The sequence below is a fragment of the Nicotiana tabacum genome, chromosome 6 (assembly GCF_000715075.1).
Source record: "Nicotiana tabacum cultivar K326 chromosome 6, ASM71507v2, whole genome shotgun sequence".
NCBI classification, from domain to species: Eukaryota; Viridiplantae; Streptophyta; class Magnoliopsida; order Solanales; family Solanaceae; genus Nicotiana; species Nicotiana tabacum.
This window is the reverse complement of record NC_134085.1, coordinates 197,097,573-197,169,205: the sequence shown is the minus strand read 5'-3', so window position 1 is coordinate 197,169,205 and position 71,633 is coordinate 197,097,573. Positions and strand designations below refer to the sequence as shown.

General features: G+C 38.3%; 8 protein-coding genes across 9 annotated transcripts; 2 read left to right on the top strand and 6 right to left on the bottom strand.

The window, feature by feature from the left end:
• Nucleotides 1-23,942: 23,942 nt before the first annotated feature.
• Nucleotides 23,943-24,632, bottom strand: LOC142182274 (uncharacterized). Its single transcript, XM_075256443.1, has one exon. It carries the CDS (start codon nt 24,630-24,632, stop codon nt 23,943-23,945), a length of 690 nt encoding a protein of 229 aa, XP_075112544.1.
• Nucleotides 24,633-25,214: 582 nt separating this feature from the next.
• LOC142182273 (secreted RxLR effector protein 78-like) lies at nt 25,215-25,688 on the bottom strand. Its single transcript, XM_075256442.1, has one exon. The coding sequence runs from the start codon at nt 25,686-25,688 to the stop codon at nt 25,215-25,217; it is 474 nt and encodes a 157-aa protein (XP_075112543.1).
• Nucleotides 25,689-25,745: 57 nt separating this feature from the next.
• On the bottom strand, nt 25,746-26,195 carry LOC142182272 (uncharacterized). Its single transcript, XM_075256440.1, has one exon. The coding sequence runs from the start codon at nt 26,193-26,195 to the stop codon at nt 25,746-25,748; it is 450 nt and encodes a 149-aa protein (XP_075112541.1).
• A 45-nt stretch (nt 26,196-26,240) lies between these two features.
• Nucleotides 26,241-26,885, bottom strand: LOC142182271 (uncharacterized). Its single transcript, XM_075256439.1, has one exon. It carries the CDS (start codon nt 26,883-26,885, stop codon nt 26,241-26,243), a length of 645 nt encoding a protein of 214 aa, XP_075112540.1.
• A 4,878-nt stretch (nt 26,886-31,763) lies between these two features.
• Nucleotides 31,764-37,385, top strand: LOC107832193 (periodic tryptophan protein 2). Of its 2 annotated transcripts, none has more exons than XM_016660005.2 (8): nt 31,764-33,207; nt 33,731-33,982; nt 34,101-34,193; nt 34,381-34,752; nt 35,522-35,866; nt 36,104-36,331; nt 36,426-36,624; nt 36,859-37,385. In XM_016660005.2, exons 1-7 carry the CDS (start codon nt 31,978-31,980, stop codon nt 36,594-36,596), a joined length of 2,691 nt encoding a protein of 896 aa, XP_016515491.2. In that variant the 5' UTR covers nt 31,764-31,977; the 3' UTR covers nt 36,597-36,624; nt 36,859-37,385. The 2 variants fall into 2 exon arrangements, with proteins under 2 accessions (XP_016515491.2, XP_016515492.2); XM_016660006.2 differs by having other exon boundaries at nt 36,770-37,385.
• A 5,283-nt stretch (nt 37,386-42,668) lies between these two features.
• On the top strand, nt 42,669-44,005 carry LOC107819695 (pyridoxal 5'-phosphate synthase-like subunit PDX1.2). The gene has a single exon (XM_016645835.2). It carries the CDS (start codon nt 42,951-42,953, stop codon nt 43,869-43,871), a length of 921 nt encoding a protein of 306 aa, XP_016501321.1. The 5' UTR covers nt 42,669-42,950; the 3' UTR covers nt 43,872-44,005.
• Nucleotides 44,006-44,318: 313 nt separating this feature from the next.
• On the bottom strand, nt 44,319-45,002 carry LOC107819696 (mitochondrial arginine transporter BAC2-like). Its single transcript, XM_016645836.2, has one exon. The coding sequence runs from the start codon at nt 45,000-45,002 to the stop codon at nt 44,319-44,321; it is 684 nt and encodes a 227-aa protein (XP_016501322.1).
• Nucleotides 45,003-65,332: 20,330 nt separating this feature from the next.
• On the bottom strand, nt 65,333-67,603 carry LOC107803655 (mitochondrial arginine transporter BAC2-like). The gene is made up of 2 exons (XM_016627422.2): nt 67,040-67,603; nt 65,333-66,656 (listed from the first exon to the last, which is right to left on the bottom strand). Exons 1-2 carry the CDS (start codon nt 67,271-67,273, stop codon nt 65,949-65,951), a joined length of 942 nt encoding a protein of 313 aa, XP_016482908.2. The 5' UTR covers nt 67,274-67,603; the 3' UTR covers nt 65,333-65,948.
• Between the last annotated feature and the right edge of the window lie 4,030 nt (nt 67,604-71,633).

The window sequence follows — 71,633 nt, the reverse complement described above, 5'->3', positions numbered from 1 at the left end:
TGGGTAGAAGCTACAGCGTTGCCCACTAATGATGCAAGAGTGGTGGTGGGGTTTTTGAAGAAGAACATATTCACCCGTTTTGGGACCCCGAGAGCGATTATCAGTGACGGAGGCACCCACTTCTGTAATCGAGCCTTCAAGAAGTTGCTAGCAAAGTATGATGTACGCCACAAGGTGGCTACCCCTTATTACCCGCAGACTAGTGGACAGGTTGAAGTGTCCAACAGAGAGATAAAGAGTGTGCTAACCAAGACAATGAATGCCACAAGAACTGATTGGGCAAAAAAGCCAGATGAGGCACTCTGGGCTTATAGAACTGCTTTTAAAACACCAATTGGTATGTCACCATATAAGTTGGTGTTTGAAAAGGCCTGCCACTTGCCAATGGAACTTGAACATAAAGCTTGGTGGGCACTGAAACAGCTGAGCCTAGACATAGAGGTTGCGGGCACAACGAGAATCACTGAATTGCATGATCTTAACGAGTTCCGACATCTTGCTTTTGAGAGCACAAGGTTGTATAAGGAAAGAATGAAGAGGTTGCACGAGCAGAACATTATTGAGCGACATTTCAAACCCGGCGACATGGTATTGCTCTATAACTCAAGATTATGGCTATTCCTTGGTAAGCTTAAGTCATGATGGTCTGGTCCATTTTGAGTGGTAGAATTATTCCCTTCAGGGGCCGTAGAGATTGCCTTAGAGAAAAACTCTCACACATTTAGAGTCAATGGGCAGAGGTTGAAGCTATACATAGGCATGAAAGAGCTAAAGGAAGTGTGAGAGATCCACCTGACGGAACCTCAGAGGTCGAGCGAGCCTTAAATGCGCTTGTCTGCGTCGTGCAGCGACATTAAATCAGGCGTTGCGTGGGAGGCAACCCACGAATGTTGTTGTTAATATTTTCATATGTAACTTTCAAAAAAAAATTGGGCAGCACCGCGACCGCGGTAGAACCGTGGCAAGACCGCGGTGAGAGGCAAACATTCTGCCTCGCGGCGTCCAACCCACCACGACCGCGGTGGGACCGAGGTTCGTAAACATTCTGCCTCGAATTATTTCACCCACCGCGGTGGACACCGGGTATGTTTTTTCTTCTTTTTTTCTTTTCTTCCTCTTCTATTTTATATATTTTATTAACCCCCCCCCCCCCCAATAAAACATCAACATCCGCCCCCCTTCTTTATCTCTCAAATATCTCTCTCTCTCTAAACCCTAACTCCCCAAAATCCCTCTTCTCTTCTTCTTCTTCTTCACTCATACTACCCCCCCATCTCCATTCTTCTCACTCCTTCTTCCATCAAGGTATGCAACTCCCCTCCCCCTATATTTTCTTTTTGTATTTTGTATAGTTGTATGATTTTTAGTACTTGTGTAGTGATTTTTAATTGTGTAGTAATTTTTAGTAGATTTTTGTTAGTTTTCTTCTTGTTTTCTTTTGAAATTCATTTTTAGACGTATTGGTAAAGGGTCTGTGTGTATAATATGGTGGTAAGGTGGAGGTTTGTGGGTGCTTGCACTAATTGTTGTGGGGTGTAATGGTGTGGTAGAACTTGTGATTTGGGGGAAGCTTTGATGTATCCATATGGGCTATGTGTATGAAGAAATTATTTTGCCCACAAGGTGTTCGGGCAATTGCCCTAATGGAGTTATAAGGGCTAATGTGATATGGTTGTGGTAAAGTCTAAGTAATCACTCATAGTCACACATTTCACACACTCACTTATAGGCGTTTCTATGGTTAACAGGTACAATGAATCCATCTAGGAAGAGACGCAACACCAGGTCCTCCGCTAGTGGACCGGGAAGCTCCTCGAGAGTTAGGAGGCAAGCCAGTGCGCCACAGTTTGACAGCACTAGGTATGTCTCCAAACCGGTGGAGAACAGGTACAATGCAAAGGCTGCTAAGAAATTGCTACATGAAGTGCATATTGACCGAGAAACCTTAGAGGTGGAATGCCCAAATATATTCAATGAGTTGAGGAGGTGTCAGCTAGACATCTTCTTCGAGGTACCGGAGGAGGCCAATATTCAGATGGTAAGGGAGTTTTATGCTAATTGCCCGGAACATGAGAATGGGGTTGTTACTGTGCGCAATTCCCAGGTAAATGCGTCCCTCGAGGTCATCCGCAGGGTATACCGGCTGCCAGTGTTCAGGGGAGAAGCTGATGATTATCGTACTTTTAGCCAAACAAGTGCCTTGTGGGGAACTCTTCTTGACACTATCTGTGTTCCATACAGAGAATATATATGGATAAAGCCCAGGATCACACTTAACACCAGTCTCTAAATTGGGAGGCTAAGTGTTGGCTAACTATTATCAACAGCCGGTTGTTGCCCTCCAGCAATACGACTGATGTCAATCTACCACGAGCGTCAGCGATCTACTATTTCATGGCCCACAGGGATTTTGATGTGGCCAGGCTCCTCCATGACAAGATGCTCATTAGATCACCTGAGTTACTCAAAGGCTTCTACTTCCCTTCTCTAGTCACCAGGTTGTGCCGTCTAGCTAGAGTCCCTGAAGACCTTAGGGTTGATGGGAAATTGCCACTGAAATCCCCGTTCCTAGCAAGAAAAAGCAGAATTGGGATAGAGCCGGTGGTGAATGTTAATGAATTAGATGATGAATCTGATGATGATGATGATACTGAGGCAGCTGAGGTCCCACCACTCTCGAGAGTTGAATAGACAGGCCCCTCATAGCCCCGCCGGAGTACCCGTATGACAGCTTTGGAGCAGAAGATGGCTGGGTTGCATACCTCAGTCACTGATTTGGGTGCCCGCGTAGACGCGGTGGCTGACCGGCAGGTGAAGTCGGAGAAGAAATTCTTAGGCTGGCTGAGAGCTCTGGGTCGTGCTTGCAATGTGAACCAAGACACCGTCTCCGATCAGGAGTGATCTTTCAGGGAAGTTCCTTTACCTCACTGTTCTTTAATTTTTTATGCCATGAGGACATGTCTACATTTTAAGTGTGGGGTGGGGGATACTTCAATGTATGTATATATTTGTAACAATTTGGTTGTTTGAATTCTTTTTGTGTTTTGCTTTAATTGTTTTTGGTGTTTTGAGTAATAGTCTCATTAGATAGGTTAAAGTAGGTAAGTGACTTGTCCCGACGACGGATCTCTTTCGACGGGGTTCTTGAGGGACTAAGTCGAGAGAAAAAAAAAACAAAAAGGGAAGTAAGTTTAGAGAAAAGACCAAATTCTTTTTTTTAAAATTATTTTTAGGTAGTGTAGTAACTCCCCCTTGGTTTTTCTTTGGGCCACGGTTCTTTTCCAAGGGTTTAGCTTGAACCGGGTGTAGGTAGTTTTTGTTTATTTTGTTTTTAGTTTCATTTAGCATTGATGGGCTGCGAGCTGAATAGAAAGAGAATCCCTTGGCATTAGTACACCTGAACACAATCGGCACTAGAGTGCAACGCCTAGTCTCAATGGTTGAATATTGCTAAAGTGCCTTAAAGTTGTATGTTTGTAGCTAACTTGAACACTCAAAAGAGAATGTCGTGATAAATCAATCTGGAGTGAGTCATGTGCCATGTGTCTGAGCTATACTGTATTCTATGCTTTACATTTGATGCCTAGAACTTGCCCTGTGTGGTTGCAAAGCGAAATAGTAGCTTCATTTAGTCTTAGAAGTGATATAGGCATTTCTTTGTTAAGCCAGATATATATATAATGTAAACCCACCTGAATGTAATATATCTTAGTTAACCCCGTTGAGCCTATAAGCCTGTTTCTTTGGCAACCACATAGCGAACCTTACCCAATTGTTTGAATAGCCTTCTGTTTGAACCCTTTACCTCCCATAAGCACTTGAATGGTATTGAAATTATGCAAAAGCAAAAGTGTGGAGTGGTGGTTTGGTTTTTGAGTGGAACCATTGAAATAGAGAAAAGGTGCAGTGTTTGAAAAAGTAAAAGAATAAGCACCACGAAAAAAAAAGAAAAAAATGAGTAAATATAGTAATCGATAAGCGGTGGCTTAATGCAATTGCACCTAAAGGAATGTGATGTTATAAATAAATTGTGGAGAATGTCTGGTTGACATAAGAATGATATGGAATGTTAATGTGTTTTGTATTAAAAGTGCTTAGGGAGGTTAGTCACTATATCCAAATATATTATTACCCGTCCCTTAGCCTACAGTACAACCAAGTGAAGTCTTGTTGATATTAGACTGAGTAGACTCGACTAGTAGAGTAGTACACTACGGGCAAGCCTATGGTGCATCTTTGTGGCATGTGAATGTTCTTTTTGAGAGTGAGCAAATTTTGTCTGTCTAAGTTCCTAATTGTTCTAAATATCATTATATGTGGAACTACTCTCTTGTGTGATGTGAGGGCATGTGATTCACAAAGAAAAGGTAAGTCTTGACTCTTGTATAGATTAGTTTAAGTAAGTGCGAATGTTGCATGGTACGAGAGAGTCAACTGTTGAGGCAAAGGTTGTTCACCACTAGGTACAAATTTTGGTAAATTGTTCAAGGTGTGAATCGTTTAGGGAAAAGCTTAGGGAAGAAATTTTGATAGAATGTGGTGGATTGCTCGAGGACTAGCAATGATTTAAGTGTGGGGTGTTGATATGAGGCTATATAGATGATATTTACACCTTAATATTATCATGTTTTATTGTTGTTTTATAGGCAAATTGATAACATAGTGCTCTAAATGGTGTTCTTTTGCTTTGCAAGAATTAATCTAAGTGAGGAAGCACTATGGAGTATTTTGGAGTCGATAATGTAAAGAAAACGCCAAATCAAGAAGTACCCGAGCACAAAGAAGCAAAAATGGACTAAGTGAATTCCACTGCGACCGTGGTGGAACCACGGCAAATCAAGACTCGAGGCAGAATGTTCAGCATTCACTGCGGTCGAGCCGTGGTCTTGCCGCGACCGCGGTGAACTGTTCACGCGCCAACAATTTGGCGACCAAAGTGTAATTCGGGGAAAACTTGTCCCAAACCTTATAAACTTTAGAAGCTCGCCCAAGATATGCGGAAGCTTGTTTTTAGACTACTTTAGAGGTAAGAACAAGTGTGAGAAGAGTAACAAAATATTATAGTTCTTCTTTCTTTTCATTATTATTGCAATTACCCATTATGGATAAATTAGTAGTTTTATCTTGTTTTGTCATGAATAGCTAATTTCCTAGTTTAGGGTTCTGATGGAACCTATTGAAGGATGAACTTCTTGTTATGTTAAAATAGTTTGCCCAGTTTAATCTCTATTTGTTCAACTATGTGCATGTTGTAGTTAATTGACAGGATCCTCAATTAGATGTGCCTATTTAGTGTGCATAACTCAGGAGAGAGTGCATACTTAGGTAATTATTGAACAACACACTCCCAAAGTATATGAAGGATAAAAAATTGAGGGTTTAAAGGTGGGATTAGGGATAACGAAGCCTTGGGTGTAATCTAAATTAAACTATAATAAATAAAGCTAGCTAGCGCAACTCGGGAGAGTGCGTCTAGTAAATTGTCGTGATTACTCGGGAGGGATTTACGATAATAAGAGTGCTCATGATTGATAGAGATTATTGGGTGAAGCTATGTGAAACATAACAGGAAGAGATTCCATCAATAGGGGAAATCATAACCTTAGAACCTTCTCTTAATTGTTTACAACTCAATCATAGTTAGTTTTCAGTTGCCTATTTACATTCATTCGTAGTTAGTAGAAACATCCTCAATTGTTATTTAAAATGTTTTGGAAAGTTGATTCCGTAGAATTTAGTAAGTCTAACAAGAGTAATTGATAGGTTAATTCCTTGTGGGTTCGACTCTGGGCTAAATCCTCAGATTATGTTTGCAACGTCCGCGTGTCCTTTTATAAGGCATAATTGGGCGTGATCAGACGTTAACATTTGCTATAACAGGTAAAAATTCCTTATTTAAACATGCTATTTCAATACTTTCAAAAAGAAAAAGAGATTTACATAGATATACGTATCTACACTATTCCACTCTCAAAATATAACAAGTATTCACATTATATATATAAGTATATAACCACCAACAAAACTAACAAAAAACTGGAATTTTAAAGATATTTTGTTCTTGTATTCTCTCTCAAATCACAAAATCTAATTAGATATACTAATTAAATTGAGAGTTTTAGCGGTTAAAAAACTTCAAAATTACTATTCTTGTGCATTCTTCACTTTTCAAATCGGAAGTTACAGAAAAATTGATGTGAGGAATCACAACATGTTGCTGAGGAAATATTTTTAGAGTTAAAAATATGGATATCCATTGTTTTGGTTATTAGATGGTGAAGAACCATCGTCAGCCACTATTAGTGAAGCTTTCAAGCTGAAACTGATTTTTGTGAAAGCAAAATTATTTTTTTATTGGGTATTTGTTTCGAAAGCTTAGGAATATCTTAAGGAGCTTATATATCATGCTTGGAACGATTTGGTGCAAATTTGGTCAGATTTTAGATTGAATTTCTTATTGAACTCCGAGGTTAAGGAATATTATTTTCATGTCACTTAAATACCATATGTATGTCACGTATATATCATCTCTCTAATACTTATGCACATGACATATATAGGATATTTGTTGAAGCACCTGTCTTCAACTCCCGTTGATGGACTTTGTCAACAACATTCAAATTTTGTTGAAACAACTGTCTTCAACTCCCGTTGATGCACTTTGTCACCAACACTCAAATTTTGTTGAAGCACGTAATCAACTTCCAACCTTTTAAACCTTCTCTCCAACTTTTAGAGAAGGGTTTCTTCCTCTTGTGCCGTATTTGTTGCCACACCTCCTTTTTCCGCCCCCGCGAGGGGTGAAGGAGTTTTTTCCATTTAAAGGACAATCGAAACGGGATTTGTTTGTTTATTTCAGAGTCGCCACTTGGGAGATTTAGGGTGTCCCAAGTCACCAATTTAATCCCGAATCGAGGAAAATATTCGACTTTCCAAATGAAGTCTACGAACCAGAAATTCTAAGTAAGGAATTCTGTTGACCCGAGGGAAGGTGTTAGGCACCCCCGAATCCCGTGGTTCTAGCACGGTCGCTTAAACTGTTGCAATGGGTAAAATATCTGATTTTAATACATGTTCAAAAAACTATAGTGCAATTTTAACTTTTAACCGCTTTTATTGTTATTATTATTTTTATAGTTTTACGGAGAATTGCAACATTGTGAAAACGTATTTCAAACCACGTCACAGTCAATGTACCCGTGGTTATCGACACCTTTTGACTCCGTTGAGATTTGAATTTGAGTTTCATAAATGCACACCCATATTTAAGAAAATAATTTGTTAAAGACGCGACTAGCGTATTGTTGATTTGGGAAAGACCGTAAAATTTCACTAGACGGCCAACTCCGATGTTCTAAATAATTAATACATACATTTGTGAGGGTCTCGCAATCTATATATTTTACTAGGCGAGGCTCATCTCATTTATTTTTAATGGACAAATCTTAAAGCGACTACATTTTTCTATTAAAATTAGTCTCTAAAATAAAGAAAGAAAATCCTAATTAATTACGAGCTTTTATATTTATTTATTTAAGAAAGCATGGCGTACTAATTGCTAGATTAATACAAATATTGATGAAAAGGAATTTTACTAAAAATTCGAAATTATAAATAAAAATAAAAATTCGACAACTAATATTCAAAAGAATCAAATATAGCTAGATTAAAACTCGCATTGTTATAAAAAAAACTATTGAGATTAATTATTCACAACCACTTGAAACTAGATTTAACCATAATTACTAATGCTTATTAGAAAGTTTATTAAACTTAAACGTTCTTCTAATCTTGTTTGAACTCAAATCGTGCCTTAATGCCTAATTCACGAAATTCAGTTTAAGTTCATACCTTAGCTAAATTTAGCTACTTGTTTACGATTAACCTACTGTTGATAATCTTAAAACCTTCATAACTAGTGAATTAACCCGTTTTGCCAAACTGATTCATTAAAGACTAACTTATGTTATTTTCTCTTATTCTAATTATTATTCAGTAATACATGAAATAGCCTAAATACAATCAATAAAAGGAACAAAAGAAAAGGGAGATCAACAGAAATTCAGTAGCATACAACAACAGCAACACCCAACAACCAGCAATGAGAAACCAGTGACGGATTTTAAAACTCAAGATAAAAATCCAGAAACACCAACAACAATCAACGGACAAAAGCCAAGGGAATCTTTTCAGAGTTGAAAGACTAATTAATGTTCAACCCTTAATTTCTGAATCCGTATATCAGAATATTTAAATTGTATAGCAGGTGTATATTATTCTTCTTTTGAATTTCCAGAATATTTTTCTTTTTATTTTTGGAGTCTTAGTATTTTCGGAATTTTTCTCTCTATCTTTTTTCTTCTTTCTGTTTTTTTTCTCTCTCTATCTTCTTTCTGTATCTTTTCTCTCTCTGTCCACCTCTTTTTTTCTTTTTTCTTCTCCTATCCCCTCCCTTAAAAATCTGATCAAGTCTCTCTATTTATCTCACATCCCAAACCCTTTAATCAATTAATAAAACAATCACTTTCTCTTACCAAACTCACTACTACATAAAAAATACAATTATTATTTATTTAAACAACTTTTCTTGAGTCCCGCAATCCCACTATGTCTTGTTCCCCATTTTTTATTAAACAAGTACATTATTCCCCCCCCCCATTATGTCTTGTCCCCCATGCTTGATTAAATAAATACATTATTCTAATCTTAATTGACCGAGCACTCAAAATAAATAATTGTTCAGAATTTTAATTCCAAAAATACCCCTCTAACCTTACTGAAATTAACATTTTACCCCTGAACGTACTGCAAATTACCAAACTACCCCCATCAGCTATAACCAATTCATCTAATCAATTTCAACCAAAATACAGCAAATATGACCAATTTCTAAACAATTTTCAACAACAAATTCAAACTAAATGATGAACAACAAAGAAACAACTAAAATTATTTTGATTGAACAATATTTTTTTAACAACAAACAAACCTACTTTTAAATTCAACAACAACAACAAACAAGTATATTCAGATTTCTAAATTCAATAATCATTTGAACTTAAAATTAAATCTAACAACATTACAACCAACAATTTCTATATTAAACTAAACAAGATCATGAAACAAACTGAAGAAATAATCATAAATGATAAACAACAAACAAGAAAATGAACCAAACTTATACTAATTTCAAATTTGAAAATATCAAAAAAATTACGGACGAAATAAAACTTAAAACAATTGACCGTAAATGAACAACGACGAACTCGAATGAACTTAAACGAAACCAACGAAACCTTGACATAAACGGACTCGAAGAAGGAATCAGCGGACAGCAGCAGTCGAGGTGAAAGATGAAGAAGATGCAGCAGCGACGAAGCGAAATAGAAGCAGCAACAGCTGGAGGTAGCTGAAGAAGACGCAGCAGCGACGAGCTTGCAGCTCGTCCATGGTCAGCAGCGACGGAGGAGAAGAAACAGCAGCAGCACTAGCTGAAGAAGACGCAGCAGCGACGAACCAGTTGCTTAGCGGGGCTGGAGGCAGCGGGAAGTAGAAGCAGTCGAGGTTTGCTTGGTCGACGACGCGTGAAGACGAGGCAGCAGTCTTGAAGCAGTGGCAGCCATGGGTGTCGAGCTCAAGCTCGAGCTTGACGAAAAAGATGAAGCAACAGACATGGATGTCGAGCTCAAACTTGACGATGATGGGTTCTTGTGCTGTTGGTGGTCGAACACGAAGCAGTGGTGATAGGGTTTGGTTTCGAACCAGTTGCTCGACGAGGAAGATGAAGAAAGCAGCAGCTGATGTTCAAGGTTTTGACTAGTTTTGGCTAACGGGAAGAAGCATGAGCAACGATGGCCATGGTTTTCGCCATTTCTTGGTCCAACGACGATTGTGTTTGTGTGGTCGTTTTGGAGGTGAACAACAGCGTGGGGGGGCAGCAGCTATGGTGGTTGCTCGTGTGGAAGGGGAGGCATCCGGACAGCCACGGATGGCTTGTTTGGAGCTTGAAGAAGAAGAAAGAAAAAAGAGAGGGGGGGGGTGGCGGATGGGTAGTGTTTTAGGTTTTGGTTTTTTAGGGTTTTTTTAGTTTGTTTTTGTGAAAATGTAAGATAGGGGGTGTTGGGTCTTTGGGTTATGTAGCGGATTGGGTCGACCTGTGTCGAGATGGACCGGGTCATGGGGAAGGTTGGGTATTTTTTGGGCATGTGGCTTGAATTTGAAGAAGAGCCCAATTCCGAGTTTCTTTATATTTTTTGCTCTCTTTTCTTCTTTTATTTTTCTTAAAACTAAATTCTAAAAATCCTTAAATTATTTATAGAACTAAATTAAGTTATAAAAGCGCAAATTAACTTCCAATAACAATTAACACACAATTAAGTAATAATTAATCATAAAATTGTACATTTGAACATTAAATGCTAAAAATGCAAAAAATGCCTATTTTTGTAATTTTCAATTTTTGTAAAACAAACTTAATTACTAACAATTGTAGAATTAAATCCTACATGCAAAATGCGACATATTTTTGTATTTTTTTTTTATTAATTTAACAAATAAACATGCACAGACAAATACAAATAATTATCCAAAAATACCACAAAAATTCAAAAATTGCACACCAAAGAAAATTATTTTATTTTTAATTTTTTTGGGAGTAATTCTTTCATAGGGCAAAAATCACGTGCTTACAGCTGCCCCTCTTTTGCCCGAAGACACGAAGGGTTTTCGTGCAAAGATAAAGTGAGCGATTTTTGCCCATCCGAGTACTCCGTGTGAAGCATTTTTTGAAAGATTTGACCGAACATTTGCTTCAGAGTTTTCCTACATATCCTGGGCTAAAACAGGAATCAGGTCAATGTAGTTCGGGAAGTTTTGGTAGCTGGGACTACCGTGGGACTGCAATGTTGCTGCTGTTGCATGCTACTTTTACTTGTTTGTTGACCTCCTTATTACACCATGCTTAAAAGAAAAATCAAGAAGTTAGGCTAGACTACGGATTACAAGATCCCATCTATCTTCCATTTGTTTTTTATGCCTTGCTTTCTTGTCGGCTCGCGTCGATTCCGGTGCTTCTTTCTTCCGAGAACTGACGGGGGTGACACCGACCTTTTTCTACTCTGAATACCAATTCTCACTGTCTGGTTCGGTCCGCTGGGGATATGGCTTTCTTCATTAAGCTTTGTTATGCTGGGCATAATTCAATGTTCATAGGCCGCTTCTTTCAAGATGCATATTTTCTACCTTTTGACTCATGCGCTTGATTTTGCGCTGGGATCTCTTGTTGCAACCTTCCACTTTCCGGTGCTGGGGATTTTTATTATTTCCCGTTGGGGATTCCTGTTGGATTCTTCTGCTTTACTGACTTGCAATGTATTCCTCTATTATATGGGTGGGCTCCCAACTTCAACCAACAACTTTGAAAATAAATTCGTCATTCCTCTCTTCAGGCGGGCTCCTGACTTCATAAACAACTTTGAAAAATAAAACGCCTTTCCTTTCTTCAGGCAGGCTCCTGACCTCAACAACAACTTTGAAAATAAAGTGTCATTCCTTTCTTTAGGCTGGCGAGATTTCAACAACTTTTAAAAATAAAACGCTTTTCCTTTCTTCAGGCGGGCTCCTGACTTCAACAACAACTTTGAAAATAAAATGTCATTCCATTCTTTAGGCTGGTGAGATTTCAACAACTTTTTAAAAATAAAACGTCTTTCCTCTCTTCAGGCGGGCTCCTGACTTCAACAACTTTGAAAATAAAATGCCATTCCTTTCTTTAGGCTGGCGAGATTTCAACAACTTTTAAAAATAAAACGCCTTTCCTCTCTTCAGGCGGGCTCCTGACTTCAACGACAACTTTGAAAAATAAAACGTCTTTCCTCTCTTCAGGCGGGCTCCTGACTTCAACAACTTTGAAAATAAAATGTCATTCTTTTCTTTAGGTTGGCGAGATTTCAACAACTTTTAAAAATAAAACGTCTTTCCTCTCTTCAGGCGGGCTCCTGACTTCAACAACTTTGAAAAATAAAACGCCATTCCTTTCTTTAGGTTGGCGAGATTTCAACAACTTTTAAAAATAAAACGCCTTTCCTCTCTTCAGGCGGGATCCTGACTTCAACAACTTTGAAAATAAAATCCTATTTGAGGGCGGATGAACCCAAAATATCCTATTTTGATGGCGGATGAACCCAAAATATCATATTCGAAGGCGGATAAACCCAAGATATCCTATTCGAGGGCAGATGAACCCAAGATATCCTATTCGAGGGCGAATGAACCCAAAATATCCTATTCGAGGGCGGATGAACCCAAAATATCCTATTCGAGGGCGGATGAACCCAAAATATCCTATTTGAGGGCGGATGAACCCAAAATATCCTATTTTGAGGGCGGATGAACCCAAAATATCCTATTCGAGGGCGGATGAACCCAAAATATCCTATTCGAGGGTGGATGAACCCAAAATATCCTATTCGAGGGCGGATGAACCCAAAATATCCTATTTTGAGGGCGGATGAACCCAAAATATCCTATTTTGAGGGCGGATGAACCCAAAATATCCTATTTTGAGGGCGGATGAACCCAATTTCTTCAACTTAAATGTAAAAACTGAAATGTATTCCTCTGCTATATGGGTGGGCTCCCAACTTCAAAACTTGAAATTTAAATCCCCATTCTGTTCTTCAGGGGGCTCCTGACCTCAACAACTTTCTTAAATATTAACACCTCCATTCTCCAGGCGGGCTCCTGACTTTAACAATTTCTTAAATTTTAACACCGCCATTCTCCAGGCGGGCTCCTGACTTTTCCAACTCTAATACTTTAAAAATAAATCAAGCTCCTTTCGAGATTTGGAGAAAGATTCATCGGACTAAGATTTGATATCTCAGGAGAAAATTTCATCGGACTAGGACTTTTATCCTAGGAGGAAAACGTAAAGATCAAAGGTTTGAGAAACTTACCTTGGTAATTTCTTATTTTCTTTTCTTTTTCCCTTGCGCTGCTTTGTTCCTGTTTCAACTCTCAAGCAAAGAAAATTTTATCAGTTTTTTTTCTAAAAAAAAATGGTGGCCGATTTGTGGCCTTGCTGGGGATGATTTTCTCCTTTAACAGCTCACGTTGTCTTTCCCCGAGACTGCCGGGGATAACACTGCTGGGGAATTATTTACTTACTTGTTGGGGAATGATATCATTGGGGAGTCTCATTTCTTCCCCTTTTCTCCAAAGCTACTTCCTTCAAAAAAATTCTCTCTCAACATTGCTGGGGATAAAATGTTATCAACCGGGGATAACACTATTGAGGATAACACTGCTGGGAGATTTTGATTCCTTCAAAACTAGTGTTTCACTCTTCTGAAGGCTGCTGGGAATGATACTGGCCTTTTGCTTTTTCCGAGCATAAGTTTCATCCTTTTGTTCTGTCCGCTGGGGAACAACTTCCTTTATTAAAACTTGTTATGCTGGGGGTAAAACTGGTTCAAAGACCACTTCCCTTGAGACTGGTGCTATCTTTATTCTTCCCCGAATGGGTATCTGACTTCCAGAAAATTTTCTAAATGAAAGGAAAATTTTCTGCCCCAGTTTGACAATCTCCCTTGTGGCATGCCTTTCCGCCATCAATGCCATTTCCTTTTAAGATTTGACTGTGGTGGTTGGTTGTGATACTCCTACTGGGGATGGCTTTTCCCTTTCTCCTTCCCTGCTCTGCATTCCAAAAACTTGTTGGAGATGATATTATTTGCTGGGAATGGTCCCTTTCTGCTGGGGATATCCCTCTTCTTTTGTGGCATAGTTCGGAAACTGTCATTTTTCCGACCTTTTAGTCTCGTATGAATTTCCCAAATCATGCCCATTGCTCTTCTTGATTTGTCCACGGGCCTTGGCCTTGAGGTTTATAACCTTTGATTTCGGCAAGGATATCCCTCTTGACACTCGTCAATCCTTTTGTCAATTCCCTTTTGCTGGGGGATATCTTTCTTGACACTGGCCTCGCGCTTGTTCCTTGCTGACTATACCACTTGGATGTACTAGTCAGATCTCATCTTGTATAATTGGAAAGCTGATGGCATATTTTGAAGTCATTTCTCACTTGTTCTGACCAAACAGACTCTACTGGGGAATTTTCTATGAAAGGGAAAAGATAAAAGGGAACAGAATAAAAAGACAAAGGAAAAAGATTACTCTTTAACAAAAGAAACTATAAATGAAAATCTATCAAACGCAGATACCGACTCTAATGGTCATGACATGCACATGTGGCCTATCATCCGCCGTCAATCGTCTTTCAAAATCTTCATTTGGCGATTCACCGTCTGATTCTCAATCTTATTCGACTTGTAGTGCCCGAAGGGTTTTCACTATCAAGCCTCTCTCACTTTGGTTTTTCTCTCAGCTTTCATCGCATTATGGTGCCCGCGAAGGTTTTCACCGATAAGACTCTCTCATTTATATCACTTTCCAGTTGGGGATTTGGAGTGTTGCCGATATGACTCTTTCTGCTGGGGATTAGAGTCCTTTCTGCTGTGGATCAGAGTGTTATGTTCACCGGTAAGACTCTCATTTGTCTGACTTGGCATCTTTTGAAGACTGATCAGAAGGTCTTTCTTTGGATCGTAATGTGGGTTTTTGGATAGGCTAGAAATAAAAGGGTATTAAAGGCTCAAAAACAAAATAATTTGGGGTTCACAATTACAACCTTCGGAACCATATTTGCAAGCGCAACTCTTGCCCCAGAGTCTATCTTAGGGATTTTTATTTTTGTTATATTATTTTACACTATGCACATTATGCGCATTATGCACCCTATGACCGAGCCGTGAGGCGCCTACGTATCCTCCTTGAGGAATCAGGTCAAACGTAGTTCCCAATTCCTCTGTTTTCTTCTGACTTTCTTTTGTTTTTGTTATCATTTTTTTTTTCTTTTTTTCTTTTATCGTTTTCTTTTCCCTTTTTTTTTCTTTTTTTTTCTTTTTCTTTCACATTTGTGTTTCTAACCTTTACTACTGATTCCGAACGAGGGATATGAAAGAAACAAATAAGGCTCAAAGGGTTAACAAAGGATAAATTATTTAGATAGCAGAATAAAATGCCTTCGTCATTCCAGTCTTCAAAACATGCCAAGTGCAAACAACATAATTTAAACAAAGACTTGTAACCTCTTCTGATGGTGCTGGACTTGAAAATTATATTCACACATTTGCCTTTTCATTTGTCATCTCTAAAGTGCTGCTGGCCAACACTCTCACTCTCATTATCATGAAAGGCGAATCTTGCTTTTAACGGCTTTCTTTGTGTTTTACTTGCCCTAGTTCCGTATGACTCGAGCTCCGAATAATCTCAAACCGTCCTTATTTCCTTTAAATGTTCTGATCACCTTTCCGGGGTTTTATGATTAACTATTAGGATTAGGCCCAAACTATGTGCGCATGTCATGTCACTAGAATCGGCGCTGAACAAAATGATAAAAGAACTAAACGAAAGAGGACTGGAAATAATAAAAGACCGGATTTTGCATTAGACTACCGGTGAAATGGTTTGAATAACAAAACAAACAAACAAACCAGAATAAAATCCTAAAACAACCTGGACAAAACTTAAACAAACCGCTATGACAAAATGGAAAGATAAGAAAGTTTGACGCAAGACAATATCCGAATTACAACCCTAATAATCCGGAGAACAGAAATAACAACAAAATAAACCATCAAAAGCTTCTCTCTTGCTAACCAAGGAACGAAGCGCCCTCCCAATTATCGAACCTGGTATCTTAGCCACTGAGTTTTGCATCAATACTGCCAAGACAATTACCAGCTTCAACAGCATCAACCTCCGTCAACAAGTTCTTGATAGGGTTCGAGTGCTCTATGTCACTGTTAGTGATCACAATCCGCCCTTTTTGGATCATTTTTTCTACTTCCCTTTTCAGATTACAACAGCTCTCAATGTTGTGCCCTCTGACATTGGAATGGTATGCGCATCGTGCTGCCAGATCAAAGTTTCTTGCACGTGGATCTGAAGTATATGCGGGGAGCGGCTCAATCAGGCCAACATGCCTTAGCCTTTCAAACAGACTTGCATAAGATACTCCGATAGGGGTGAGAGCATTTCCTCGTTTCAGCAACCTCTCATTCCTAAATGCTTGATTGGGCCGGAAACCTGATCCAGGGGGCTTCCGGTAGGCTTGTGAGGGTGGATAGGCCTTTTGTGGAACTGGGTATTTGGAAAGTGAAGCATGTCTTTGGGAGTCTCGTTGAGAGAAGTAGCGTTGGGGAGGGGAGTAGCGTTGACGAGTGATGGAGCTACTCGGGTAGCTAGGAAAGCTGTCATAAGTGGGTTGGGATGGAGAGTATGGGGGATCTTCCGTTATGGTGTTGGGTGCTGGGGTAAGGACAGAGTTCAAGAAGCTTGGGGGTGGCGGGGGTGGTGCTTTCTCAGTCATCCATGCCTGATACATATCTGCCACATATTGTCTCAGCATTTTCACTTCTTCTACCAACTCGTTGTTCCGTTCAACCAGTTGTTATCAGTCATCAGTACCGACCCACTCGGTTCTGCGGTTCTGTGTCATTGTCCTTTGAGTTTGCTTTGCAGGGAGGAGTCACCACAACCAACCACTTTTCTATATATGAACACAGCAAAGTGAAGCCATCACGTTAGTGTTAGGGCATTTGACAGATAATCATATATAAGAGATACAGTGCACCTAAGCAGTTAGACCGTTCTATCACGCATTCATGTGCGTCGATCCGGCTTCTTGTAATTGTGCCCCTTTGAAAATCTCCCACACTTTCCTTTATTTTTCTTTTTTCTTTTTTCTTTTTTTTCCAATGGTGGTCGAATCTTATGGAGATTGCATACGTATCATGACCCGTATGAATCAGACCTTGCGTAGTTCAGACAAAAATGAAAGGTAACAACAGTGAAACATTTTTTTTTTTATCAATTTTCATAATAAAACAAACTAGGTTTCAAAGGTTTAAAGATGACTTACAAACTCGAAAATCAAACAACCCACATATTCTAATCAAAAGATTTACAAACTCAAAAACAAAAGGCCAGCTTCCTTTCTCCGTTTGACAAATGCAACCGAACGGTTATTTTTGCAAATGTGGCCCTTTCCAAATCTCACATGAATTTTGAGGCCGGGGAGGATTATTTTATGACACTTTACAAACTTGTTCGTTCTTTTACGAAAATAGCCTTTCGATAACTGAAAGATACTCTAAGGCTATTTCGGCAAGAACGGTTTAAGACACTGACCAAAAGCCCCAAACGGTATTCTCCTGACCGCTGACTCTTTGTTTTTTTTTTGTTTTTTTTTTCAAATTACAATAAAACCTGGTGTTGCAAACACGGCCCTTCAGCGCCTCGGGGACGAAGATTTTTAAGGCTGTGTGGGTCAACTGGACCAAATCTAAAACAATGACCCAAAGGTGGCTGTTTATGCAAAGTCAGCCCTCCGGCGTCCCTTTCGCGGATTTTTTTGGAAGAAATTAAAAGAAAATATTTTTATTTTTGTTTTTATTTTATTTTTATTATTATTATTTTTTTAAAAAATAATTAGAACGACTTTCTAAAGACATCAATAATGGAAAATATTTTTGAATTTTTTTCTTGAAAATTGGGGGTCTAAAAAAAACTTTTCTAGAAAGAAAATAAAGAAAAATACTTTTTGGATTTATATATATATATATTGCAACAAATAATAAAACCACTTTCAACGCAAGACTCTTTTTATTTTCATTTTTGGCATTTTTATAAACAAATAAATATATAAAAATCATTTTAAAAACAAGACTCTTTTTTCATTTTCATTTTTCATGGCAAACTATTTTTCTTTTTCTTTTTCTTTTTTTTTCATTTTGAAAACAAGACAAAGTGAAGATTTTTTTTCAACAAAATGACCAACCTATTCTTCAACCTAAAAATAAAAGACTCTTTTCTATTTTTTTCTTTTGCTTTTTTGAGTGAAACAATCTATTTAAAAAAAATATTTTTCTTTTTTTTTCATTTTTCCCAAAATTTCGGCAGAATTTCGCCAGTATTTGGACATTATTATTTTTTCAAAACAAAAGAGTAACCCTATACAGTGCTATTTTCCTTTCTTTCTCTTTTTTTCTTTTTTTTTTTCTTTAATTTTTTCTCAATATTCAAAAACCGGTCATCATGTAAGTCTAAAGCAAATAAATGCACAAGCAGTGAGTAGGATGCATCAGGATGGTCTTTTCTGTTTTGGGTTGCTATTCCTAGACGGACTCAACCCCTGTGTTGAGTCCCTAAGTCAAAAAATGCACATGATGCAGATAAGCGTTCCTACTAGGGATCCTGCATGAAGTTGAGTTATTCTAGGTTCAGAACCTGGGTGTTTGTTCTAGACCTGGCTTACCCGAGCGGACAGCTCGAGCCGAGGGGGAGGCAGCAATCCGAGAATACAGAAGCTTCGCCTGCTTTGCAACTTATCCAAACCTCGTTCTAAATTGGGATTTGACACTATACAGAAAAGAAGTCGTACGAAGTACACCCTTCTCCATGATTTAGAAGACTCAGAGAAGAGATGGGTTTCGGCACAGTTTATATATAGTTCACAAAATATCAAAGCGGTAAAAGTAGTTATTTAGCATATTATGCACAGATCATGGAACAAAATCAGATAAAATCAAATATAACAATTTATCTAAGCTCGAATTTCTAACCCTGAACCAGTGGTTCTGAGTATTTATCCCCAGTAGAGTTGCCAGAGCTGTCACACCTCCTTTTTCCGCCCCCGCGAGGGGTGAAGGAGTTTTTTCCATTTAAAGGACAATCGAAACGGGATTTGTTTGTTTATTTCAGAGTCGTCACTTGGGAGATTTAGGGTGTCCCAAGTCACCAATTTAATCCTGAATCAAGGAAAATATTCGACTTTCCAAATGAAGTCTGCGAACCAGAAATTCTAAGTAAGGAATTCTGTTGACCCGAGGGAAGGTGTTAGGCACCCCCGAATCCCGTGGTTCTAGCACGGTCGCTTAAACTGTTGTAATGGCTAAAATATCTGATTTTAATACATGTTCAAAAAACTATAGTGCAATTTTAACTTTTAACCGCTTTTATTGTTATTATTATTTTTATAGTTTTACGGAGAATTGCAACATTGTGAAAACGTATTTCAAACCACGTCACAGTCAATGTACCCGTGGTTATCGACACCTTTTGACTCCGTTGAGATTTGGATTTGGGTTTCATAAATGCACACCCATATTTAAGAAAATAATTTGTTAAAGACGCGACTAGCGTATTGTTGATTTGGGAAAGGCCGTAAAATTTTACTAGACGGCCAACTCCGATGTTCTAAATAATTAATACAAACATTTGTGAGGGTCTCGCAATCTTTATATTTTACTAGGCGAGGCTCATCTCATTTATTTTTAAATGGACAAATCTTAAAGCGACTACATTTTTCTATTAAAATTAGTCTCTAAAATAAAGAAAGAAAATCCTAATTAATTACGAGCTTTTTTTTATTTATTTATTTAAGAAATCATGGCGTACTAATTGCTAGATTAATACAAATATTGATGAAAAAGAATTTTACTAAAAATTCAAAATTATAAATAAAAATAAAAATTCGACAACTAATATTCAAAAGAATCAAATATAGCTAGATTAAAACTCGCATTGTTATAAAAAAACTATTGAGATTAATTATTCACAACCATTTGAAACTAGATTTAACCATAATTACTAATGCTTATTAGAAAGTTTATTAAACTTAAACGTTCTTCTAATCTTGTTTGAACTCAAATCGTGCCTTAATGCCTAATTCACGAAATTCAGTTTAAATTCATACCTTAGCTAAATTTAGCTACTTGTTTACGATTAACCTACTGTTGATAATCTTAAAACCTTCATAACTAGTGAATTAACCCGTTTTGCCAAACTGATTCATTAAAGACTAACTTATGTAATTTTCTCTTATTCCAATTATTATTCAGTAATACATGAAATAACCTAAATACAATCAATAAAAGGAACAAAGAAAAGCGACAATAAAACTTCAAAATTCAATTCTTCATATGTATTCATGCTTCCACATTATTAGCTTGCAATAGCTAGTGTTGCAGTCGTGTACCTGATATTGGAAGCAAAAGAAAAGGGAGATCAGCAGAAATTCAGTAGCATACAACAACAGCAACACCCAACAACCAGCAATGAGAAACCAGTGACGAATTTTAAAACTCAAGATAAAAATCCAGAAACACCAACAACAACCAACGGACAGAAGCTAAGGGAATCTTTTCAGAGTTGAAAGACTAATTAATATTCAACCCTTAATTTCTGAATCCGTATATCAGAATATTTAAATTGTATATCAGGTGTATACTATTCTTCTTTTGAATTTCCAGAATGTTTTTATTTTTATTTTTGGAGTCTTAGTATTTTCGGAATTTTTCTCTCTATCTTTTTTCTTCTTTCTGTTTTTTTTCTCTCTCTATCTTCTTTCTGTATCTTTTTTCTCTCTGTCCTCCTCTTTTTTTCTTTTTTCTTCTCCTATCCCCCCCTTAAAAATCTGATCAAGTCTCTCTATTTATCTCACATCCCAAACCCTTTAATCAATTAATAAAACAACCACTTTCTCCTACCAAACCCACTACTGCATAAAAAATACAATTATTATTTATTTAAACAACTTTTCTTGAGCCCCGCAATCCCACTATGTCTTGTTCCACATGCTTATATTAAATAAATACATTATCCCCCCCCATTATGTCTTGTCCTTCATGCTTGATTAAACAAATACATTATTCTAATCCTAATTGACCGAGCACTCAAAATAAATAATTGTTCAGAATTTTAATTCCAAAATACCCCTCTAACCTTACTGAAATTAACATTTTACCCCTGAACGTACTGCGAATTACCGAACTACCCCCATCAGCTATAACCAATTCACCTAATCAATTTTAACCAAAATACAGCAAATATGACCAATTTCTAAACAATTTTCAACAACAAATTCAAACTAAATGATGAACAACAAAGAAACAACTAAAATTATTTTGATTGAACAATATTTTTTTTTAACAACAAACAAACCTACTTTTAAATTCAACAACAACAACAAACAAGTATATTCAGATTTCTAAATTCAATAATCATTTGAACTTAAAATTAAATCTAACAACATTACAACCAACAATTTCTATATTAAACTAAACAAGATCATGAAACAAACTGAAGAAATAATCATAAATGATAAACAACAAACAAGAAAATGAACCAAACTTATACTAATTTCAAATCTGAAAATATCAAAAAAATTACGGACGAAATAAAACTTAAAACAATTGACCGTAAATGAACAACGACGAACTCGAATGAACTTAAACGAAACCAATGAAACCTTGACATAAACGGACTCGAAGAAGGAATCAGCGGACAACAGCAGTCGAGGTGAAAGATGAAGAAGATGCAGCAGCGACGAAGCGAAATAGAAGCAGCAACAGCTGGAGGTAGCTGAAGAAGACGCAACAGCGACGAGCTTGCAGCTCGTCCATGGTCAGCAGCGATGGAGGAGAAGAAACAGCAGCAGCACGAGCTGAAGAAGACGCAGCAGCGGCGAACCGCTGGAGGCAGCGGGAAGCAGAAACAGTCGAGGTTTGCTTGGTCGACGACGCGTGAAGATGAGGCAGCAGTATTGAAGCAGTGGCAGCCATGGGTGTCGAGCTCAAGCTCGAGCTTGACGAAGAAGATGAAGCAACAGACATGGATGTCGAACTCAAGCTCGACGACGATGGGTTCTTGTGCTGTTGGTGGTCGAAGACGAAGCAGTGGGGATGGGGTTTGGTTTCGAACCAGCAGCTCGACGAGGAAGATGAAGAGAGCAGCAGCTGATGTTCAAGGTTTTGACTAGTTTTGGCTAACGGGAAGAAGCATGAGCAACGATGGCCATGGTTTTTGCCATTTCTTGGTCCAACGACGATTGTGTTTGTGTGGTCGTTTTGGAGGTGAACAACAGCGTGGGGGGGCAGCAGCTATGGTGGTTGCTCGTGTGGAAGGGGAGGCATCCGGACAGCCATGGATGGCTTGTTTGGAGCTTGAAGAAGAAAGAAAGAAAAAGAGGGGGGGGGGGGTGGCGGATGGGTAGTGTTTTAGGTTTTGGTTTTTTAGGATTTTTTAAGTTTGTTTTTGTGAAAATGTAAGATAGGGGGGTGTTGGATCTTTGGGTTATGGAGCGGACCGGGTCGACCCGTGTCGAGATGGACCGGGTCATGGGGAAGGTTGGGTATTTTTTGGGCATGTGGCTTGAATTTGAAGAAGAGCCCAATTCCGAGTTTCTTTATATTTTTTGCTCTCTTTTCTTCTTTTATTTTTCTTAAAACTAAATTCTAAAAATCCTTAAATTATTTATAGAACTAAATTAAGTTATAAAAGCGCAAATTAACTTCCCAATAACAATTAACGCGTAATTAAGTAATAATTAAGCATAAAATTGTACATTTGGACATTAAATGCTAAAAATGCAAAAGATGCCTATTTTTGTAATTTTCAATTTTTGTAAAACAAACTTAATTACTAACAATTGTAGAATTAAATCCTACATGTAAAATGCGACATATTTTTGTATTTTTTTATTAATTTAACAAATAAACATGCACAGACAAATACAAATAATTATCCAAAAATACCACAAAAATTCAAAAATTGCACACCAAAGAAAATTGTTTTATTTTGAATTTTTTGGGAGTAATTCTTTCATAGGGCAAAAATCACGTGCTTACATTTGTTTGCACCTCTTTAAACTTACTTTTTTTCTTGAATCTGTTTTGAAACTTTTCATCGAATAGTCTAATTTTGTTGACAACTATCTATAATTTTGCCAACATATTTTTTTGGCCTGACGGGCGGCACATTACCTAGTACCGCCCACCAGCAACGGAAGCTACTTGATTCTCTCCCAAGATCGTAGAAGCTTTGATACCAATTTGAAGGAAAATATTTTATTTATAAATCTCTGAAAGCTTTCTACAATTCTCACAAATCTCCACACACAAAATAAACTACTAATATCCCTATTTATAATACTACGAAACCTATTTAACTAGAAAATGGGAAAGCCTATTCCTATATTAATTCTGACTACAAATTTTATTTAGACATGAATTAAATAAACTAAATCCTAAATAACTAAGATTTCCTACTACAATTTTGAATTAGTTTTTCAATACATACAACGGGTGATTTACATATGATACAATCGTCATCTTTGCATTATGGCTTTTTTAAATATAAAAAATAATTGAAATCTATTTTAAATGCATCCAAATTTCATAATCAACACCTCCACGCTATTCCTAACAAGACCAAACAACACCCAGTTGGTTAACAGTGCAAAAGTTACTGATAATACATTTTTATTTTCTTAAAAGAACTACTAATAACAATAACTACACCCAAAAGGAAAATAAAAGGGATAATTTCACATAAGCACAGCTAGGGGTGTTCAAACCGAATCGGAAAACCGCACCAAATCGAAAAACCAAACCAAACCGATTAAAAAACTCGATTAGGCTTGGTTTGACTTGATTTGGTATTGAGTAAAAAAATCGAACCAAACCGACATATAAATATATAAATTTTATTTATATATTTAAGACTTTATAGTGAATTTTCTTTAGAAAACGTAGAAATATTTGGGATCCTTTCATGTATTAACCTTGAAAGTGTAAATTAACGAAAGATTACTGTTAGATGACTAAGAAAATAACTATCACGTATTACTAAAAAATTCTCCCATTAGAATATTTTAATAGATCATATGTTTGTCAATTTTTTTCATATTTACTAAACATATATTCACTTATCAAAATTTTATCTATAATTTTAACAAAGTAAATCAAAACCCTTACATATGATCCTGCTTTCCTATACTTCACCCCTCCCCATTTTTCTATTATTTACACATTTCCTACCTATTGCAACAGATACCAGTCTAGGCTATGTAGGATTTTCTCTGTATGCCTACTACTTCGACAATGCAGCTCTTGTATTATCTTCTTGCATATTAACTCCCACCCTTTTGTCTTAGCTTGGAAAGTTCGAGCATTCCTTTCTTGCCACACATAGTACACTGTTGTTGCTAATACCATTTTATATAGCTCAACTGTTGTTGTTTTCCTCTTAGTCCACTTCTCAACCCATCTTAGTTCCTCATCCCATCCATTTACTGATCTTTTAATCCCTTGCCATGCTAATAGTGTGCTCCATATTGCATTTGCATATGAGCATTCAAAGAACAAATGTTGTATGGTTTCATTAGCTTGCTTGCATAGAACACATTCTTGATCCACTTGTACTCCCCAACTCTGTAGTCTATCTCTTGTGTATAATTTGCCATGTGCTGCCATAGTTAGAACAAAAGTCCACCTGGGGCATCCTGTGTTGTGACAAACGACTCTTCTCCAGCTGACTTTGTCAAATCTTCCTCGCAGTCTGTGGTATATGTCTTTTATCGAACAGTTGTTCATCTTCATGATATCATCATAGCTGAATCCTGCCTTCATAAATGTCTCATTTGCTTTAATGATCTTACTTACTATCCAGGATATTTGTTTCAGTTGAATTTCCCATATGTGTCTATCTTTGATATAGTAACTGTGCATCCATTGTATCCACAACTTCTTTCTTTTCTTTGCAAAGATTCCAGTATTGTTTACATATGGCAGCTTTGTTCCAGATGGTTATGTTCATAATGTTAAATCCCCCAGCTGACTTGGTAGACAGACTTTCTCCCATGCCAATAGAGCCTTCTTTGAAATACTGCCTTCTTCATTCCACAAGAAACTTCTACAGATTGCTTCAATTAGCTTTGTGATTTTTTTAGGGAGCACAAAGATTTGTGCCCAGTAGGTTTGGATAGAGAATAGAACACTCTTTATCAGTTGAATCCTTCCATCATAGGATAGAAATTTGGCAGTCCATGAAGTGATTCTGCCCATTATTTTATCAATTAGAGGTTGGCATTGTACTATGGATATTCTTTTTGAGCTTAGTGGGGCACCTAGGTATCTTACTGGCAGGTCCCCTCTCTAAATTCCTAGAAATTCTAGGATTTCCTCCTGTGCATCTTGTGAGACCCCTCCAAAGAATATAGAACTCTTGTTTTTGTTAATCACCAGACCTGTAGCTTTTGAGAACTCCATAAAACAATGGAACAGTAGTTTAACTGATCCTATATCACCCATTCAAAACAATAAAAAATCATCAGCAAAACCAAGTTGCAAAATTTGCATCTTTGCACACTTGGGATGATAGTTGAAGTCTGGGTTTTGATTCAGTGTCTTTAAGCTCCTTGTTAAGTATTCCATTGCCATCACAAACAGGAATGGAGACATTGGGTCCCCGTGCCTCAACCCCTTCTTGGCTTCAAAAGGCTTTGTCAGAGCTCCATTGATCATAACTGTATATGTAACAATTTCCATACAAGCCATGATCCATATCATAAATTGGTCTGGAAAGGCCAAAGCATTCAACACCTGTTCCATGAAAGGCCATTCAATTGAGTCATAAGCTTTTTGCATATCCAATTTCATCATACATCTAGGTGATACCCCTTTCCTTCCATATCCTTTCAATAGTTCATGGCTCAGGATAATGTTATCAGTAATTACTCTACCAGACACAAATACAGACTGTGTATTGTCAATCAGTGTATCCATAACTCCTTGCAACCTCGTAGTTAATGCCTTGGAGATGACTTTGTATAATACAATGCATCATGAGATAGGTCTGTATTCTTTAACATTAGCAGGGTTCCTGACTTTAGAGACTAAAGTAATTGCAGTACAATTGACAGGTCTATACATATGAGCTATTTCAAAGAATTCCATTACAACCTGTGTTATATCCTCTCCTACAATTTGCCAGGATTTCTTAAAGAACACAACCTTAAACCCATCATAGCCTGGGGCTTTTAGGTCACTAATATCTTTCAGTTCTTCCCATACTTCTTCCTTGGTTACTGACTTGATAAGCTGAAGCTGTTGATCCCTATTTAACTTTGCACCCAGTTTCATGACATTTGGGTTGATAACTAGAATACTTTTAGCTCTTGACCCCAGTAACTTCTTGTAGTACCCTAATATTTTTGCTTCTATATCATCCTCCATTACAAGCTGAGTTCCCACATCATTTGTTAGACTCTGGATTCCATTCAAATGGCTCATATTCTTTATTTGTGCAAAGAAATAGGCTGAGTTTGAATCCCTAGCTTACCATTGTACTCTGGATCTTTGTTTGTATATACTCTCTTCAATCTTTCCCCATTTTTCTAGTTCACACTTCAATGCTTTCTCTTTTTCAATTAGCTCTTTATTCTGTAGTCTAGAGCTCATTTCCTCTTGCACCAACTGCAGCTTCTTCCTAATCTCCTTTATCCTTTCATCAACCCATTTATAGTGCTGCATGTTTATTCTTTTGATTGCCTCCTTTGTACTTTTAAGATTGTTCCATACTGCATGCATTATCCCTTTTGTACTCCTTTCTTTCCAACCTATCTCAATTTGTTGCATGAATTGTGAGTGATCAACAATGAAATTGAAAAATCTGAATAGCCTGTTCTTCTTTCCTTGTGCCTGAGTGATCACTAACTTCAGTGGTGAATGGTCAGATACTAGTGGCTCTAGCACCTGCACTTTCATATTTGGCATTGTCATTATCCAGTTGGCATTCACAAGCCCCCTGTCTATCCTACTATAAGTATGATGGTTAGTCCATGTGTAACTCCTTCCCACATATTGTAATTCATTCATCCCTGTGTCACTCATATACTCCTTGAAGTCTTTTGTTTCAATCTCTTGTACCTCAGATCCATATTGTCTATCTTGTGGGTGTAAAACAGCATTATAATCCCCCATAGCTAGCCAAGGACCTTACTGAATACTATGAATCTGTCTCATCTTGCTCCATAGCTTCAATCTGTCTTTAATAGTATGTAGGCCATATATTGCTGAAAAGCCAAATGTGACTGCTTTTGAAATAAGTCTGATTTGACCATGTATCAATTGTTCATCTACTTCCACTGGTTCAAATGTATATATCCTAGGGTCCCAAATTACCCATATTCTACTCTTATGACTTGTACTAGTATTAGATGCCCATTTCCATCCAGGTGCAATCTTTTTGATCACCTCATTTGTTTTGTGCTCTTTTACTCTGTGATCCACTAATGCTATGACTGCTTTATTATTCCCTTTTATAAACTCTTTTACCTCCTTTTGCTTATATGTTTTATTCAACCCCCTAACATTTCATGTTATCACACTCATACAGGTATAAAATAAGGATGATGATACAGTTCCTGCACCTCTGGTCTCCTCATTTGCATTTTGCTTGTACCTGGCTCATCATGTGTTTGGTCCTTTGCCAAGCTTTGTAATCCCTTACTCCCAGCTAGTTCATGCTCCTCAAGCTATTTAGCCTTAGCTGCCCTAGTTGTTGATTTTCCAAGGACTGTTATCCACCCCTCATCCTTTTTTGTGCATCTTTGTCTTTTGATTCTGGCTCTGACTGTTGAGTAGGCTCAGTTATTTTCTGTTGTTCATTCACCTTCTTTTCATTTCCACCATCTCTATCTGTTCTGAGCCAGACTTGCTTGCCTTTGATCACCTTCCTCTGTTGAATCATCCTTTGTGATTGTGCTGTTTTAATCTCAGCACAATCATGTCCTATTTTCAAACACTTTGTGCAGTATTTTGGCTCCCAGTCATAAGTAACTTCCTGTAGGATTAACCTCCCCGTAGGGTCTTGTAGCTTCACAGACCTAGGTAGAGGTTTAGTGATATCCATTTCAATTAGCATTCTTGCATAAGAAATCCTAATTGAGCCAATAGTGCATTCATCAGCATACACCGGATTCCCCAATGTACTACCGATCTTGCTTAATGCTTTCATACTCCAACAATTGATAGGTGGGTTAGGGAATCTCACCCACAAGGGAATAGTTTTCAGAACTTTGTCTTGTACATTGAACTCTTCTGACCATGCTTTCATGATTATAGGCTTGTTGTTGAATATGTGAGGTCCAGAATATAATACCTGGTCTCTTTCCTCCAAATTGCTAAATCTTATCACAAAATAACCTTCATTATGGTAATAGATTTGTGGCTTAACTGAAAATTTACCCACTGAGCTCAGGAATCTATCCATTGCTCCAATAGTAGGCATTTCCCCAATTACATACAGGACAATAACAGATCTTCATTTCTCAGTTTCTTGTTCAATATCTTCAATTTCTAATTTCGCTATTTTCTCGCTGTTTTGGACTACCGGATCTATGAATTGTAAATTCATACCTTTCATGGCCAATTTTTTACCTACCACCACATTTGCCCAGGACTGATTCCTCTGTTCATTCTTTGTCTCACCATTTTCCCCACTTTTAACAGTACCTGAGCTGCATGGTACTGTTCCATTTTTTATCTGCTTCATTCCTCGTGTTTGAGCTTTCTCGTTACCAGATCCACCACCTACAGCTTGCACAACTACAGGTGTAACAACAACTTCCTTCGATTTGCCTTTATCTATAGATGGATCTGCTTCCTCCTTGCTCAGCTCACTCTACATGCTCCTAGGAGTACAATTTCCAGTTGGTTCTTCAATTCGTATCCCTTTTTGTGACACAAATAATTCTAATACTGCATTCCTCGCTTCTGTTGATCGCTGGTCGTTGATTGAGATCTTCGTCTGGTTTTTCTTAGGTCTGCCTCTCCCTCTCCTGGCTTCCAAGCGCATGTTAGTTAGGCCACGTTAACGTGCGCCGAGAGAGAATCTTATTTTTTTCCATATTTACTAAATATATATTCACTTATCAAAACTTTATCTATGATTTTAACAAAGTAAGATTGAAATAATATTCATGTAACAAAAAAAACCTGAAAACCCGAAAAAGCCGACAAAATCGAACCAATCCAAACCGATATAATTGGTTTGATTTGGTTTTGATAAAAACCAAACCAACCCGGTCCATGTACACCCCTAAGTACAGCCTACATAGGTGCTCTTCATTCGCGTAGCTATCATTTTAAGTTTTCATCCGTATAACCAATGAAGCCCTCTAACATCATTGTCTGACTAACATTATCGCCTGACATCAATCTCATAATGATCTCTTTCCCTTTTTTTCTTTTTTCTATTTCTCCTATTTGTTTTTTTTCTCTTCCAGATTAATGTGACTATCTGACAAAAAGTCAAGTCATCACGTGGTTTTAAATCCTTACTTTTTCCCCCTCTCTTTGCCTTATTTTTGTCCGAAATTTACCAAAAAAAGGAGTATATTGTCATTATATATATACACACAATTGTACATTGGAATGCAATGTAAATACATTATTATATTTCTTCTTCTTGATACTTTCTCTAATTCCTTTGCGAAATGCCGAAATATTGTTATATATCCTACAGATTTGACACATTTATGCCGAGACTTCAACCTGAGAATCTCACTTTGCACCCACAATTTTTGTATAACATGCACTTTCTGTGTTTCAAATTGAATGTTCATTTTTCAATTCCTTTTTACTGTATTTCAAAAGATGTCACTTTCTAAAAGGTAACTATCGAAATATATATATATATAATCCTTCAAAAAATTACATGGGATCCAATTCTACTCTTTTTCTCCAATTTGTTCTTAGAGAAAAATACTTTCTACACAATTGTACATTGGAATGCAATTTAAATACATTATTATATGCTCGTATATTACCATGAATTACACACACACACACACACACACACACACATATATATATATATATATATATATATATATATATATATATATATATACAATATATATAATACATATGTATGAGTATACAACATATGCACTGAATGTACATAAATTCAACATGCATATTTTACACTAGAAAAAAACTTTCCAACCATCATTAAACCTTTATTTCAACACAAAATTTACCATATAAAAAAGTGTCAAACTTTCATGAAGACCTCTTATACAATAATACTGTATATACACCCTTATATATTGAAAAAATATAATTATACATCATTATACGCAAATCTACACACTTATACCTATTTTATACATAATTACACAATATTTGTATAGGTGTGTATAAATACCAGTTATACCGTATATGCACTGAAAAATACCTTATGTCCATCACTACACCTCTGTTTAACACCAATATTATCAAAAAGAACAAGAAAAAAGAAGAAGAAGAACCAATCAGCTTAAGATAGGTCTAGATGAATCCCAAATTCTTAAATTTTGTCTCACCCGATCAATAATACTATTATTAGTCAATACCCATCTGGATTGAAGTACCAATTCACAATGAAAACTTCCAGATCTGAAAAGTTTAGCTTCACCAATGGCGGAATTATGATTTTTGGGACTTATATTTCGATACCAAATGCTCACAGTAAGAGACTCAGAGATTTATCAATCAAAATTACTTAAATCATTAATGAGTCAAATGTTTTCTTCCTCAACCCTTTCAAACGAACAACTAACTTCATATTCTTCATCTTACTCTAGACTTTCATCTTTTTGCATTAGAAAAGTTTGAGAGAATTAAAAAAAGTTAAGGAAAATTAGATCTGGAAATTGGAGAGGAGAAAAGATAGGATGAAAGATTTAAAAATTATAGAAGATATAAGATAAATATGGGAGATAGATAAAAAAAAATATAGAGGATAGAAGATGATGGCCTGTAGATAATGAAGAGGCACATGAAGAGAGAGCATTTTGGGCGTGTAGGGAAAAAGAAAACTAGGTTAGTGATTGAAATCTTTCCTTCAAATTCTATACAAAATGGGCTATATCGGGTAAACTTTAAAAGCATGTCATTTTTTATTATGGTGTGAAGTCATGTGTATTTTCTTGTAATTTAGATAGTTGTTGCTACCATTTCATTATGGAGTTGAAGGTATTAGAGTATGTATAGTCATGAATTTTCTTTTTGCGAAAATAATAGAACAACAGATGCAGATGGTACTAGAATATGTATTTAGTTTGAAAACTTCCTACTCTAAATTAAGCCACATTTTGTCTTAGTACAACAATCAGTGGGCATTTGGCTCTCAATTGTAAGCTTTGTCAGTGTCTCTTCTAGATTCTTCTCTCCTCCTCCAAAAGATTTTTTTTTTTCATAATATGAATTAAGTACTAAATATGTCTACTTTCTCTTGACCAAATTTATATTTTAGTAGTACTCACATAATTGGTGTAAGTTTGAATCTCACATTCTCATTTTTTCTTTTCCCTTCCCTTTATATATATATATATATATATATATATATATATATATGCAAATTACTATTTCCATGGTTTTAAAATTGGTACCCCTTTATCATTAGACATGTTAGCACTTCTCCAAATGAAGGTAAAATTTTATTCCTGTATGACGTTTACACTAAATAGATATTTGTCTCTCATATACATATTTATTGATTGACCATAGTGATCATACTAAGTGATATACATTCTACTAATATTAATTTTAAATGCTAAAATTAAATTATAGTATAATTTAGTGTAAACATCCGAATGGTTGGGCTATTTTGTAGTATTTGATGGTGTACATAAGGCTGTAAAATAATATATATATATATATATATATATATATATATATATATATTAAATTATTTTATATTAATTAATTTGGTGTAAGTATTGTGTGCGTATAAATATTTAACAAACGAAAATGGGCAAAGTTTTTTGAAAAGGAAAAAAACATAGAAAATGGCAAAGCTGTAACATGTCAAGTGTCAACCATTTAAAAATTGGCTTTGACCGCAAAAGGAAAAAACCGAACCTGCAGTTTCGATTTAGGGTTTATGAAACGCCCGTCGTCCTAACTAGGGGTTTAACAACGCCGGTAATCTAGGGTTTGAGCTTCTCTGTGCCACTGCTGTCTTCATCAATTCCTACTTCACTTCCTCATCTCTCTCTACTATACTCATCCCCTCTTATTATAAGCCATGAATTACAGGTTCCAGAACCTTCTCGGAGCTCCTTACAGAGGCGGCAATGCCGTTGTAGTGAACAATACACTTCTAATTTCCCCCGTCGGTAACCGTGTCTCTGTCACTGACCTTGTCAAATCCGAAACCATTACGTTGCCCTCACAGTCCTCCACCAATCTCCGCCGCCTCGCCGCCTCACCTGACGGCGTATTTCTCCTCGCTATCGACGAAAGCAACCGTTGCCTCTTCATCAACCTCCGCCGCCGCGCTGTCCTTCACCGCATTACATTCAAGCATCCCGTTGCGGCTGCTAAGTTTAGCCCCGACGGACAGCTCATCGCCGTTGCTGCCGGTAAGCTCCTGCAAATTTGGCGCTCGCCTGGTTTTAGAAAAGAGTTCTTTCCGTTTGAGTTGATTAGGACATTCTCCGATTGTAATGATAAAATCACGTCGCTCGATTGGAGCCCTGATTCTGATTACGTGCTGGCCGGGTCTAAAGACCTAACTGTGAGGCTCTTTTGTTTGAAAAAATCAGTTAAATATAATAAGCCGTTTCTATTTTTAGGCCATAGGGATGTGATTATAGGTGCTTTCTTTGGAACTGATAAGAAAACTAATAAGGTTTGTAGAGTTTATACCGTATCCCGGGATGGTGCCATTTTTAGCTGGGGCTGCAGTGAAATTGATGGAAATGGAAATTTTGATGAACCAGTAGAGGTTATTTCAGAGCCAGAATCACCAGGTACACCAGACCAAGTGCAAGGGAATAATGTAGAAGCTGATAGTGGTGGAACGGTTAAAAAAAGGAAGAATTTTGATGGGAAAGATGGTGATACATTGGATGTAGAAGATAGATTTCAGTTGCACAGACTGAAATGGGAGTTGATAAAGAAAGACTTCTTCATGCAAGCACCAGCAAAGTTAACGGCTTGTGATTATCATAGGGGTCTTGATATGATCGTTGTTGGTTTTTCTAATGGGGTCTTTGGTTTATATCAAATGCCTGATTTCGTGTGCATTCACTTGTTGTCCATCTCGAGAGAGAAGATTACCACGGCTGTTTTTAATGATCTCGGGAATTGGTTGACTTTCGGATGTGCAAGGCTTGGACAGTTGCTTGTATGGGAGTGGAAATCAGAGAGTTACATACTGAAGCACCAGGGGCACTATTTTGATGTAAACTGCCTTGCATATTCACCAGATTCTCAGCTCTTGGCCACAGGAGCAGATGATAACAAAATTAAGGTAAAGGGATTTAGAGGTGCTTTTATGTGTGAAAATGATTGTTTAGCTTATGCGCTATCAATGGTAGCGTAATTAGTTTATGCAAGTTATGTAAAAAGTTTCAGAAGTAGTAGTCACGGCGTTTGAGGCAAAACTTGAAGTTAGCATTTATTTTAGTTTGCTAGGGACGCCATAGTTATAAGCTCATGTAGTATTTCAATCCATCAAACTACTGAAGCAACCATTTCTTTCAGGTTATATTTTTGAATTGTTTATATAGGAGGACTTTGTATGTATTGTAGATTGCTAGAACCTAATGATTCCCTCTTTTTTCTACCTAATAATTCCCAGTTTTCTCCATCTTCAGTTTCACTTAACATTTTTGAATTGTTTATATAGGAGGACTTTGTATGTATTGTAGATTGCTAGAACCTAATGATTCCCTCTTTTTTTCTACCTAATAATTCCCACTTTTCTCCTTCTTCAGTTTCACTTAACATTAGTCTACACTAAAGCTGAAATATTCACTGTCTACGCTTTGCAGGTCTGGACTGTTTCATCGGGTTTCTGCTTTGTAACATTCTCTGAGCACACAAATGCAGTTACTGCACTTCATTTCATGGCTAGCAACCATTGTCTATTAAGTGCCTCTTTGGATGGGACAGTTCGCGCGTGGGATCTATTCAGATATAGAAACTTCAGAACTTTTACTACCCCTACATCTAAGCAATTTGTTTCTTTAGCTTCTGATCAGAGTGGTGAAGTGATATGTGCTGGAACCCTTGACTCATTTGAGGTACTACGGTTCTGATTGTGTTGATCATGCATTGTACCATTATTTGTTTTTAATAATTATAATATTATCTTCTGTTTTGCTATTGATGCAAATATATTATCTTTGGTTTTCTTCTTAGATCTTTGTCTGGTCAATGAAGACGGGCAGATTGCTAGATGTTCTTAGCGGTCATGAGGGTCCTGTTCATGGGCTAATGTTTTCTCCTTCTAATGTGAGTATTTTTCTAATTCAAGATTCAGGAAATATTTCCTTATAAATAAAAAAGAATATTTAGGTCAGGTTATGTCCCTATTTTCATTCCTCTACGCTGTCATTGACAATATTTTGCTTATGCGCCATAAATCAATATAGTCCAATAATTTTGTAGAGCGTGATTAACCTTTTCTGGTTTTCCATAGGCTATTTTGGCATCCTCGTCATGGGACAAAACTGTTCGCTTGTGGGACGTTTTTGAAGGAAAAGGAGCAGTTGAAACATTTCCTCACACTCATGATGTCCTCACAGCTGTTTATCGTCCTGATGGAAAGCAGCTGGCATGTAGCACCCTGGATGGACATATTCATTTCTGGGATCCAATTGAGGGTCTGCTGATGTACACAATTGAAGGCCGAAGGGATATTGCAGGTGGACGTCTCATGACTGATCGTAGATCAGCAGCTAACTCAACTTCTGGAAAGTGCTTCACAACCTTGTGTTATTCTGCTGATGGGAGCTATATATTAGCTGGTGGAAATAGCAAATACATTTGTATGTATGATGTTGCTGATCAGGTGTGTGGTTTCTTTCGATGTTACATATTATTGCTTAGGGAAGCTGGTATTAAATATATTGCATGATCTTTTGAATTAATGTATTCTATCTTAGCTAATAATTTATTTTTTTAAAAACCCAATAAAACAATTTTATAATTGCCTTCGCTTACTTCCCAAAATAGGGATATGGCAACTATTGTGTAAGATGTGCTCAAATTGAATTAAGTTTGATTTGGTAGTGGGTTAGTGTCTTCTTCATCTCTTAAGTAGGTTTGTTCTATTGTTGAGTTTGAACTGAAAAGCTTGTAGGTTCATTGATTATATGTTGCTATTTATGTGTACTTATTGTTTTTGTAAAACTTACCCTAGTTTATAGATTGCTTAAGTGATTTCCAAAGTCAGTGTTGTCACGTGAATTGGGATATATAGAATAAAAAGATACAGGTACAAACAGACCTCTTACACACTACCCTCCCCAGACCCCACGGGGTGGGATCTGGGTATGTTGTTGTTGTTGTAGGTACAAACAGACCTCTGAAATACAAAAGCTTATGGGCAATCATTATGTTCTGATTGTTGATAGTTGTGAAAACCCATGGTGTTAATAATTTTATACCTATGTTAGTGATTAGAGATGGATAAAATCTTTCCCAAATTACTTTTCTCGATTGGTATCTCTTGTTTCATGCTGATATGAGATTTTTGTGTCATGATCCTGTAAAAATTCTTCTCTTGCTTTTGAGTGCACCATTGCTTGACTGGGAAAGAAAAACCTATTACCTTGCAGGTGTTGCTGCGTCGCTTCCAGATAACCCACAATCTTTCCTTGGATGGGGTTCTGGACATTTTGAACTCCAAAAACATGACAGAGAGTGGTCCGCTCAATCTAATTGATGATGATAATAGTGATACTGAAGAAGGCATTGATAAGCAAGTGAGAAATAAATTGGCATATGACTTGCCTGGGTCAATGCCCAACCATGGAAGACCAGTTATTCGTACAAAATGCCTGAGAATTTCCCCGACTGGCAGGAGTTGGGCAGCTGCAACTACGGAAGGGGTCTTGATTTATTCTATGGATGAGTCTTTTATCTTTGACCCCACTGATCTGGACATAGATGTTACTCCAGAAGTAAGTCTTCATATAAAATAACGTTCTGAAACCCTTATTAACAAAAAAAGAAAGAAAAGTTCTGAAACCATCAGGAGATGTTCATAGACTGAGATTGAAGGAAATGACATCCAAATTTATTGTATCTTGACTTTCAAAAACAAAAACATCATGTAGATTGGATGAATGACTCTTCAACCATGGCATCCGTGCATAGACACATTTCCATAACACTTATGTATGTACTTTGCTTTACAGGCCGTTGATGCAGCACTAAAAGAAAATCAGACTAGTCGAGCATTGATTCTTAGCTTACGTTTAAATGAAGACGGTTTGATTAAGAAGTGCATTATTGGTGTCGGTCCTGCAGATATACCAGCCGTAGCTTCCTCAGTCCCTGTTAAATATATTCAGAGATTAGTCGAGGCATTGGCATATCTGCTGGAGAACTCCCCGCACTTGGAGTTCATTCTCAGATGGTGTCAGGTTTCTTATCAAATGCTACACCTCTTTGTTCTTCCTTACCCTGACAGGGATTTTATGTATCTGTCAGTTTTTAATCCTTTTGCATGTCTGGTAGGAACTTTGCAAAATCCATGGCCATTCTATTCAGCAGAATTCCAGAAACTTGCTTCCTGCTCTAAAATCGTTGCAGAAGGCAATTACTAGGTTGCATCAAGATTTGGCTGATACATGTTCCTCTAATGAATATTTGCTTCGATATTTGTGCTCTGCAAGTGATGCGAAGTGACAGTTCTCTTTGCCTTGTTGGCTCTTTGGTATGCTCCTTCTAGGATTTCTGCTTTTGTTTGTCAACTAGTATATGACTGATGAAAGACTACAGTTTTAGAAACTTAAATCTTGACAATGCTCACTAGTTTCAGGATATTTCAATAGCTTACATATTATTTGCCCCCTTTCCAGTCAATTGGCCAATCTTCTTGATGCTTCCTGTAGCTTTTCAATTGGTGTCATTGGGACCACTGTGAACATGTTCTGGCCACGTATTGCAGGATTAATATGGAAATTCGGTTGTAACAATTTTATCATGCTTCCAAGAGTTAAGCGACATGAAGTCAACTGGTTCCGTACTATCGTCTTATACTGGAGACAGATTCATGTACTTGAGACAGTAATTGGGGCTTGCAATTCTTCAGCATTCATCAGCTATCGCAAAACCAAGCTTCAGACAGTCAAGATTACTCAACCGGGAGCAATTCATTGGACCGAGCTGGTAAGAGCATTACTTCTGTCCATGTCTTAAAAGATGGTCTGTGTTATTACCGGCTTGTCGGCAGTAGGCTAATATTTACATGTCATTTTTGGGCTTGTATTTTGTATGTCGATTTTGGTTTTGGTTTAGATGTGGAAGTTTTTGTTTTAAGTTTAGGATGTGGAACGAGTCACTGTATACTAGATTAGGAGGCTTCGTGAAATGCCTAAGTTAATCCTAATGTTATTTATCCATTTTCTTTAATGAACTAAAGCAATCTCACTTCTTCAAGGCAAATTACATCTACAATTCATTCTCTTCTGGAAAGGTCTAACGCCTATTAATTTGATGTTGATTCCAAATATGGGGTCTATATGTCATCATTGCCTTTTTCTTGGAAACAATTGACTCAATCATCATGTGGAAAATGATTGTAATAGTAACTACAAGGGCGACCATGGATATTCGAAAACCGACTAAACCGATCGAACCGTACAACATCGAACTGATTTTTATTTTAAGAAACAGTAAGTTTTTATATAAATCTATAACCACACTGATATTTAGGGTATGTTTATTATTTTATAAAAATAAATCGAAAAAATACCGAACTGTACTGAATAAATTTTATATGTGGAAAATATATTTATCTAGTAAGTTTAAAATAATATTGCCTTAAATTTTTCTTTGGACCTTGAAATTATGAAAACTATTACAAGCCAACAAGTAATTAAACTCAAAATACTAATTTCTAAAACCTATTATGCTACTTCTACTTAAATTAAGTTATTTCAAGTATTTTTATTAATAAGACACAAAGTATTCTAGCGATTATGGGTAGCAAACTACAATGTATTGAATATGTTTCCTTTCATATAATTTAGATTATCTTTTTGAATATTTAATTTTCTATAAAATTTATTCTTGAGTCCTAGTTTGGTTGATATCTTTCCAATCGTGTGATTTATATTTTCTTTGTCTTTGCTTGGTTTCTTTTACGTTGTTGTAGATTAGTTGATGGATCTATACTCTAGCCATCTTTAATTTTTTTTTAATTCATTTCCCTTTAAACAATAAATATATCTAGAGAGTCTTACTAAGTCCTATAAAAGAATGTATGTTATTGCATTCTGCTTTTACTAGTGAATTTTACATGATATTTTAAAAAATACCGAATATTAACCGAACCGTACCGATACCAAAGCGAAATCGATATGATTGAGACGATTTCGAAAAGTCTAGTTTTGATTATACATAATAGAATAATCGAAAAATTGATATGATACAAATTTTATAAAATAACCGGTCGAACCGAACATTGACACCCCGTCTGCAATGACGCAACCTACAGAGTTGAAGCTAAGGCCATTGAAGGCCAGATGATGTGATGCGATTATATCTCTGAAATACATATCATTGTACTATTATTATATGATATAAATGTCAATTTTAGAACTCTGATCTTTTATAAATATTCTTTAAATTTTGGACGGCACAAAATCCAAACCGATTATATTGACATGAGGACCATTATGATGAAATTCTCAGCGGAAAACTATGTAATAAACAAATCTAAAATCAAAGAAAACAAACAATTAATGTATTGATAAAAATTACAGTATAAAATTGCACAATTGTTAACATCAAAATTTGCGAGCCATTTTGATTAAAAAAATCATGCCTCTTATAAAATATTACTATTTAAAACACTATTTTTCAAATTGATAAGTTACTGGTGCTCGGATTTAATTGTCGGCAATCATAATTATAACTAGGAATCTTGACACTCTTTTAATTCTAGCTCTAACATATCCAGTATTATTGTGGAGTTTGGGGAGGATAATATATACGCAGACTCTACCCCTACCTTATGACGATAGCTCATACATTGATCTAACCTACTTATTATATGTAGTTACTTTGTTATTTTCTTCTGCCCTTTTTTTCTGTCACTTTTTTCTGCTCCAGCGACATATTATTTACATGGTTTTATTATTTGTTGCAAATATATAGGATAAGATGTCAAGGTTTTTTCATGTACTGGTATATATAAAAGAGGGAATGAAAAAGCTGAGGTGGCACAGTTCATAGATGAGCATTGCCATTTAACTTTTTTCCTATTTTTTTTAGCATTTTCCCTATTTTTTCCATTTATTGGTTTTATTATGATTGAATTAAAAATATTCATTTAAGATTGAGAAACTGACCCTCTATAGCCCTTGAAAATTTAATTAGCCCATATTTTCTCTCATGGACCCGAAATAGCCTTTAGGCCTAATCTATTGATAAATTATAGCCACTATTTCCAATGCACTTCTCCCCTTCCCAATGCATTTTTCAGTCGCCTACTCCCCTTCCCCCCTCTCTTTCTCTTCTCATCTTCTCCCTTCTTCAATATACCAGTGACTTCCATCTTTCTTTCCCTCTATTTTTATATTTTCCCTTCTTCACTCTCTCCTTTTTTTTTTCTTTTTTCTTTTCTTCTTCCATAGCAACACTAACATACATCTTTTTCAAACTTATCTTTTTTTTTTCTTTGAGATCTCCTCCTCCTTTATTTAGATGCAAAAATATCTACCTTCTTGAGTAAGTTCCCGCAAAAGTCTAGCGGTGGTTGCCGCTTTCTTCGCTTTCTGTCCATTTCAGATATAATATTACATGATTTTTTTTGGATGATTTTGCAAGAAGATGAAAAATGGAGAAAATAAAATAGCCACGACGGGAGAAAAAAAAAATTCCGGCCAAGTTCACTGTCCTCCATTACCATCAGTGCTCCTTTATTTATACATTGTGTAATCAGTGTATAATAATGGTATAATATGGTGTATAATCAATGTGTATACATTTTACACTAGTGATACATTTATTATACACGTATTATACAAAACTGGGCGTAAAAGATTACATTGGCTAAATTGAGTGTTGAGAATATTGTATATAATGTGTATATATTACTATGAACATTTATATAAAAGGTGTATCTACACTGATATAATACATATACATTTTTTTAATTTAATTCAATGTTAAAATAATTTTGTATATATTTTCTATATAAAGTATAGAATAGTATATATATATTAATTATACACGTATTATAAAAACTGGGCGTGTAAGATTACAGTGGGTACATTGAGTGTTATGAATATTGTATATAATGTGTATATATTATGTATGCACATTTATATGAAAGGTGTATCTACACTTATATAATACATATACACTTTTTATACAAATTCAATATTCATATAATTTTGTATATAATAGTATATAATGTATATATGCAGTGCACATAGAATTTACAATTGTATATAAAGTAAATAATTAATATATTTTCCTTATATAAAATGTATAATTTTTCTCTCATAAATACTCTCAATCTTTCTTTCTTTTTCTCTTTAGATCTTATTTCTTTCTATTCAATGTGTCTGTTTATACTGCCTTATGTGTTTTTTTCTTTTCAATCTTTTCCCCCCTCTCTTTTAGTTCTTAATTCTTTAGGTTTGATAGTGGAATTGGGATGGATGAGGATGATCTAGGGGTGCGTGAGTTTGCTTTTTGATGATCTATTATTTTTGGGATATGGGTAGATGGTGTGGTGGCAGCAGTGCATGGAGGTGGTAGCGGTGCCATGGCGGTAGCGACATCGGTGCAATAGTGGCAGGGCAATGGTGGAGCTTTTTTGTGTGGATGTCTGATAGATGGTGGAAAAGAAAAAATATATGCGGTGTGGTTGGTGGAATTTGGGCTAACCATTCTAATATCTTTTAGGCTACTAGACGTATTTGAAATTTTGTGGCTACCAGATGATATAAGTTTGCAGCGAGTGGCTACAAATGTATTTTGCTCTTTAAGATTGCTATTTGTGTTTCTGAAAAGTCATGCTTCCGAAATCCGAAAGAGTGAAACTATTGCACTACTAAAATAAAAAAAACGATTGCAATTTCAAAAGACACCAACCTAGGTATCGGTAAAGTTACCACACATTATTTCACTATTTATTACACATTAATGCAGAATTTTCTTACAAGTCTTGAGGTTATTTAATTTGATGTTTATGGAAGACAAGAATTATGCTTTTCATATCCCAGACTCCTAAAATTTCTTTTGCGTTTCCTTACTTGTAAATCCATTTTTACGTAATGCAAATAATATACCTCTGAAAAGATTCAATTCTTCAAAGGCTATTATTCTTTCCATAAATTTGTCTCTCTAGGTAAACTGGATGGCTTGATCCGAGGGTTATCTCCATTCCAGCATTCTATTATAGTTTTCTTAGTGAAGGAAGAATCTATGACTATATAAGGGAAGTGATGATAGAGTTGTGGAAAATGAAAAATGATCCAACCTTCTAAAGAATTTCATGCTATTTTTAATCATTAAAGTAAGCATTGTATTTGAAAGTGGTTCTGAAGTGGCTAGCTAGCCCAAGAATAGTTAAGGCACTCTACATGGGTATGTTTCGATACTCTAAAATAATCATTATGTGTTGTCATTTCATCACATGGGACATTGCTATATTTAACTCTATTTTTGGTATCTTTAATAATTTGAAGAGGGAAAAAACATGATTACTTTGATCTTAGTTAAAATAGTTGTTACTAACTTCTAATATTGGTGTCGTCATGAAACGAAAAGATATCCCATCGGCTTGACTGTAAAACAAGAAATTCCAGATGAACTCACAGATCTAGGTATCTTAATCTCCTCTTCATTTGTGTTTTCTCTTTATCTTCGAAAACATCGAATTTGTTAATTATGCTATGTTGTTTTTGTCCCTTTTCAGGTTTAATCGGTTTCTTTGTATATAATCATTCCATGTCGCAATCTCTGTAAGCAAGGTAAATAACTCTTTCCATGTGGATTCTCAAGAAACTAAACCAAAAATAAATTTTCATTCTCTTTTTTCCTATAATGAAGTTCAATCATGAGTATTTCATTGATTCGTTTTCAGCGATTTACCCTATGAGATAGCACGATTAATTCGTGATTTTAGATGAAAAAGTCATAACAGTAGAATATAAATTTTGTGATCGTAGAGACAAAGTTATTGATTTGGGTTGCTGGAATTGGAATAGCAGAAGAAAATAATATAGAGATATATAAAGAAATTATTAGAAACTCGGAAATTTAGTCCTACCAATAACATGATACACTTAATTGATTTTTTTTCTTTTTCTATTTCTTTTGTTTTGGTTTCCTTTCCTTTTTAGTTTATTCTTTTATTTTTATTTGAGAGAACTTAAAGAGTCTATTACCTTGCTTCCGAACAAAATTCTAAAATAAAAAACCTTACAAGAAGAAGAAGAACCGGATGTATCTTATGTTTATCTCCCCAAATTTTTACTATTCTTTTCTCTTTTTTATTTTTTTTTTTGTTTTTATTCTTCATGTTTACATATACTGATTTAAATGGGTCGGGCTATTTCAACTTTCATTTAACTTGGATTACAATTTGACGTGTTATTTTTGACAAAGAATTTTAAGTAAATATTTAAAAGAATCCAAAAAGATGATAGTTTCCTTAAATAGTTTTTGCTCGGTAAAGATTGAGTTTTTTATTAAAAATATACTGTATATATTAATATTTATCATATTTACCGTTACACTAGTACCAAAATAAATAAAGCAGCCTAGATTTGATCCCCTGGAATCGAAACCATCGGAAGTTTCTACATTTTCCACCAAAACACGCTCAGAGACCTCCTCGAAGTTTCTGGAACAAACTAAATCGCACCGCCCCATTCCCGTCTTTACTTCTCTTCTCCCTTTTATATCTTTCTCCGCCATAATTTCTCCACAAACAGATTCAAATCTCGGCGCTCGAAGCTTTGTTGTTCTGAGAAATTATCACCCAGTTTTCGTTCAGGCATTTTCACAAACACCTTGCAAATGGAAGAAGACGGTGCCGTTACAGTGTACAGTGGCAGCGCCATTACCGACACCAAGAAGAATCCATTCTCAATCAAAGTCGGGCTGGCCCAAATGCTCCGTGGAGGAGCCATTGCTGAGGTCACCACCGTCGACCAAGCGAAGATCGCCGAATCCGCCGGCGCCTGCTGCCTCGTAGTATCAGAACCTAAAGGACCCGGAATCTCGCGCATGGCCGACCCATCTCTAATTAAAGAGATCAAACAGGCTGTCTCAATTCCCGTAATGGCAAAAGCCCGGGTCGGGCATTTTGTCGAAGCCCAGATCCTTGAAGCTATTGGAGCAGACTATGTAGACGAGAGCGAGGTTTTAGCCCTAGCTGACGAAGATCATTTCATCAACAAACACAATTTCCGTGCCCCATTCGTCTGTGGATGTTGCGATCTCGGAGAAGCGTTAAGAAGAGTCCGCGAAGGTGCTGCGATGATTAGGACCCAAGGGGATCTATTAGGTACAGGTAATATTGTGGAGACAGTTCGCAATGTGAGGAAAGTGATGGGAGATATTAGAGTTCTATCAAACATGGACGAAGATGAAGTTTTCACTTTTTCGAAAAAGATCTCCGCGCCTTATGATATCGTCGCGCAAACGAAGCAGATGGGTAGACTTCCGGTGGTACATTTTGCAGCTGGTGGTATTGTGACCCCAGCAGATGCAGCGCTCATGATGCAGCTGGGTTGTGATGGCGTGTTTTTGGGACCCGATATATTTAACTGCTCGGATCCTTATAAGAAAGTAAGGGCAATTGTGCAGGCTGTTAGGAACTATAATGATCCACATATTTTGGCTGCGGCTAGCAGTGGTTTGGAGGAAGCAATGGGTGGTTTGAATTTGAACGAGAATAGAGTTGAGCGATTTGTTAGTGCAGAAGAGACTTATTGATGAGACTATAGGTTAGCTTGTCTTATTTGTCTGTTGTTTTATCATAGTATTATGTATTTTTCAGTTCTGTATTTGTGAGCAGTATTATCTTTCTTGGTTTACTTTTGCAATAACATGATGATGAGTTAAGCATAGCGTGTCTTGTGCTTGTTTACATGCTTGTGATACCAAAATGAAAATGGCAACATTGATAATAGTTGACTTGAAATGAAATGACTGACTACCACATTGTGGAGGCACGTTGATTAATTTGGTTTTAGTTGTTGTTTACATGTTTATAGCTGAATTTTGAAACAACATATGATCGAGTCCAATCCAATCAATTCTTTCATATGGAGGCATTGGCTAAATAACTGCTGTTATAGTGAATGATCAGTGTTTCAGAGCTCTAAGTTATGCCAACCAAAGGAGTTGATGCACTTTACGGAGCAGTTCTTTACTCCTGTTTCATAATGCCTTTCCAGATTGAGCGTTTGCATGATAATTGTCACCCTTGTTGAAAAGGTACCTCAGAGCAGTTTCATAGGCAGTGAATATAGCCCCATACAGTAGGAATGCTCTGCCAACAGTCGTTCCCAAACCTCGCCAGAGCACAGCGTGTCCCTCTTCTTTATCACTTCGCCTGAAGCAATCAACAATACCACTGTATTTTGCATGTGATTGAGCTTGGAGTCTGGTCTTAACAACATCTAGGCGATAGCAGCTTATCCAGCTAACAGCTCCTGCTATGAGCGTTGTTTGAAAGCTCTCTTGGCCGTTCTTGTGACAGCAAGGTTGAAGTTGCTCCTTTGTATACTCGTATATCCAGAAATACAAACCATGAGAGTGTGAATCTCTTAGGACAGTAATGGTTAATCCCCGGTAGATTCCCCTCCAACCTTCCTGTTTGATTCTTCTTCTTGTGGCATCTTTTGGACTCTTGAGACTAGTTGTTTGCTTGTTCTGCTGATGGGTTTTGCTTTGCAATTGAATTCTGATTTTCACCAATTCCACAGGGCTGATAATTAGGCTCTGTATTGCTCCTGCTCCAATGCCCCCCCAAAGCCACCCCTTTGTACGAGGATGGGTCGCTGGCTGGGATGTTTCTGTCAGTCCGATATAGAATTGCATAGCTCTGAAATACCATGGCATTCTGCAGTAGGGAGGAAACTAATTTGCCCAAATTCGATATCAAATTTATTCTTGCGCAAGGGAGGGACAGGGGGTTGGGGCTTGGGGTTATGGAATGAGGGGGGCATGCTTCGACTGGGTGGTGTCGAAAGGTACACGAGGCAAAAGTTTGGCGAGTTCCAGATTATGTACCACTTGAGCTGGTTCTTGGCACTATGGCTGCAGTTCGAAGAGATCAGAATCTATATGCATACGCTATTTGTGATTTTTATATCTTCTTAGTTTTTTTTAGACCGTCCCATTATGGTGGTTATCCTTGTTAAGAAGCGTGGGAATCTTAAAACAAGTGGACGCATATCTAGTAATTTACATAGGTTTTTGTATACGGTAAAAATCAGAGGGTCCGCTTTCATGATCGTTGAAGCACCTCGTAAAAACCGCCCCCAGAAGGCTTGAAGTTCAGCTCGGAATTCGACCCCGAGGGTTCTCAATGATCGATTTTGAGGTAGTGCAAATCAGCGGTTATAATGGATTAACGGGAAGTTCCCAAGGCACGTGACTAAAGCTGACCAAATCTATTAGACTAGTTCAAGCTTGTACCGTGGCATTAAATGGCTGTACCAGCCTCAAATCCTTGTAATAAATGTGTCTGTACTATGTTGAGATTCTCATTCATATATAAAGGAGACCCTTGTCATTTTGTAAAGATAATATCATTTACAACATTCAATACAAGAATATTCTCTGCTCTCTAACACATTCTCTCTTGATTATATTATTTACATTTATTATTTACATTCATCGTGTTTCATTAATTGTTCTTCATTTATTGCTCATTATTAATCATAAAGAGCTCAAATCAAAGTTCTTAGAACTGTTAGACCTTCATCGGCCTGTCACAGTCCATCGTCTAGCTCGACCCCGAGGCTCGTATAACCTGGCTCGAGGCCCCGATTCTTAGCCTCTCGGTTTGCCACATTGCATTCTAGCTCTTATCTTAATTTCTAGTCTCACACTTAGCATCTATTGCCTAACAACTAGCATAAAAATAAATCACGTGTTTTTAGAACCACAACATCAAATTTAATTGTTATTACTATTTTCAAGGTAAACAGTTTAGCGCCCACCGTGGGGCTAAAAATAATAGTGGTTGTTTTCTTGCTGGTTTACTACATAATGCAAGTTATCTTTCATGTTTTTTCTTGTCGAAGAATCTTTGATTTCAGGTCAAAATGTTTAACTCAGTAAACGCACATGAAAACAACGGCCTTGAGGACCATGGAGATAATAGTGTAGTTGTTTCAGGTGTTGGTGTACCACCACGAAACCCTGAAGATGCTTCAGAGCTAATTCCCGTAGACGTGGTCTCGCGCAATGCTCAACACGTCGACATCAGCTCCAACACCAACAGGAGCACACACCAAGAAAACCAACAAGAAGCTCAGGAAATCCCAGCACAGGGGGAACAAGAGGTTAGCCTTCACGTTATTTTTGAGATGTTACAGGCACAACAACTGGCGATTGCTCAACTGCAAAGCCACCAAAAAACTCCAAGAACAACAACATCGGAAACGGCTCCTCGAGCCGAACAAGTACCGGAAAGATCGAGTAACAACGGGTCAGCAGCCGACCCCTCTATTATGAAGATGCTCGAGGACCTCACAAAGAGGATTGAATTGGGCGAAAAATGATAGAAGCTAAAGACAAAAAGATGGAGACCTACAACTCGAGGGTCGACGAGATCCCGGTTGCGCCCCTGATCCTGAAGGGTGTTGACTCAAAGAAATTCGTACAAAAGCCATTCCCGTCAAATGCGGCTATGAAGCCCATCCCGAAGAAATTCAAAATGCCCTATCTTCCAAAGTACAACGGGACCTCGGACCCCAACGAGCACGTTACGGCTTACACTTGTGCCGTAAAGGGAAATGACCTGAAGGACGACGAGACCGAATCCGTTCTGTTAAAGAAGTTCGGAGAAACACTTTCAAAAAGGGCCATGATGTGGTATCACAACCTAGCTCCGAATTCAATAGACTCATTTGCCATATTGGCAGATTCTTTCATAAAGGCACATGCCGGTGCCATCAAGGGGGCTACAAGGAAATCCGACATCTTCAAAATCAAACAAAGGGAAAACGAGATGTTGCGAGAGTTCGTATTTCGCTTTCAAATGGAGTGAATGGAGTTACCACCAGTCTCCGATGACTGGGCAGTACATGCCTTCACCCAAGGCTTGAATGAACAAAGCTCGGGGACTTCGAAGTAGCTGAAGCAGAATTTGGGTTGAATACCCTGCTGTGACTTGGTCGGATGTTCACAACCGATATCAATCAAAGATCAAGGTCGAGGACGACCAATTAGGAGCCCCCACGGGCTTGGTATATCCATGCAGACTTATGGCAAAGGAGCCAAAACAAAAAAAGGAAAGGTACCAACAGTACACTGAAGATCGAAGAAACGCCCCAAGGCATAACATACCCCGGAGCGACCGAAGGACAGACCGATGTCAGAATTCTCGGGGACTCATAAACAGAGACGGATTTGATAGGTACACAACGCTGACCGAGGCACCCCGGTTGTCTGAATACAACTTCAATGTCGATGTTTCGGATATCGTGTCGGCCATAGGTAAAATCAGAGACACAAAATGGCCAAGGCCCCTACAGTCGGATCTATCGCAGAGTAACCCTAACCTGATGTGCGAATTCCATGGTATACACGGTCATAGAACCGAAGATTGCAGATAGCTCCGAGAAGAAGTAGCTCGACTACTTAGCAAAGGGAACCTCCGAGAGTTCCTCAGCGACCGAGCCAAAAATCAATTTCGGGAAAGAGAGGAGAATAGGAAAAATGAAACAGAAGAGCCGCAACATGTCATCCACATGATTGTTGGAGGAGTCGACACCCCACAGTAGCCCACCATCAAAAGAACAAAAATATCCATCACCAGGGAAAAGCAAACTCGAGGCTACTTACCCGAGGATGCTCTCACATTCAGCGATGAGGACATCAAGACCCTGTCTCAGCCTCATAACGACGCACTAGTAATTTCTTTTCTCGTGAATACATTTCAAATTAAACGTGTACTTGTGGATCCAGGTAGCTCGACCAACATTATTAGGTCGAGGGTGGTGGAGCAGTTCGAACTGCTTGACCAAATCGTGTCCGTCTCTCGAGTCCTCAATGGATTCAATATGACGAGCGAAATAACGAAAGTGGAAATCACCCTCTCGGTCAATGTGGCCGGCACGACCCAAAATGCCAAATCATGTCATCGAAGGAGACATGAGGTATAACGGCTTGCTTGGAAGGCCATGTATACACTGCATGAGAGAAGTACCATCAACCCTTCATCAAAAGGTGAAGTTCCCAATGAAGGATGGAATAAAAACCGTGTATGGGGAACAACATGCAGCGAGGAAATGTTCGCGATGCACGATGTGGCATCGACATTAACGCATCCAACATCGAAAGAGCCAAAGGATAAGCAAACAATGAAGTAGCAATCACGAAACATATTCTCGGCTACACCCGAATAAAACAAGCGAAGGACTGTGCCGTGTCCCTGAAGCAAACGTTTGAAGCATATCGAGGCTCAAAGCACCATCACCACTAAGGTATAACCGTCTCCCTTTTTATTTACATCTTACACTAACCTTTGTGCAAATGTCCGATCAGAACAGTCAAAGCACTGTCTAGCTCGAAGACCTTGAGGTTTCAAAGCATACGTTGCATTTTTTTCCTTCGATCGGGTTTTATCCCAAGAAGGGTTTTACAGACAAGGTTTTTAACGATGCAACATCTATATGCTATCTAAGGAGAATTTCACAAGTGTTCAAGGCTTCTCTTCAAGTGATATTATCCCGGAATATCACCTTCTCGAAGAAGTCAAGATGAGCCAAAAAGGGTCTCAATAGGAAAATGATGTATCGGGCAAAACGGTCGAATGAACCGTGTCCATATAAAATAATTGAGGCCTTGACAGCAAAAACATGCATACTTGTGCCAAGTAATCAGAGAATATTTTCATATTTTCTCCTCCATCAAAACACTTTACGCTTCAAAGAGGTATGCTACTTTTACAAGAAACAGGCCTCAAAGCCAGAAATTTCCTGAACACTCAGGGACTGACGCCAAAAACTTGAGCCCACATGACCTCTGGGTCTGAAACTTCGAACTCATAAGCCCTCAATGAGGCAACACCAAGTTTACGAAGAATGGCTCCAGAGCCCAAAAAACATTCGACGTCTCGGGGACTGTCGTCAACTGTCATCCCATCGAGCAATCAGAAACTCAACGCTGTAAGACCCCAAGCAGACAACCTCGAGCCCGAAAGCCCTCCATGCGGCAACACTAGAAAATATAAGACCTTCACGAGGCATTATCAACAATATAAGACCTCTATAAGGCAACACCAAAACTGTAAGACCTCAAGCAAGACGTGAGTTATACTTGTACCAAGTAACCAAAACTGTAAGACCTCAAGCAAGACATGAGTTACACTTGTACCAAGTGACCAAATTTGTAAGACCTTACAAAAGGCATAAATCCCGATCTTAAAGTTAAGGCTATACATTCAAACTTATAAGACCCCTAAAAAGTCATACCCTCGATGTAGACGTCGAAACTACTTCACTCGGGGAGCAAAAGGCTCCGGCCAAATACAATGACTACGGTCACAAGGATGTACCAGCCAAACTCACGCGACTCGGGGACGCCCGACCGTCGCTACAAAATTACAGGCCTCAAATTACTTCGAAATACTTCGAAAAGAACCGATTAATCAGGCTACCCTCGGCATAAGCAAAAGAACTTCGATCATATCAACTCCAAATAACAGGCTTTGAAACAATTTCAGCCATCGAGCGAAACCTCCCGAGGTGCTCATTCATCGCTACATAACGACTTACAATTGAGGTTCTTATCGAGCCGTTGAAGAGCCGGGCGAACACAAAACTCCAAAAAGTCTTTAGCAAGGGAAAAATAAAGCCTACTTTAGAGGTCGTACCGACCCAACGCGTAAAAGCTACTATCACTAGCCCACATTAAAGGTCGTACCGACCCAACGCGTAAGAGCCACTGTCGCCAGCCTATATTAAGAGGTCGTACCGATCCTATGCGTAAGAGCCATCTTAAAATTCAAAACTTAAGGGTCAATGAGCTCGTGTCTAAATTCGACTCGGAGATTGAGCCCGAAATAATAAACTAAAAATGCCTAAGGGTAGATACGTAAGAGCCTACGAGCCAGCCTAGCAAGCCTAGGGCCGAATTAAAAACCTAAGGGTTTTTACTCAAAGGTCGATTCGTCTAGCTAATTATTGACAAAACGTCAAAACTCAAGACAAAGGAAGGCACACACAAGCAAATAGAAATTCGTGGAAGGAGAAAACCGAAAGGTTCCTTTATATATGCACATATGAAACAATACAAGACTACATTTGCAAATGCTCTCGAAGAGCCCTATACAAAGAATCAAATAGAAAAACCTAATCTACGTCCCTCTCAGGGACTGAGGCGCATCGGCCTCTTCCTCATTATCTTCGACTTTGAACAAAAGGAACTTGGTGTCGTATTCATCTGCCTTGGCCTACGCTATCTCTTCCGAGAGATCGAATCCCCTAGCATGAATCTCTTCGAGGGTTTCCCTCCGAGATTTGCACCGGGCATATTCATTGCTTCTCCTTTCTCGATCGAAAGCACCTCTCAACTCAACTCGAGCATCAGTAGCGTCTTTTAAATAGATGGCCACTTTCTTGTCGGCCTTAGCCCGAATCTCTTCAGCCTCTGCTTGAGCATCCACAACCTCAGCCTTCATCTCCAAAAGCTCGGACTCGAGCCTCGCAATCCTGCTTGTCTGAACCGAGCTGTTCTCCCGGGCGTTCTGGAGCTGCACTTCGAGGGAAGAAACCTTGGCCAAAACATTCTTCTTGGCTGCAACATGGGTATCTATCTGAGCCCTTAGCCCATTGCACTCATACTTGGCCTGGCCAACCTCGCCCCAAAGGCGTTCCAAATCCTCTGTCTTGCTCTGTAACTGAAATATCAAAACATTAGTCTCCAAGGATAGAAGAAAAATCATGCATTCCCTCGAAGCAAAGGTTACCTGTTTCTCAAGGTGGCTTTCGTAGTTCAGGCTCCGACTTGCCTCGTACCGCAGGTATACCAACTCATCTCCCCTCTTATCACAAAGAAACCTGAGGGATTTCTCCCCATCCTAGGCTTTCCTCAGCCTGGCTTCATGGCGGAGCAGCTCAGACTTGAGCTTGTCAAAGGCCTATGAAAAAGGAGCTCAATAAGAAAGTGGGAGTGCAAAACTGTAAAACTTATACGATCGGCCAAAACTCACCACGGAACAGAGCCGTTGAGCCTCCTCAAAGGTCGAATGCACACCTACCGGCCTAGTTTTAATGGCCTCGGCAGAACCGTTAAATGTGATCGTTTGATACTTGCTTGAATCAAGCGACCCCTGTCCTCGAACACCCCTCAAAGTACCTTCGATGGGAAGAGAAGATGGCGGCAAAGAATCCTTGTCCCTCGAAGTACCTTCGACGGGAAAAGAAGACGATGGCAAAGGAGGAACCATTTTTCCAAGGCCGGAAGTCAAGTGTTGCAGGCTCAGTCGAGACATCTTCTTTGGGCCTCCGGCAGGACTTGTCTCGCTATGAGCACCTTTGCCATGTGAGGGTTCCTTCCGTTTGTTATTATTCCGCAATCCTGAAGCCGACGACCCCTCCTCGCCTCCCAGGGAGAATGATCTCACCTCAAGAAATTCTCCAATACATGCGATGACGGAGTTAGTACACACAGAGTACCCTCCAAAGAAAGCAAACTACATAGTACGTACCATGGTGTTTTGCCTCCCATCTACCCTTGGATAGATCTTGCCACTTACGCTCGTCATAGGTTGAGCGGGTTGCCAGCTTCCAAGCCCAATTTGTTAGGTCAAGGACCTCGTATGGCATCCACGGGGTTGCTGCAAAAAGAAAAATAAAGCGTCTTTACCAAATTTGTCTCCACCATGAGCAAAATCGATAAACACACAAGTGTACCACTTACGTGTGACATTCCATTTCTTAGGAAACAACAGGAACTCTACGGGGATAACATCGATAGTCCTTACTCGGATAAATCGATTCATTCATCCTCAGTCCTCGTCTTCTTCAACATCAATAACGAAGGGCCTGGTGGATTGGCATCATAAAGCTATCAGGCCTAGGCAATGAAAGGGTCGGTACAATCTGATGAGATGGCTAAGGGTGAACTCGAGCCCGACTTCTTCCATAAAGAACCTCATCATCAGCACTGTCCTCTAGAACGACGGGTGAACTGTGCTAGGGTAGCCCAATATCTTTGACAGAAGTCAAGCACGACTCTATCGAGAGGACCCAACGTGAATGGGTACGTGTATACGTGTAAAAACCCCTCCGTATGAGCCGTAATGTTCTCTTCCGGGAGGGTACCTGCAGTACCACCTTTTCTCCCCATCCGCAGCCTCTCCTCACGGCTTCGAGGAGTTCTTCTCCTATTGATGAAGTAAACCTTGATGCATAATCCCAAAGGCCCTCAACATTAGGAGGCCTCTCTAACGAAAGGTCCCTCCTCGAGACAAAACGTCTTGAAATTGGCTCGCCGGACGCCAGCGGTGTACCACCGATTGAGGGGGAAGAAGAGGTGGAACCCTCCTCTTCTTGGTGAACGGATTTAGGCGTAGCAGCCATGGCTATGATAAAACAAGAGAAGGAAAATGAAAACTCAGGGGAAAACTTTGAAGTAAAATGGCGGAAAGGTTGATGCAAGGAAGAAGAACTCTATGAAAAGGGATAGCAACTCAAAATAGCGGAATCTTCAAAAAGGGAGGAAACAAACTCATATATAGAGCAAGTGGCGGCTGTCTGCCTTCTCTAAAGGCCAATTGATTCCAACAAATCAATTATCACTTTTGGAAAAGTATACATACGAGACTATCTCGGGTGCTTCATGGTCGTGCCATACAAGTGAAGCTGTCGAACAATGTTTGAGGGGTTAGAGGTTCCCGTATCAACCCAGCCTCGAGATGGTGCCCAATTTTGATGTTCTCTGCTACCATAACTATAGGCTCTAAGGAGCCATCAATATCAATTTAAGTCTAGAGGTGGTGCCTGACCTCGAGGAGCTCTGTCAAAGTGAATATAAGTTTTAAGGAGCTGTCGACACCAATTCAGCCTCAAGATGGTACCCGACTCGAAGACCTTTGGTACTACAAAACAAGCCTCAAAAGGGGGTCAACCTAGCCCCGAGATGGTGCCCCATCTCAAAGATCTCCATTGTTATAACTATGAGCTCTAAGGAGCTATCCATATAAACCTAAGCCTGGAGATAGTACCCGATATCGAGGGTCTCTGCTATTACAAGTACGGGTCATTTACGTGATTCCTTGGTCCTCGGGCTACTTGAGCCCGAGCCAATTCTCACTCGAGAGTTATTAATAAAGCCTCAGGGCTATCTTCGCCTTCAGGACTATCTTCACTCTAAGTTCAAATCAAGTTTTTAAGGCCGCCCGAGTTCAAGCAAAATCTCATTCGGGGACTGTCTGGGAAAACCTAAAGGCTATCTTTATTCTCAGATGATCGATCAAATTCTCCCTCGAGGATTATCAACAGGGCCTAAAAGGCTAAGTTTTACGCTAAAATTTGAGGCCTCGCTGTAAAGCCCTAGAAAATTTTGCTTAGTAATTTAAGATTTCGTGGTGCCAAGGTAGGCTAATTATTTTATCTTACGTGCAAATGAGGATTAATGATATTATGGATATCATTTGAATATGGTAGTAAGTGTATAAGTCTTATTATAATTGATTTGGGGTCTAAGAAGAAGCCTAAGTCTAAGACAAGTTGGAAAATTACCAAATAGACTAATGTTGTAAATGAGTACGCACAAGACCTCAATTTGGACAAGTATATCTCTATGTATATAAGGTTTTGTGCGATGCACTACCTATCAAATGAAAGGTCTTTGAGTCTAGTTTCCAACGCTTTAAACCATTTGTCATTCGGACACTCATACCAGAAGTTATGACTAAATTACCAAAAGCAACGCATACTTTTTCACTACCGCGGCGCCCTATGCGGTGCCCCATGCGGCGCGCCTGTGGGGAGGTACATAGAGCATCCAAAAACGTTTTCTGAGCACTTATTTCACAACCGCGACACCCCATGCGGAGCCCCACGTGGCGCGGCTATACAAAATCGGGTTTTTTGTTATAAAACAACCTCATTTCGTCAAATAGATGGAAGGGACCATTTCTTGAGCAAAAATCAGATACTTTTAGAGAGAGAGAATGCCCTAGAGTGGGAACGTGTTCCTCATCAATTCTTCTACAACTCTTGCTCAAATCTTGAAGGATTAACAAGGAAAACTACACTAGGTCTTCATCCTTGAGGTAAGATTTTATACCCTAACCCTTAATTTCGAGTTTTAGCTAAAGGCGGGTATTTATCAAGAAAGTTTGTGGGTATTGGAGTTGTTATCTTGTTTGCATGTGTTTTTAAAAGGTGTAGGAACATGGTTGATCTAGAAATGAAAAAATATGGGTTGTGGGCTGATGAAATCCTGTATAAAAGGACCATAAAGATTTAACGCTCATATGGTGTTTGATAAAATGCTCAAATGAGCTAGAATTATGAATATCTTCCTAATTTGTGTTCAATTTTGTTATGTCTCGAAGTAGATGGACATTGCTAGAATTTTCGGAACATTGTAGTAACTTAAGGAAAAGCTCTTTGAGGTATGTATGGCTAAAACCCCTTTTTATTAGAAATTGAGCTCCGTTGGCGTTTACGAAAGTGTGGTAAGATTTGAATTTGTTAATGTATTGATTGTTATTGCGCATTAGTTGATTTGCAATTAACTACACATATACGTGAAGGATGTGCCTCAATATGAGTAATGTACCATTTTTGATAATTAGAGAAGTATGAAGAATACAATTATGTGTTGAAATGCTTAGGCTATAAGCCAAGATAGAAACTGAGAATTATTCATGCTAGCTATGTGCCCACTTACCTGTACTGCAACTTGAATTACTTTTGTATATGCCCATAATCACAACCTGCAAGATGAATACTGAAAATGGAAAACGATGTGATAATGGTGGCCCTTAGTACCAAGGAATTGATATGATATATATATGAAATAAAGATTCAGATGTGATGACTAATGAGAAAGGAACAATGCTTAGATAAGGCGGCCTAGCCGATCGGGTCGTGATCGGACACCATGCCGCACACATGGTGGTAATGTGCTGATATTGAATTACGGATAAGGAAAATGAAATAGTGATTGAGATATATGCCTCCAATGAGGCAACCTAGCCGGTCGGGTCGTGATCGGACTCCGCTCAAGATAGCGGTGGTATTGAGAATAGTGATTAAGATATGAAAGAAATGCCCTAAACTAAGTTTTGGAAATTATATGAAGGATTGAATGAATTACATATTTGATTTACTCATGTGATTTACTTGTACTTGCTTGATAGTTCTTTCTAGTAAAATGGTGTTTAGTTATACATACTAGCGCTATTCAATGTCACTAACGTTCCTTTTGCCGGGGGCACTACTTTTTTTATGAATGTAGGTGGCTCCATTGCGGATAGTGCCGATCGCGCATAGCGGAGTACCTTCTTCTCAAAGTCTTGGTGAGCCTCTTTCTCCTTCAAGGGGTTATATTGTACATCTTCTTATTTTAGACTTTCACTTTTGAGGTATAGCCAGGGCCTTGTTGTCGGCATTGTTATCACGTCTTTTGTATTCTTAGAGGCTCCATAGACGTTTGTGTGGGTTATGTATGGGTATTGGATAGGTCAATGGACCATGTTGTAACCTTGTACTCTTGCTTTCTTCTACACTATAACTTGTATGGAACCTTGGAAGTTTAACCACGTTTTAAATGTTGTGATATAAAATGAACTAAGATGTTGAATGTACTATCTTTTCTAGTTTAAATAAAGGTAAGCATGGCTTCCTTATTCCTATCGAGTTGGGTAGATAGCGGTTGATAAGGCTTGCTCAGTTGGGTTCACTCGATTGAGCGCCGGTCGTGCCACCCGAAGTTCGGGCGTGACACTCGCTCTCACTCAATTTGAAGTCAGAGGTTCCGGCGGCCTAAGTTTATATCAAGTCAATCCGGACTTAGTCCAAGGAACGACAAAGGGTTTCAGGGAATATCATATTAACCAATCGAAGAACCAAGGGGATACCTGCGGCTGGGTCCGATATTCAGACCAATCGATAAAGTCACATGTTCATATTCTTTACAAACGCAGACAAAGGTAAATCCAGCACAAATTAAAGACAAATTGAAGAAACATTTTTGTATTAATAAGCAATGATTACAAAAGCCTCCAAAGGGTCCTTACACATGATTACAAAAGCCCTCAAAGGGTCCTTACACAGAAGCAAAGTAGCAAAAAAAATAAATAACAATAGCTAAAGTCTAATCCACTCTCGGAGGTGCATCCTCAGAAACAATATCTTTGAGAACCATTCCCTTGGGGGCCCCATTTCAATCTTCCAAACGGCGTTTTCAAGGATCTAGAAGAAGCAGAAAATGATGAAGAAGAAGCAGAAAACGATGAAGAAGCAGGAAAATATGAAGAAGTGGCTGGGTGAAAAATTTGGTAAGTATGGGTCTCGCCAGCACTACTATTGGGAAGTAACTTCTTGAGACATTGCACTAATATGGGATGCAAAAGTTAGTAGATGGTATGACCTCACTCCATGGAAAGCAAAAGGAGTGAAGCGCCACACTAAGTTAAAATTAAGAGAGATGTGCAGAAGTTCATGGTCCACATATCCTCTAATACGGGAATAGTTTGAAGCCCCTCTCTCATTATTTCGGGCCTACAACAACAACAACAATAAACCAGTGTGATCCCACTCAATAAGGGAAAGCTCTGAGAAAGAGCCATGACATAACTGGCGAGAACATTGCCGTGTGACCTTACAGTCATGGGCTTTAAACATGGGAAATAGAGTTGGATGAGGATGAGGAGAATAAAGGAATTAAAGGTTGTTGAAGAATGACTGAATGAAGATTTGGTTAAAGAAAGCTTCCATTTATAGAAAGGCGGCATCGTAACCGACGACACAATCAATGCCTTTGGGAAAGGTATCGACAGGCGCAATCAATGCTTTTGGGGAGACGGATTGGCAGCGATATTATCGCTTTGAGAAAATGAACCGGCACTATATTGAATGATTCTGGAAAGATGTACCGATGGGACGTCTCAGTTATCACAAAGGCTTATGTCATAATCATGATGTCATCACAAGAGGCTCGAGGAGATCGGCGTCAAAATCGTTTCTTATCATTTTAGTCTAAGAAATGCGGGGACTATCTGTATATGGTAAAAATCAGAGGGTCCGATTTCATGTCGTTGAAGCACCTCGTAAAAACTTTCCCCAGAAGGCTCGAAGTTCAGCTCAGGGTTCGACCCCGAGGGTTCTCAATGATCAACTTCGAGACAGTGCAAATCAACGACTATAATGGATTAACGGGAAGTTCCCAAGGCACGCGACTAAAGCTGACCAAGTCTATTAGGCTAGTTCAAGCTCGTACCGTGGCATTAAATGGCTGTACCAGCCTCAAATCTTTGTAATAAATGCGTCTATACTATGTTGGTATTCCCCCTCATATATAAAGGGGACCCTTGTCATTTTGTAAAGATAATATCATTTACAACATTCAATACAAGAACATTATGTGCTCTCTAACACATTCTCTCTTGATTATATTATTTACATTTATTGCTTACATTCATCGTGTTTCATTAATTGTTCTTCATTTGTTGCTCATTATTGATCATAAAGAGCTCAGATCAAAGTTCTTAGAATTGTTAGACCTTCATCGGCCTGTCACAATCTAGTGTCTAGAACGACCCCGAGGCCCATATAACCTGACTCGAGGCCCTGATTCTCCGCCTCTCGGTTTGCTTAAACACACTGCATTCTAGCTCATATCTTAATTTCTAGTCTCACACTTAGCATCTATTGCTTAACAACTAGCATAAAAATAAATTACGTATTTTTAGAACCACAAAATCAAATTTAATTATTATTACTATTTTAAAGGTAAATAGTTTTTGTGCATGAGTAGAATAGCCTTCTGAAGTATGGATTAGTATTGATGATGTCCATCTCATTGAAGAAGTATTAGGCATGTGCCTAATAAGAGTTTTCTTTGGTTTGGTAGCCAACCTTGTTGACTTGGTTTGGTTGGTAGCCAACCTTGTTGAATTTCTTTGGTTTGGTAGCCAACTTTGTTGAATTGTGAAAAATATGTGTAAATTGTCAAATATTGTAGGCTTTAGAAGGTGAAGCTTTGGCTATAAAAGGAGAGCTTCAACTCTCATTTCTTCACACCAACAAAGAGAGAAAGAAAGAGTGAAGTTTCGCAGACAAGGTATAAGAAAATAGTCTGTGAGGAAAATACAGAGTGATCGATATTGTAGTGAGGTGGGAATATCAAAAGAGGGTTATTTCTTTTGAGTGTTGTAGTGGTCTTTGGAGTATTTATCTCCGACCTACAAAGTGTAAAATTCCTTACTATAGTGATATCAGTTGCTCCTCTCGGGGTCGTGGTTTTTTCCCTTATTCAGAAGGGTTTTCCACGTAAAAATCTTGGTGTCATTGTTACTCTTTTATTCTTGTTAATTACCGTATCTCGGTGCTACATTATTATTCCGCTTTATTACCGTGAATATTATTTTGGTAAGGGGTTTATTCCCAATAACTGGTATCAGAGCACAGGTTCTGCTCGTTCACTGAAATACTATTCACTGTCGGTAGTACTATACTTGGTGAAAAATAAAAATGTCCGGAGTAAAGTACGAGGTAGAAAAATTCAACGGAGATAACGGTTTCTCAACATGGCAAAGAAGGATGAGAGATCTGCTCATCCAACAAGGATTACACAAGGTTCTAGATGTTGATTCCAAAAAGCCTGATACCATGAAAACTGAGGATTGGGCTGACTTAGATGAAAGAGCTACTAGTGCAATTAGGTTGAACTTATCAGATGATGTGGTAAATAACATCATTGATGAAGACACTGCACGTGGAATTTGGACAAGGTTGGAAAGCCTATACATGTCCAAAACGCTGACAAATAAATTGTACCTGAAGAAGCAGTTATACGCCCTACACATGAGTGAAGGTACGAATTTTTTGTCACATTTAAATGTGTTTAACGGACTAATCACACAGCTTGCCAACCTCGGAGTGAAAATCGAGGAAGAAGATAAAGCCATCTTGCTATTGAACTCGTTGCCATCTTCGTACGATAATTTGGCAACAACCATCCTGCACGGTAAGACTACTATTGAGTTGAAAGATGTCACATCGGCTCTTCTACTCAATGAGAAGATGAGAAAGAAGCCTGAAAATCAAGGACATGCTCTCATCACAGAAGGTAGAGGCAGGAGTTATCAAAGGAGTTCGAACAACTATGGTAGATCCGGAGCTCGTGGGAAGTCAAAGAACCAACCCAAATCAAGAGTCAGAAATTGCTACAACTGTAATCAACTAGGTCACTTCAAAAGAGATTGCCCAAATCCAAGGAAGGGCAAAGGTGAAGCCAGTGGCCAGAAGAATGACGACAACACAGCCGCCATGGTGCAAAATAATGATAATGTTGTCCTCTTTATAAATGAGGAAGAGGAATGCATGCACCTGTCAGGTCCAGAGTCGGAATGGGTGGTTGATACAACGACATCTCACCATGCCACACCGGTAAGAGATCTTTTTTGCAGATATGTAGCAGGTGATTTCGGCACAGTGAAAATGGGTAACACAAGTTACTCAAAGTTTGCGGGGATTGGTGACATTTGTATCAAGACAAATGTCAGATGCACATTGGTTCTAAAGGATGTGCGGCATGTACCTGATTTGCAGATGAACTTGATCTCGGGAATTGCTTTAGACCGAGATGGATACGAGAGTTATTTTGCAAATCAATAGTGGAGACTCACTAAGGGATCATTGGTGATTGCAAAGGGAGTTGCTCGTGGCACGTTGTACAGGACAAATGCAGAAATATGCCAAGGTGAATTGAACGCGGCACAAGATGAGATTTCTGTAGATTTATGGCACAAAAGAATGGGTCATATGAGCGAGAAGGGATTGTAGATTCTTGCCAAGAAATCACTCATTTCTTATGCCAAAGGTATAACTGTAAAACCTTGTGACTACTGTTTATTTGGTAAGCAGCATAGAGTCTCATTTCAGACATCGTCTGAAAGAAAATTGAATATACTTGATTTAGTATATTCTGATGTTTGCGGCCCAATGGAAATTGAATCAATGGGCGGTAACAAATATTTTGTTACTTTTATTGATGATGCTTCACGAAAATTATGGGTTTATATTTTGAAAACCAAAGATTAGGTGCTTCAAGTTTTCCAGAAATTTCATGCTCTAGTAGAAAGGGAGACGGGTCGAAAGCTAAAGCGCCTCCGAAGTGACAATGGAGGTGAGTACACTTCAAGGTAATTTGAAGAGTATTGTTCAAGTCATGGGATCAGACATGAAAAGACAATTCCTGGAACCCCACGACACAATGGTGTAGCCGAGAGGATGAACCGCACCATTGTGGAGAAGGTGAGAAGCATGCTCAGAATGGCTAAACTGCCTAAGTCATTCTGGGGTGAAGCAGTTCAGATAGCCTGTTACCTGATCAATAGGAGTCCATCAGTTCCGTTGGCGTTTGAAATCCCAGAGAGAGTTTGGACCAACAAGGAGGTGTCCTACTCGCATCTGAAGGTGTTCAGTTGCAGAGCTTTTGCACATGTACCAAAAGAGCAGAGAACAAAGCTGGATGATAAATCTGTTCCCTGTATATTTATCGGATATGGAGATGAAGAGTTCGGGTACAGACTGTGGGATCCTGTAAAGATGAAGGTCATCAGAAGCAGAGATGTAGTCTTCCGAGAAAGTGAAGTTGGAACTGCTGCTGATATGTTAGAAAAGGCGAAGAATGGTATAATTCCTAACTTTGTTACTATTCCTTCTACTTCTAACAATCCCACAAGTGCAGAAAGTACAACCAACGAGGTTGCCGATCAGGTGGAGCAACCTGGTGAGGTTATTGACCAGGGGGAGCAACTTGATGAAGGTGTCGAGGAAGTGGAGCACCCCATTCAGGGAGAAGGACAACCTCAACCTCTGAGGAGATCAGAGAGGCCAAGGGTAGAGTCATGCAGGTACCCTTCCACAGAGTATGTCCTCATCAGTGATGAGGGGGAGCCAAAAAGTCTTAAGGAGGTGTTGTCCCATCCAGAAAAGAACCAGTGGATGAAAGCTATGCAAGAAGAGATGAAATCTCTACAGAAAAATAGCACATACAAGCTGGTTGAACTTCCAAAGGGTAAAAGACCACTCAAATGCAAATGGGTCTTTAAACTCAAAAAAGATGGAAATGGCAAGCTGGTCAGATACAAAGCTCGATTGGTAGTTAAAGGCTTCGAACAAAAGAAAGGTATTGATTTTGACGAAATTTTCTCACCTGTTTTCAAAATGACTTCTATTCGAACAATTTTGAGCTTAGCAGCTAGCCTAGATCTTGAAGTGGAGCAGTTGGATGTGAAAACTGCATTTCTTCATGGAGATTTGGAAGAGGAGATTTATATGGAGCAGCCAGAAGGATTTGAAGTAGCTGGAAAGAAACACATGGTGTGCAAATTGAATAAGAGTCTTTATGGATTGAAGCAGGCACCAAGGCAGTGGTACATGAAGTTTGACTCATTCATGAAAAGTCAAACATACCTAAAGACCTATTTTGATCCATGTGTATACTTCAAAAGATTTTCTGAGAATAACTTTATTATATTGTTGTTGTATGTGGATGACATGTTAATTGTAGGAAAAGACAAGGGGTTGATAGCAAAGTTGAAAGGAGATCTGTCCAAGTCATTTGATATGAAGGACTTGGGCCCAACACAACAAGTTCTAGGGATGAAGATAGTTCGAGAGAGAACAAGTAGAAAGTTGTGGCTATCTCAGGAGAAGTACATTGAACGTGTACTAGAACGCTTCAACATGAAGAATGCTAAGCCAGTCAGAAGATGTGTCCTACAACAGTGGAGGAGAAAGGGAACATGGCTAAAGTTCCTTATTCTTCAGCAGTCGGAAGCTTGATGTATGCAATGGTATGTACTAGACCTGATATTGCTCACGCAGTTGGTGTTGTCAGCAGGTTTCTTGAAAATCCTGGAAAGGAACATTGGGAAGCAGTCAAGTGGATACTCAGGTACCTGAGAGGTACCACGGGAGATTGTTTGTGCTTTGGAGGATCTGATCCAATCTTGAAGGGCTATACAGATGCTGATATGGCGGGTGACATTGACAACAGAAAATCCACTACTGGATATTTGTTTACATTTTCAGGGGGAGCTATATCATGGCAGTCTAAGTTGCAAAAGTGCGTTGCACTTTCAACAACTGAAGCAGAGTACATTGCCGCTACAGAAACTGGCAAGGAGATGATATGACTCAAGCGATTCCTTCAAGAGCTTGGATTGCATCAGAAGGAGTATGTCGTCTATTGTGACAGTCAAAGTGCAATAGACCTTAGCAAGAACTCTATGTACCATGCAAGGACCAAACACATTGATGTGAGATATCATTGGATTCGAGAAATGGTAGATGATGAATCTCTAAAAGTCTTGAAGATTTCTACAAATGAGAATCCCGCAGATATGCTGACCAAGGTGGTACCAAGGAACAAGTTCGAGCAATGCAAAGAACTTGTCGGCATGCACTCAAACTAGAAGACAGTGCTACCTCCTCTGGATGAATGAGACTGGAGGGGGAGATTGATGATGTCCATCTCATTGAAGAAGTATTAGGCATGTGCCTAATAAGAGTTTTCTTTGGTTTGGTAGCCAACCTTGTTGACTTGGTTTGGTTGGTAGCCAACCTTGTTGAATTTCTTTGGTTTGGTAGCCAACTTTGTTGAATTGTGAAAAGTGTGTGTAAATTGTCAAATATTGTAGGCTTTAGAGGGTGAAGCTTTGGCTATAAAAGGAGAGCTTCAACTCTCATTTCTTCACACCAACAAAGAGAGAAAGAAAGAGTGAGGTTTCACAGACAAGATATAAGAAAATAGTTTGTGAGGAAAATACAGAATGAGCGATATTGTAGTGAGGTGGGAATATCAAAAGAGGGTTATTTCTTTTGAGTATTGTAGTGGTCTTTGGAGTATTTATCTCCGACCTACAAAGTGTAAAATTCCTTACTATAGTGATATCAGTTGCTCCTCTCGGGGTCGTGGTTTTTTCCCTTATTCAGAAGGGTTTTCCACGTAAAAATCTTGGTGTCATTGTTACTCTTTTATTCTTGTTAATTACCGTATCTCGGTGCTACATTATTATTCCGCTTTATTACCGTGAATATTATTTTGGTAAGGGTTTATTCCCAACAAGTATGTCCTCTACGAAGATGCACAGGGCATATAACCTTTTGAAATGGCTTAGTAAAGTTATAGAAATGACTCAGTATATTCACTTTTGTTTGCTTTATACGAATAAATCCACTCACATTTTCCTCTTTATCACACAAAATAACTCCTTCATGAGAAGCATAAGAAATGACATAAAAGGTCCCTTAAGTTTGAGAGTAGGTTTAAAGTTGTCCTGTAAATATACCTTTATGCATATTAGATCACTAAGATAACATTTATTTTTTGGAATTAGAGATTATATGAACTCCATTTTTTTTAAAATCAGAAAATTTTAATGAAATCTTTTCACTTTTAAATATGTGTCTGAGTCAGCACGAAAAAGTTGCTGAGACAGCAAAATAGGTGCAAGACACGAACTGGTAGTGACTTGCTAGGTAGTAGATGACCGGACATTTGCGGAAACGATTATGGAAATACTCAAAATTGACGTATCAAAAAATGTCTTACTAGGATATGCAAATTATTTATGGTATAATTTCCATGCAGGCAAAATCGATGCAGGCTGCAGTCAAGTCTCTCTTACATTGTTTACTGACGTTTAGCTGAAGTCATGAATACAACCTCATAACTCGTCGCATTTGACATGTTAAATGAAAATCATAATCCGTATGCTGTAACAAAATTCGTGTAAAAGGAGTATCGAAAGGAGGAAGAAGAATGACCTGGAAGGCGACGGAGCAGCCATTCCCCTGTAAAGAGACAGGGGACCTTCTGTGGCGACGACATGATACGCTGAAAGCGGAACCATTCTGCTGTCGAGTGGATAACCAGAAATGACACCAGCTATTCCTCCGAATCCACCCGCCACAAACAACTGCTTGCCAGAAACTCTGGTCAAAAATCCATGCCCCCTGCATTCCCCAATCAAGAGCACCTATCTTCTACTTCAACTCTCCGCCTTATTACCTTTTCTTATATCTATTCAATAATCATACCTTAATAATGCAATTTTGATGGGAGCGGGCTAATGTAAGAAACGACCAATCATATGCCCATACATTGTTTTCTAGTGACCCCACAGCCCACAGGTTCTGGGTGACGAGGCCAGCCTTCACTTGAGGTGAGTTGATCATTGACACAAAATACATCTTTGAAATTCTAAATCAAACTATGTCTCATCTTTGAATCATGATTTTAATTAATGCTATATGTTTCCTAACTTGTTTTGCGCAACTAAATTTGGGAGAGTAAATAGGAAGTTGATATTCATTTGATTCTCTAGTTTACTACTCATCTAAGATTTCTGAATCTTCATTTGCACTCAAATCAGATGATATAAAATGAACTAAGTTGCTGATGGCGTAAAACTTTTTTAGAGGCTTAATAAGCTTGCTCACTTTTGTTAACAACTCATACTTAATAGAGAGACTTACCTACAATTAAAATTTAGGCAGCGTAATAATTAGCTGGAATGAGGATAATGAGGAGGAAGACATGAAAGAGGTAAAGGAGGAACATCTTGATAAAGTAAAATCCAGATGAAGGATACAAGCAATAGTCTTCATTTTGCTTCATTAGGAGATGGCGTATCACCTTTTGTCGGGCTAGCTAATTGGGGCAAGTGCACAGATACCCGATTTCAAGACCCATAGCCGAAGTTCATAAATTTTTGCAAGTTTCACTTGTCAAAGCCTAACTACATATCTGAAGTTGTAGAATGGCATTCATTTACTAACTCCGCAAAGGATTAAAAACTTGTTCATTAAATCATTTGAAGTGCTTGTTTCCAAGCCTTTCTGTATGAAATAACATGTTCAAACTTCTATCTCACAAGATCAATAACACTTCTCACTGCACTATTAGGTTTTTCCTTCAAACAACTCACAAATAAAGATGCAATCAGATCAGTATCCAGGTTGCAATGATCCGAAGTCACTTTATTTTGGCAACTAGTAGTTTCTGAAGAAGTAATAGAACTGATGAGACTCTTTTCATGTTGCTTGTTACTGATTGTACATGGTTGAGATGAAATACATTTGGGTATCAAACACCATGTTGTAGCTCCAGATTCCTACTCTAGATGTACAATTGTCTTTAGATATACACAGGAAGGTTAATAAGAGTTGGCTTCTAGAATATTTGTGTAACTCATACTAGGACTCCTACGTGAGCTATACATGATGATTCCTCCGTATACTGGGCAATGAGCCTTCACGTGACAACTGCTCTATCATCTGCATCAGTAGTATCTCTAACAGCTTCAACTGCAACTTGTCGTTGGCATGTGATATTTGAGATTGAACTTCAGGCATATATGCTTATACTTCAGGCGTTTGTGACTTGAAACGACTGTGACTGTCACACTGTGGAGGTATGTTAATTCATTTACATGTTTATTGCTGTGTGTAGTGAACAATCATCATATCACAGCCCTACTTAGGATCTTGCGTTTTCTTTTCAAAAAGCTAGGAGTATTTTAGTGAAGTAACGCCATCGAATAAACTAATGAGGTGATACACCTCAATGACTAGTTCTGTATCAGAATGTATTTTCAGTCTCAATGTTTGCGTGATTATTGTTGTTGTTGCTGAAAAAGAACCTCAAGGCAGTTTCATAGGCAGTGAATATAGCCCCATTCACTAAAAATGCTCTGCCAACTGTAGTTCCCACACCTCGCCAGAGCACACCGTGCCCCTCTTCTCTCATACTTCGCCTAAAGCAATCAACAATACCGTGATATTTTGCAGATTTAGACTGTGATTGAGCTTGGAGTCTGGTCTTAACAACATCTAGTGCATAGCAGCTTATCCAGCTAACAACTCCTGCTAGACCACCTGCTATGAGCATTGCTTGAAAGCTCTCTTGACCGTTCTTGCGACAGCCAGGGTGAAGTTGCTCTTTAGTATACTCGTATGCCCAGAAATACAAACCGTGAGAGTGTGCATCCCTGAGGACAGTAATGGTTAACCCGCGGTATACCCCCCTCCAACCTTCCTGTCTGAATATTCTTCTTGTGACATCTACTGGACCCTTGAGACTAATTGTTTGATTGTTGTATTTATGGTTTTTGCTTTGCAATTGTAGTTGGATTTTAACCAATTCCACAGGGCTGATAATTAGGCTTTGTATTGCTCCGGCCACAGTGCCACCCAAAGCAACTCCTTTGTACGAAGGTGGGTCGCTGGCTGGAATATCTCTGTCGAATGCCCGTGATAGCGTTGCGTAGATCTGAAATACCATGGCATTCTGCAATAGGGAGGAGAGCAATTTTTTCATATTGTAAGAATAAAGCCAAATTCAAATTCAAAAATCAAATTCCTTCTTGCACAATGAAGAGACGGAGTGGTTGGCAGCCCAGTGCATTAAGCTCTCGCTATGCGCGGGGTCCGAGAAAGGGCCTGACCACAATGTTCTTTTGTACGCAGTCTTACCTGCATTTATGCAAGAGGCTGTTTCTCAACCTCCTGGTCACATGAAAACAACTTTACCAGTTACGCCAAGACCGCCTTCAGGCACAAACATACAATAAAAATAATATTTGTACTGACAACCATATCATTTAAGAACTCTATCTTCAAGTGTGGCAAATTTCGCGTAAAAAGACTATCAAAAGGAGGAAGAAGAATGACCTGAAATGTGACGGAGGCAAGAGGTGCAGCCATTCCCCTGTAGAGAGACAGGGGACCTTCTGTGGCAACAACATTGCGAAAAACTCGAAAAGCAGAACCGCACTTAGAATTCTGCTGTCGAACTCTAATGCTGTCGAGTGGATAGCCAGAAATGACACCAGCTATTCCTCCAAATCCACCAGCCACAAATTCTTTACCCCAACTGCTTGCTAGAAATTCTGGCCAAAAATCCATTCCCCCTTCATTCCCCAATGAAAATTCCTTATTACCTTTTTGTTAATATCTATTCAATAATCCTGCCTTAACATCAATACATGTGGATGTTATAAAAAATGACTTGCTTAAATATTTCTGCAATAAAAATTGATCCGTTTAGGTATCTCTGCTATGAAAAATGACCAACTCCAGCACTGCACCTTTTGTTTGGTAGCTAAAGAAAGGAGGAAGAGTGCACGGCCTTGAATCTTGAAAATGTGCGACACTGTAAAATGTTTTTTCTTTTATTTGCCAACAATGCTATTTTGTTGGTTTTGGTTGGGAGAGGCCTACAATACGAAACGGACAGCCACCTCTTTCCTTGGGGAGCCCACTATATGCCACGTGGACCAAACAAAGGTTAGCAGTTAGTAATAGTCTAGTGGGTTGCTTTTATCAGCCCGTTTTTCTAGTAAAAATAGCATGATATAGCCAGTTATCGGACTGATCACTCAAAAATAGTCAGCGTTTACGAAATCAATAAAAAATAACCACTATTTTGTTGTAACAGAGACCGATCCAGCATAATATACTGGAGTTCGGTGCACCTGTGTGTGCTCCAAACTCCAGTATATTATACTGGACAATTATACTTGCTGGAACTCCAGTATATTATGCTGGAGTTCTAGTGTACTTATGTTGGAACTCCATCATATTATGCTGGAGTTCCAGCATACTTATCCTGGAACTCCAGTATAATATGCTGGAGTTCAAGCATACTTATGCTGGAACTCCAGTATAATATACTGGCGTATTTTCCAAGTTTTGAACAGTGTTTTCGCTCAGATTTATCTTTACATAAAAAGTGGCTAAATTTGATTACTTTTGAAACTGGACTATTTTTGAATGACCAGTTATAAATATGGCTATTTTTGAATTTCTCCCATTTTTCCATCATCCTAGCCCTAAACAATTGTGTCAAAAAGCAGCATTTGTATGCACCAGCGTAGGCAGGACTACCACCCAAAAAAATAAAAAATAAAATGTGAACTAGCCAAGAGGAATAAATATCTAATATATAATATTTTTTGGCTACTATAGTGAAATATTGTTATTATCCTATGCAGGAAGAGCTCAACTAATAAAAAGTGTGTTATTTGGGGTTCAATCCTATTGGGCACAATTGTTTGTACTTCCAGCAAAGGTGATGAGAACAGTGGAAGGATTCTGCAGGAGCTACTTATGGGCAGGCAACAATGTAATAACAAGGAAAGCACTCATCTCCTGGGACAAAGTTTGTACTCCAAAAAATAGTTTAGGATGGAACATGATAAATTTAAGGTTATGGAACAAGGCAGCTATAATAAAGTTGTACCGGGATCTTGCAAGCAAAAAAGACAAGCTTTGGATAATGTGGATACATACATACTATATAAAAGGGCAATAGATGTAACATGTAACAGTGCCGAAACAAGCAAGCTGGATGGTGAGGAAAATCCCGGAAGCAAAGAATATCTTAGAGCTGGAAACCATACATATTTACACAGGAAAGAGTGTCATTAATCAAATCTACCTACATTTACTGGGAGAACAACCAAGGATTCCATCGAAGTGTATGATGTTTGGAAATGCTGGAAGACCAAAAGCTCAATTTACACTTTGGCTACAAATGCAGAATAGACTACAAACATCAGATAGGCTGACTAATTGGGGTATGGAGACAAAGAGCAAGTGCAACCTATGCCACCAAGCAGAGGAATCTAGAGACCATCTCTATGTGGAATATGACTACATGAAGGCAGTGATGAACAAGCTAATGCAATGGTCACATAGCCAAAGCATAGCAGCAGTGGATTGAGAGCAACATGTGCAGGAAGTGATCAAGAGAACTAAGGGGAAATCACGAGAAGCCCAACTCTTCAAGATGTTATACATAGAGGCAGTACATTGCATATGGATTGAGAGGAACAAAGGAATATTTAAGAAGGCAGGTGTAGGCTGGGAAAGAATAACAAAGGAGATTGCATGTGTATGTTGTGCGCGAGCTCCTCTAGAATAGCTGAGATAGTACATAGATATAGATTCTAAAGGGAGTCTAGGAAAAGATCTGAGATTCATTTGTAAATATAATAGTTAGCTGAGTTAGCTAGTTATAGCTCTTTGTACAGTTATTACTGCTGATTAATACAAAAAGTTAGTTACAAAAGAAAATGCTATATATTATAACATAATATAAAAATTGGTTCCGAGAAAAATATGACTTTTATAGTGAATGACTTTTATATAGAAATGTTGTTTTAGAGAGATCTGACTGTATGTATAAAAAAATTGACCTACATATAACATGAATAAAGTTGCTTATGGGTAAAAAAAATAAAAAAATTCGACACTCCATTAAAAAAACAACCCCAACAACCTTACTCTTTTTTTGTTAATTGTTCATGCTTAATGCAAGATACATACCCCATTATCCGTGATCACGTCCAACTATGCCTTATAAAAAGGACACTCGGACGTTGCAAATATAACCTGAGTATTTAGCCCAGAGTCGAACCCACAAGGAATTAACCTATCAATTACTCTTGTTAGACTTACTAATTTTCACGGAATCAACTTCCCAAACGTTGTGAATAACATTTGATGATGTTTCTACTAACTACGAATGAAAGTAAATAAGCAACTGAAAACTAGCTATGATTAAGTTGTAAACAATTAAGAGAAGGTTCTAAGGTTACGATTTCCCCTGTTGATGAAATCCCTTCCAGTTATGTTTCACATAGATTCACTAAATAGTCTCTATCAATCATGAGCACTCTTATTACCGTAAATCTCTCCCGAGTAATCACGACAATTCACTAAGCGCACTCTCCCGAGTTACGCTAGCTAGCTTTATTTATTACAGCTCACTTTAGATTGCACCCAGGCTTCGTTATCCCTAATCCTTCCTTTAAACCCTCGGTTATTGATCCCTTATATACTTTGGGAGTAGTGTTGTTCAACAATTACCTAGATATGCACTCTCTCCCGAGATATGCACATTAAATAGGCACAACTAATTGAAGATCCTATCAATTAACTACAACAAGCACATAGCTGAACAAATAGAGATTAAACTGGGCAAACTATATTAATATAACAAGAAGTTCATCCTTCAATAGGTTTCATCAAAACCTTAGACTAAGAAATTAGCTACTCATAACAAAACAAGATAAAACTACTGAATTATTCATAGTGGGTAATTGCAATAACAAAGAGAAGATAGAAGAACTCTAATGTTTGATTGCTCTTCTCACACTTGTTCTTGCCTCCAAAGTAGTCTAAAAACCAGCCCTTTTTTTTTGTCTTGGGCAAGCTTCTAAAGTTTATAATGGTTTGGAACAAGTTTTCCCCGAATTACACTTTGGTCCCCAAACTTTCTGGCGCGTGAACAGTTCACCGCGGTCTCGGCAGGACCGCGGTGAACGCTGAACGTTCTGCCTCGATTACTTGATCTGTCGCGGTTCCACCGCGATTGTGGTGGATTTCACTCAGTCCATTTTTGCTTCTTTGTGCTCAGGTACTTCTTGATTGGGCATTTTCTTCACATTATTGCCTCCAAAATACTCTGTGGTGCTTCCTTACATAGATTATTCCCTGCGAAGCAGAAGAACACCAATTAGAGCATTTTGTTATCAATTCGCCTATAAAACAACAATAAAGCATGGTAATATTAAGATGTAAATATCATCTATATAGCCTAATATAAACACCCCACGCTTAAGTCATTGCTAGTCCTCTAGCAATCCGCCACACTCTATCAAAGTTCCTTCCCTAAGCTGTTCCCTTAACGAATCATACCTTAAACAATTTACCAAGGTTGCACCTAGTAGTGAATAACATTTGCCTCATAAGTCGAATCTCTCGTACCATGCAATATTCGCACTTACTCAAACTACTCTATACAGAAGTCAAGACTTATCTTTCCTTCGTGAATCACATGACCTCACATCACACAAGAGAGTAGTTCCACAATTAATATGATTGAAAACAATTAGGAACTCAGATGGACAACATTCACTCACTCTCCAAAAGAACATTCACATGCCACAAAGATGCACCATATGCTTGCCCGTAGTGTAATACTCTACTAATCGAGCCTATCCAGTTTAAGATCAATTAGGACTTTACTTGGTTGTAATGTAGGCTAAGGGATGGGCAAGATATATTTGGATATAGTGACTAGCCTCCCTAAGCACTTTTAATACAAAACACATTAACATTCCATATCATTCTTATGTCAACCAGACATTTTCCACAATTTATTTATAACATCCCATTTCTTTAGGTGCATTTGCATCAAGCCACCACTTATTAACTACTATATCTATTTATTTGTTATTTTATTTTATTTTTATTTTTA

Coding starts and splice junctions, on each gene's coding strand:
- LOC142182274 (XM_075256443.1), bottom strand. CDS start 24,632: ATGCACAGTTACTATATCAAAGATAGACACATATGGGAAATTCAACTG.
- LOC142182273 (XM_075256442.1), bottom strand. CDS start 25,688: ATGGATACACTGATTGACAATACACAGTCTGTATTTGTGTCTGGTAGA.
- LOC142182272 (XM_075256440.1), bottom strand. CDS start 26,195: ATGAGCCATTTGAATGGAATCCAGAGTCTAACAAATGATGTGGGAACT.
- LOC142182271 (XM_075256439.1), bottom strand. CDS start 26,885: ATGGGGGATTATAATGCTGTTTTACACCCACAAGATAGACAATATGGA.
- LOC107832193 (XM_016660005.2), top strand. CDS start 31,978: ATGAATTACAGGTTCCAGAACCTTCTCGGAGCTCCTTACAGAGGCGGC. Junction 35,867..36,103: donor ACATAGATGTTACTCCAGAA/GTAAGTCTTCAT, acceptor TTTGCTTTACAG/GCCGTTGATGCAGCACTAAA. Junction 36,332..36,425: donor TCATTCTCAGATGGTGTCAG/GTTTCTTATCAA, acceptor CATGTCTGGTAG/GAACTTTGCAAAATCCATGG.
- LOC107819695 (XM_016645835.2), top strand. CDS start 42,951: ATGGAAGAAGACGGTGCCGTTACAGTGTACAGTGGCAGCGCCATTACC.
- LOC107819696 (XM_016645836.2), bottom strand. CDS start 45,002: ATGCCATGGTATTTCAGAGCTATGCAATTCTATATCGGACTGACAGAA.
- LOC107803655 (XM_016627422.2), bottom strand. CDS start 67,273: ATGGATTTTTGGCCAGAATTTCTAGCAAGCAGTTGGGGTAAAGAATTT. Junction 66,657..67,039: donor TTGCCTCCGTCACATTTCAG/GTCATTCTTCTT, acceptor TCCCTATTGCAG/AATGCCATGGTATTTCAGAT.